The sequence below is a fragment of the Mixophyes fleayi genome, chromosome 9 (assembly GCF_038048845.1).
Source record: "Mixophyes fleayi isolate aMixFle1 chromosome 9, aMixFle1.hap1, whole genome shotgun sequence".
Taxonomy (NCBI): domain Eukaryota; kingdom Metazoa; phylum Chordata; class Amphibia; order Anura; family Limnodynastidae; genus Mixophyes; species Mixophyes fleayi.
The window spans coordinates 1,003,767-1,075,688 of record NC_134410.1 but is presented as its reverse complement, the minus strand read 5'-3'; the positions used below and the strand labels follow the sequence as shown (position 1 = coordinate 1,075,688).

Here is a 71,922-nt window from a genome sequence, read left to right as displayed (position 1 = left end):
AGTGTAGAGTGTAATATACACCCAAAGACAATGTCTGCATTGCCAATAGGCTAAGATGGAGAGGAAGACAATCAGGTTTGTGTGCAGAATTAAGGACGTCCTACCAGGGATTAAACTGTTTTTTTCCTAATTTATTAGCTTTAGAATTACCTTACTTATCCAAGAAACAGGTGGAGCACTAAATTAGGTTAATTTAGCCCCCAAAAAATTAATTTTTAAACAAAATTGCAATACAAAATTAAAACCAAAACACGCAAGGGCGGTTTTGCCAAAACCAAAACCCGAAGGTCATCCAAATCCAAAACCAAAACACGGGGGTCAGTGACCATCTCTAGTAATAACTGTGTTGTATGTTTGTGAAGTATGTATGTAAGTGTGTGATATACATGTTGCTCCCATTTTAGTGATGCAGATCCAGTCTCTTCTATATAGCAGATAATCTGTATCCTTAATATTTATCATAATATGTGCATGATGAGTCCCTACTTTCATCTGTCTGTATTGTAACACAAACATATAATATGGATCATCTATATGTCAGGACAGGTCTGCAGCGCGGACCATCCATCAGCTTTATATTATTATTATTATTATTATTATCTCTTCATGGACCAGTTACTGGACAAGAGATCAGTATGACGGAGCCATAGGCGGCACCGACCGAAGCGCGGTCTTCTTACCGCGGCACTGACAGATGTCTTGTTTTCCTTCATCCCCCACCTGGAAAATTTCATTCCATGTTTGGGAGCAAACGTCATCCCTACACATCATCCCTACACGTCATCCCTACACGTCAACCCTACACGTCATCCCTACACGTCAGATCCACACGTCATCCTTACACGTCATCCTTACACATCATCCCTACACGTCATCCCTACACGTCATCCCTACACGTCAACCCTACACGTCATCCCTACACGTCATCCCTACACGTCAGATCCACACGTCATCCTTACACGTCAACCCTACACGTCATCCCTACACGTCATCCCTACACGTCAGATCCACACGTCATCCTTACACATCATCCCTACACGTCATCCCTACACGTCAACCCTACACGTCATCCCTACACGTCATCCCTACACGTCAGATCCACACGTCATCCTTACACGTCATCCCTACACGTCATCCCTACACGTCAGATCCACACGTCATCCCTACACGTCATCCCTACACGTCATCCCTACACATCAGATCCACACGTCATCCCTACACGTCATCCCTACACGTCAGATCCACATGTCATCCCTACACGTCATCCCTACACGTCAGATCCACACGTCATCCCTACACGTCATCCCTACACGTCATCCCTACACATCAGATCCACACGTCATCCCTACACGTCATCGCTACACGTCATCCCTACACGTCATCTCCACACGTCATCCCTACACGTCATCCCTACACGTCATCCCTACACGTCATCTCCACACATCATCCTTACACGTCATCCCTACACGTCATCCCTACACGTCATCCCTACACGTCATCTCCACACGTCATCCCTACACGTCATCCCTACACGTCATCTCCACACGTCATCCCTACACGTCATCCCTACACGTCATCCCTACACGTCATCTCCACACGTCATCCCTACACGTCATCCCTACACGTCATCCCTACACGTCATCTCCACACGTCATCCCTACACGTCATCCCTACACGTCATCCCTACACGTCATCTCCACACGTCATCCCTACACGTCATCCCTACACGTCATCCCTACACGTCATCTCCACACGTCATCCCTACACGTCATCCCTACACGTCATCCCTACACGTCATCTCAACATGTCATCTCCGCACATCAGATCCACACGTCATCCTTACATGTCATCCCTACACGTCATCCCTACACATCATCCCTACATGTCATCTCAACACGTCTTCTCCACATGTCAACTCCACACACCATCTCAACGTCATCTCCACATGTCATCCCTACATGTCATCCCTACACGTCATCTCCACACGTCATCCCTACACGTCATCCCTACACGTCATCCCTACACGTCATCCCTACACGTCATCTCAACATGTCATCTCCGCACATCAGATCCACACGTCATCCTTACATGTCATCCCTACACGTCATCCCTACACATCATCCCTACATGTCATCTCAACACGTCTTCTCCACATGTCAACTCCACACACCATCTCAACGTCATCTCCACATGTCATCCCTACATGTCATCCCTACACGTCATCTCAACACGTCATCTCCACATGTCAGCTCCTTACATCAGCTCCATACGTCATCCCTACATGTCATCCCTACACGTCATCCCTACATGTCATCCCTACATGTCATCCCTACATGTCATCCGAAAGCTGTTTCACTCGTTTCCCAATTTGGCCCAAAATTTTGAGCATTAAACATGTCCCATAATATCTCTGCAAAATGTTTCAGTGGGAATTACCCTTAAACTTCTTATTGTATGTTAGCCGTGCACTTTATTCTGAGACATCCTGAAACAACATAGTGTATGTGTGAAGTGGGATATTATCAATGTCTAATCAATCATGGCATAGATCATCTGCATAACAATTTGTTTATACAATAGTCGGTTATGCAAAGATTGTGCAAGAAAGTTTCCACATGAATTATAATATGTGACTGGTTAGATCAGGCTGCACCGTGTAAGATGGGGAAGTATTCCTGTAAGATGAATATTAATGAGGTAGTTCAATCACCGATGCTCTAAAAATATCATAAATTAGTAGCAAATGTTGGGACAATATTTGACCCCGTCGCAGTTCCTAGTTTTTTGCTGAACAAATTCTCGCAGCACCTTTCACCCAATCTCTGTTATCGTCGTTGTCTGTCTGATATGTCACGGCTTACATGCCAGACATTAATTGTATTTTGTAAGACGACTCCATGAAGTTGGTGAGAGAGCAGCTGACATCTGAAAATCAGAAGTTTAGAGTCAGCAGAGACTATTTTCCTGCCGGACCTGTGAAAGTCATATCACCCGGTATAACCCATAATCACCATCCGTCTCTGTCAGCCCCGTGCTGTCAGCCTATAATAGATCATTGTGTAAATACGATCTCAGTGGTTCTAGTCCCAGGAGAATTCCCGGGATTTCTGTGTGGATGCGATTTATTGGGAGATATTTGGAAACATTGGATCACAACGTCCCAGCCTACAAGAACCGGACAATGTCGTCTCTTATTATGGTTTTTATTTTTCTGCAAGGCCTCAGTTTACTCAGCGTCAATAGACTTTTGATGTCTTTGAAAGCAATTTGAATCAGATAATTTTTGTTCACTACCTGTAACAGGTTCTTACAAAAGATGTTGTTATTATATAACGAGGTTAATCTGATATAGCTGTGAAACCGGAATTATGTCGGATTGTCAACCGTAATCTCCTTCCATCCTCGCTGGGACAAATAATCTCTTTGTTACCAATTCCATGACTAAGGCTGGGTAAACACTACAGAACACTTCTCCTGACGCCATATCCTTAATGATTTTCCGAAAGACAGAAGTCCCGATCAGCAGCCGATTCCTGTGCACACATTATACACGTGTTAAACGATTCACCGTCAGATCTGTGCTCTTCATCTGTCATAACCATCGGCTGAATAGATGGTGACTCTGCACACTCCATAGAGATCTATGGACACTACCAGTCCTGGGTGCAGACACTGCAGAGAGATCTATGGACACTGCCGGTCCTGGGTGCAGACACTCCATAGAGATCTATGGACTCTGCCGGTCCTGGGTGCAGACACTGCAGAGAGATCTATGGACACTGCCGGTCCTGGGTGCAGACACTGCAGAGAGATCTATGGACACTGCCGGTCCTGGGTGCAGACACTGCAGAGAGATCTATGGACACTGCCGGTCCTGAGTGCAGACACTGCAGAGAAATCTATGGACACTGCCGGTCCTGGGTGCAGACACTGCAGAGAGATCTATGGACACTGCCGGTCCTGGGTGCAGACACTGCAGAGAGATCTATGGACACTGCCGGTCCTGGGTGCAGACACTGCAGAGAGATCTATGGACACTGCCGGTCCTGGGTGCAGACACTGCAGAGAGATCTATGGACACTGCCGGTCCTGGGTGCAGACACTGCAGAGAGATCTATGGACACTGCCGGTCCTGGGTGCAGACACTGCAGAGAGATCTATGGACACTGCCGGTCCTGAGTGCAGACACTGCAGAGAGATCTATGGACACTGCCGGTCCTGAGTGCAGACACTGCAGAGAGATCTATGGACACTGCCGGTCCTGAGTGCAGACACTGCAGAGAGATCTATGGACACTGCCGGTCCTGGGTGCACACACTGCATAGAGATCTATGGACACTGCCGGTCCTGGGTGCAGACACTGCATAGAGATCTATGGACACTGCCGGTCCTGGGTGCAGACACTGCAGAGAGATCTATGGACACTGCCGGTCCTGGGTGCAGACACTGCAGAGAGATCTATGGACACTGCCGGTCCTGAGTGCAGACACTGCAGAGAGATCTATGGACACTGCCGGTCCTGGGTGCACACACTGCATAGAGATCTATGGACACTGCCGGTCCTGGGTGCAGACACTCCATAGAGATCTATGGACACTGCCGGTCCTGAGTGCAGACACTGCAGAGAGATCTATGGACACTGCCGGTCCTGAGTGCAGACACTGCAGAGAGATCTATGGACACTGCCGGTCCTGGGTGCACACACTGCATAGAGATCTATGGACACTGCCGGTCCTGGGTGCAGACACTGCATAGAGATCTATGGACACTGCCGGTCCTGGGTGCAGACACTGCAGAGAGATCTATGGACACTGCCGGTCCTGAGTGCAGACACTGCAGAGAGATCTATGGACACTGCCAGTCCTGGGTGCAGACACTGCAGAGAGCTCTAAGGACACTGCCGGTCCTGAGTGCAGACACTGCAGAGAGATCTATGGACACTGCCGGTCCTGAGTGCAGACACTGCAGAGAGACCTATGGACACTGCCGGTCCTGGGTGCAGACACTGCAGAGAGATCTATGGACACTGCCGGTCCTGAGTGCAGACACTGCAGAGAGATCTATGGACACTGCCGGTGCTGAGTGCAGACACTGCATAGAGATCTATGGACACTGCCGGTCCTGGGTGCACACACTGCATAGAGATCTATGGACACTGCCGGTCCTGGGTGCAGACACTGCATAGAGATCTATGGACACTGCCGGTCCTGGGTGCAGACACTGCAGAGAGATCTATGGACACTGCCGGTCCTGAGTGCAGACACTGCAGAGAGATCTATGGACACTGCCAGTCCTGGGTGCAGACACTGCAGAGAGCTCTAAGGACACTGCCGGTCCTGAGTGCAGACACTGCAGAGAGATCTATGGACACTGCCGGTCCTGGGTGCAGACACTGCAGAGAGACCTATGGACACTGCCGGTCCTGGGTGCAGACACTGCAGAGAGATCTAAGGACACTGCCGGTCCTGAGTGCAGACACTGCAGAGAGATCTATGGACACTGCTGGTCCTGAGTGCAGACACTGCATAGAGACCTATGGACACTGCCGGTCCTGAGTGCAGACACTGCAGAGAGATCTATGGACTCTGCCGGTCCTGGGTGCAGACACTGCAGAGAGATCTATGGACACTGCCAGTCCTGGGTGCAGACACTGCAGAGAGCTCTAAGGACACTGCCGGTCCTGAGTGCAGACACTGCAGAGAGATCTATGGACACTGCCGGTCCTGGGTGCAGACACTGCAGAGAGACCTATGGACACTGCCGGTCCTGGGTGCAGACACTGCAGAGAGATCTATGGACACTGCCGGTCCTGAGTGCAGACACTGCAGAGAGATCTATGGACACTGCCGGTCCTGAGTGCAGACACTGCAGAGAGATCTATGGACACTGCCGGTCCTGGGTGCAGACACTGCAGAGAGATCTATGGACACTGCCGGTCCTGAGTGCAGACACTGCATAGAGATCTATGGACACTGCCGGTCCTGAGTGCAGACACTGCAGAGAGACCTATGGACACTGCCGGTCCTGGGTGCAGACACTGCAGAGAGATCTATGGACACTGCCGGTCCTGAGTGCAGACACACTGCAGAGAGATCTATGGACACTGCCGGTCCTGAGTGCAGACACTGCAGAGAGATCTATGGACACTGCCGGTCCGGAGTGCAGACACTGCAGAGAGATCTATGGACACTGCCGGTCCGGAGTGCAGACACTGCAGAGAGATCTATGGACACTGCCGGTCCTGAGTGCAGACACTCCATAGAGATCTATGGACACTGCCGGTCCGGAGTGCAGACACTGCAGAGAGATCTATGGACACTGCCGGTCCTGGGTGCAGACACTCCATAGAGATCTATGGACACTGCCGGTCCTGAGTGCAGACACTGCAGAGAGATCTATGGACACTGCCGGTCCTGGGTGCAGACACTGCAGAGAGATCTATGGACACTGCCGGTCCTGAGTGCAGACACTGCAGAGAGATCTATGGACACTGCCGGTCCTGAGTGCAGACACTCCATAGAGATCTATGGACACTGCCGGTCCTGAGTGCAGACACTCCATAGAGATCTATGGACACTGCCGGTCCTGAGTGCAGACACTCCATAGAGATCTATGGACACTGCCGGTCCTGAGTGCAGACACACTGCAGAGAGATCTATGGACACTGCCGGTCCTGAGTGCAGACACTGCAGAGAGACCTATGGACACTGCCGGTCCTGAGTGCAGACACTGCAGAGAGATCTATGGACACTGGCGGTCCTGAGTGCAGACACTGCATAGAGATCTATGGACACTGCCGGTCCTGAGTGCAGACACTCCATAGAGATCTATGGACACTGCCGGTCCTGAGTGCAGACACTGCAGAGAGATCTATGGACACTGCCGGTCCTGGGTGCAGACACTGCAGAGAGATCTATGGACACTGCTGGTCCTGGGTGCAGACACTCCATAGAGATCTATGGACACTGCCGGTCCTGGGTGCAGACACTCCATAGAGATCTATGGACACTGCCGGTCCTGGGTGCAGACACTGCAGAGAGATCTATGGACACTGCTGGTCCTGGGTGCAGACACTCCATAGAGATCTATGGACACTGCCGGTCCTGGGTGCAGACACTGCAGAGAGATCTATGGACACTGCTGGTCCTGGGTGCAGACACTCCATAGAGATCTATGGACACTGCCGGTCCTGGGTGCAGACACTGCAGAGAGATCTATGGACACTGCCGGTCCTGAGTGCAGACACTGCAGAGAGATCTATGGACACTGCCGGTCCTGAGTGCAGACACTGCAGAGAGATCTATGGACACTGCCGGTCCTGGGTGCAGACACTGCAGAGAGATCTATGGACACTGCCGGTCCTGAGTGCAGACACTGCAGAGAGATCTATGGACACTGCCGGTCCTGAGTGCAGACACTGCAGAGAGATCTATGGACACTGCTGGTCCTGGGTGCAGACACTCCATAGAGATCTATGGACACTGCCGGTCCTGGGTGCAGACACTGCAGAGAGATCTATGGACACTGCCGGTCCTGAGTGCAGACACTGCAGAGAGATCTATGGACACTGCCGGTCCTGAGTGCAGACACTGCAGAGAGATCTATGGACACTGCCGGTCCTGAGTGCAGACACTGCAGAGAGATCTATGGACACTGCTGGTCCTGGGTGCAGACACTCCATAGAGATCTATGGACACTGCCGGTCCGGAGTGCAGACACTGCAGAGAGATCTATGGACACTGCCGGTCCTGGGTGCAGACACTGCAGAGAGATCTATGGACACTGCCGGTCCTGAGTGCAGACACTGCAGAGAGATCTATGGACACTGCCGGTCCTGGGTGCAGACACTGCAGAGAGATCTATGGACACTGCTGGTCCTGAGTGCAGACACTGCAGAGAGATCTATGGACACTGCCGGTCCTGAGTGCAGACACTGCAGAGAGATCTATGGACACTGCCGGTCCTGGGTGCAGACACTGCAGAGAGATCTATGGACACTGCCGGTCCTGAGTGCAGACACTGCAGAGAGATCTATGGACACTGCCGGTCCTGGGTGCAGACACTGCAGAATTGGGACGACATCGTTCCATCGGTGAACAAGATTTTCAGTTCAGTTTGAAAATCTCGATCATCGATACGATGAGCTTTGGAACAATAATCGTTCATCATTACAGCGTACATATTAATGCAATAACGAGCTGAGCAGTGGTTTATCGTGTGATTGGCCCAATAATTGGCTGACGAATGGCGTAACGAATACAAACTTCAAAGATGTGTATTAATCCAAGACTCAAAGACCATATATGTTCACTGCAGTCTTGTACACATATAAAGAGAAGACAGAAATACCAGAACAATGTCAGATAACTGGTGTGTTTAGTAATGAACCCTAATTAGATGCACACCAATAAGATTTTTTTCTTTTACTTATCTGTTCATTTTCACCTGGTTGTAAATATTCACATATAGCCAGAAAGGTCCTTCCTCATAGCAAACAGACAGGATGTGTTTGTGTCAGTGCAAAACACTTTGCTCTGGTATTTCTGTCTTCCCTTTATATGTGTACAAGACTGCAGTGAACATATATGGTCTTTGAGTCTTGGATTAATAAACATCTTTGAAGTTTGTATTCGTTACGCCGTATACATATACCCACTGAGTTCGGACTATTAACTCTGGAAATACTACACTGTTGTGCGGCCTTCTCCTTCTGTTGCACCAATCAGAATTGTTGTCTTGGATTTATCGATCAGAATCCCGAAGGAAGCTGCCTCCGTACGTGGTAGAAGCGTATTAGTGGGATTGGACTTATTGACACTTTTACAATACTGCTTTGTTTATCTCTTTGTGTTATATATATATATATATATATATGTTTGTTTCCAGTAATAAGTGAATACTTTGTGCTTCTTGATTTACCACTGACAGCGGACACCAACCTGTTTATATTAACTGTATCGACCAATCACATGGCTGTCCTCTGTGATGTAATCAGTGATGTCATAGGTTGGGTTCCTGTCATTATCCCTCGCATCAGAACAATATAGTAGCAGATTTTCTTTGACTGTTATTATACAGTTATATTATATATATATATATATATATATATATATATATTATTTATTCAGCTCCAGCAGTGCTGTACAATAAGTGGAAAGTGATACTAGTAACATTATAGATATTCAGACTCATCTACTAAATACAGGTTCATCCTCCTTTGTGATTTACTTACAGTGATGTTGGGATTTTAATAATTACAAGATATTTTCTTTGATTACCTGGAGAGGGGGCTTCAAGGCTTCAGATTAGGCGCTACAGACGATTGGACGTAATTACAGGTCTGGAGTGAATCTCCGGCTTTTGGTGATGCCGTTTTATAGCTGTTGTTTGTGGAGATTATTGTTAACATGAAACAGAGAAAAGAATTCGTGTTTCATCACATTAATTCCACCTATTGTGTTCATGCCCCGAGGTCTGGGACAGGTCTCCACCATCACTCGTTATAACTTGCAATAAGTCTTCTTCTAAACGCTCTAATCTGTAATGTAGCAGAGAGCGTCTACAACATTAGACTGTCTCTGATCCTTAATACGGAGTCTCATAAACTCCTGATTGTATCACTTCTGGGTATAAACAAGGGACATCCCAATTATAAGTCTCAGTGTATTCCTGGAGAGATGTAACAGTTATAGTTTGAATTTTCTTATCTTCATTTTAAATCTGAAAGACGTGTTCATTGTTGTTGTTGATGTAAGTACAATGGTGGAGGCGCAGTCTGAGCCCTTCTGTCACTGAGGAATGTGGGGTTGGCATCAGTCTGGCGTCTACTGCCGGCATCTCGCCAACAAGATCACCTAAGTACATGCCTGGGGCCGGCCAATCCTCAGAGTACACAAATAATCCTGGGTGTTTGCTGGAGGTTGGGCACCGTTTATTGTCAAAGTATTTGCCTGAAATGTGGAGAACTGAAGGTGAATCTGCCCCAAATGTTACATTTACTGAGTGTTCCCATCATTATGAAATAAGAAACCCCCAATTTATGCTGCTGGATTCCCATCCACAGACTCTTCCTCCCTCCTCTACCACCACCAATTCCCACCGTAAATCTTCTAACCCCAATGTTACCTAACACAGAATCCAACCTCTACCGGTGCCGGGATCACTTGTAACTATCTCCAACGCTGGTTGCCTTGTCTTCTATTGGCGTTATGTCTTATATCTCCCAAATAGATTGTAAGCTCTGTGGAAAAGGGATCCCAATCCTAATGTTGCTGTTCTGTGGCAGCTGTTACTCTAAACGTATTTCTCTAAGTGGCTTCTGTGTAACCAGGGAATGAGATACCAGAATGCTGGAGGCCCTGGGGTGAGAGTACCAACGTCTACACAATTCCTGACGGCAGAGTGTTAATGTGGAATAGATACAGATAACCTGCTGTCACTCGGGGGTAAATGTATCATACCCCGGTTTCTTCAACTCGCGGGAGTTCGGCGAGATGGCAGCTAAAATTTAAAACGGCGCTGCCTTGTAAAGGCAAGTTTCCCTTTACAAGGCAGCGCCGCTTTAAATTTTAGCTGCCATCTCGCCGAACTCCCGCGTGTTGAAGAAACCGGGGTATGATACATTTACCCCATGATGAGATGTGTTGGGTATATGTGGGGGTGTGACTGGTAACCAGAGCTGGGATTGCTGAGTTCCTTGTTATGGTTACATAAGAGACCGGTAACAATACATATTTGTTTCTGAGATATGTGAGAGAACACAATGTTCCTGCTTCCTTACTCACATAGTGTTACTCTGCAGAGACATTATATTATATTATTACATTATATTACCGTATAGAGACATTATATTATTATATTATATTATATTATATTATATTATGCTGGGAGTTCCGGGTATATTATTTGTTTTCCAGATAATGATTTATTTCACCCTCAGGTTAGTTTTAATAATTAGAAACAAATGTCTCAGCTAAACGTAACAAAAGTATTCCCGGGGTGCTTGTAAGTGTGTTGTGAATAGAGGCAGAGAGGTGAGACCAAGTCCACTGAAGCAACAAAACAATATATTGATAATAATATGCAGGTAAATACACTAAAAAACGTGAATGCATCAAAAAACAAAATCATAAACAAAAGTCCAATAAAAACCTTTTTTCCCCACAGTCTCTGTATATAGAGAGTTCTGTGTTAGTGATCCATATACTGAAACGGGGTCACAGTTCTCTAGGTTTTTCCTGGACACGGCCCTTAGGATAACGCTACAGAGCTGCGTTTGTGTCACGGTTATCTGCATTACCGCCAGCTGTACCTATTTTATGGATATTTGTATTCATTTTAGTAAACAACCAGATGTTAGTAAAACTATGACAGTGATCACAAGACCCTTTCTTACCTCTCTCTGGAGGCTGCCGTCACTTTTACCTTTGGAGACAATTCTTTGTGCATCCTCAATATGTGTCAGTCAATTTGCATGTTAGTAAATTCTTATAAATCCACGAGTAAAATATATTTAGAAGGCTTAGAAACCCTGCACAGGGAATGATCAAGAAAATACAGAGTTCTGCCGGCATCAAGATGGCGGCAAAATCAGGTGGCGATTTTCCACCTTGCGCTTTCATCGCCTCTTTACAGCGCAGAATCGAGCCTCAGTTTAGCCGGATATAAAAGTACAATTAGATTGTAAATTGTAGGAACATTCTGACCCCCCCCCCCCCCCGACCCCCTCTGGTCCATCTCAAACTGCACATTATCCAGATCAAAAATCTGCCACCTGGCTAAATGCCGTCAGACCCAGCGGCGTTAAACTGGTTGCAGAGCGCACAAACGCAGTATTACAAGATGATACGAGTGACTCTGACTTTGTGAATGAGCCCCACAGTCAGTAGGGAACGTTCTAGTTATGTTTGTACATTATGTAATCTTGTAGCATTTCCAGCGTTGGTTTTTACACGGCGTTTGCTCAACGTTCCCTTAGATTTCCAGACATCTGTAATGTGTTATTTTACGTAACACAGATGTGGAAACATTTCTGCTTCTTATTTTCTCTGCCACAAATGTTGAAAATTGCCCCAGGAAAGAATAGTTTTATCTCGGAGGGGCCTTAAACTCTACAAATGTCTGAATATAATATTTATAAACAGAAGCGATACAAAGTCTCCGGGAAACAAATCTCTGGATATTATGCAGTAAGTAAAGTAATTGGATCCATATAATAACATATGAAACAAAACACAAGATCAGACATACTGCATAAACACATAATATACAGATAACTTGGTGATATAGATCAGATTATATACGGGACAGTGAGTGATGGTGACAGCTGGATTTAGGGCTGAGCTCAGGAAATCAGGGCTAGGGAAGCAGCCAAGAGGTACAGAGGGTGAAGGAACAGTAGAAGGAGCACACAAGGAAAGAGGGCCCTGCTCCTGAGAGCTTACATCCTAAAGGGAAGGGGGAGACACAAATAGGGTGGTACTAACTGGGGGAGAGAGCCAGGACACGGGAGTTAGGAGGACTGATAGACTTGAATAAAGAAATGAGTCTTAAGGCCACGCTTGAAGCCTTTGAGAGTAGATGCTCACCTGATGGAACGTGGAAGATCGTTCCACAGCTGGGGAGCAGCCCGGGCAAAGTCCTGGATACGGGAGTGAGAAGAGGTGATCAAAGAGGTAGTGAGGCAGCAGTCACTGGCAGAGCGGAGGGGGCGGTGAGGAGTTTGGGTAGAGGTGAGGTTGGAGATTTGGGAAGGGGGTGAGAATTGGTTAAGAGCTTTGCAGTTGAGGGTGAGGAGTTTAAAATTTATTTTATTTTAACGATAATAGTTATGAATAATAGAGCTCATATAGTGATAGTGGACATGAGCATAGTGAAGACGGAGTTGGGCATAGTTTGGGAAAAGTTGGGTGAAGTGAAGGTGAAGTTGGGCGGAGTGAAGATGGAGTTGGAGAAGATGCATTTTCAGGGGTGCACAGTCGTTCCCACTCAGTAACAGGACTTGGATTCTGTGTCAGCTCAGAGTTGCCAGAGTTCCGGTCTTGTTTGGCGCCTCCATGTTGCAGTTTGTTGGTATTTCCAGCCGTACTCTGATGTCACACACACAATATTGCTGCAGTAACACAGATTAATATAAGCTGTATAGACCAGCCCGAGCAGCATCATCCGAGAAAAAGTAAAAGTTTATTTACTTAACTGTGCTGCTACTAAAGTGGTTGGAGGGTGGATGAGATGTGAATGTTATTGCAGGATGTGAAGATCTCTCCGCATATTCAGGTGCACATATATTGTCCCGAGATTGCTCCTGAGAGCGCAGTCTGCACCAGTGAATCGCACCGACGCAAAATGACCGCCCGGCACTGATAACGTGTCAGTGCCGGGGACACGGCAGACAGTGATATCTTTAGGAGCGAAGAAGCTGACGCTGGTAAATAAACAACGGACTCAGTATTGTTCATACAGAAATGGCTCTTGCTCATCCCCCCATTATTATATAGACATTATATAGTCCTCTAGGCGCGGTCTGCAGACCCGATATATTCCTCTGTGTGGTCTCCCGGCAGCAGCTTTGTGACCTGGTAGATGGAGGTAAGTTTATTAGGATGTCACGTCACACATATAACTTAGGGGGAGATTCAGTTGTCTGCAATATTCCATCTGTCATCTCCACAGTGTCCAGCTGCGTATAACCCATTACAGTAAGGAATCTGCCCTCATTTCTCCTTGTATCTTTATGGGGTGTGAGGAAAGATGAGCGGAGATTCCAGCCTGAACATCGGCGCCATGCGTCTCCGTGGAACGTTCCACAGTCACATTGTGCCCCGTAATGATGACCCTACACACATTTCTTTCTACAGTAAAGGATGATTATATGACACATTGGGGCACATTTATCAATGTTCTCAAAAAGTGAAAAATAGTTTTCAGACCTTATCGCATTGATAAGGATTGAACTTAAATTTATGAAGAACGCAACACAGAAACAGCAGTTCCGATAAACTGCTGTTTCTGTGATAAATAAAACATACCCCGTCCTCTTCGTAATGCGCTGTCTCCGGATCTCCTCCTTGTCCTCTTGGTTTCTCTTCTTACTGCAACTGCGCATGTGCAGTTCCAAGACCCGGACATGCGCACAAACATCTCGCTCTGTCTCTGCAACGAGAGCGATGAGTCATCATGATCATGTGATCCTTCCACACATGCGCTGTCCAGCTGAAGCTGGCGTACATTAGCACAGCAAGTTATCAAACAAAACTTTTTCGGAACTTGTTAGATTGCGGTTGGGAGCAGTCGCCATACTGTAGAATGGTGACTGCTCTCAAAAACGAAGCAGAATGCGCAACAGATATCCACGATATCTGCTGCAATGCACCCTTCTTAAATATACGGCACACTCCAAGTGGCGTTGGAGTTACGATAAGTGTCCGAAAGTGTACTAGCTCCACTTGTTAAACATGCACCTTAATAATCATTGTAGTAACACATACTGCAATGTGACTGAACAACTGGTCCTGGGGGCGATCTCACCACTAGGAGCTTTATGTTCTGTGCAGCGCTGAGATACGTCTGGTCCCCCCGCCCTCCGGGGCTGGACACAGACCCCCACACAATCCCGCTGCATTCTGGGTCGGAGGGTCCCCCGCGATCTGGCCACACAGGATGATTGCGGCATGTGTAACAATCGCTGACCATCGTTATATCGCGGCCCAGCGCTCGGGCTGATTGTTTTTATTCCTTCTGGAACATACAAATAATTATTGCACATGTGGAGAAAACTTTAGTGCACATCAATGTAACATCCATGAACTTCGTTGGAAATAGTCAGATAACGATTGATTTAAATGTGGCTAATGGATGAGACAAGGGAGCTAACTGCTACAATACAACCTGCTCTACCTGTCAGTAAACTGCTTCTAGTAATTATCTTCCCCCAATGTCTACAGGTTGTTTTACACACCAGTAACCAGTAATATCAGTGAATCACACTATTTCCTGCACAAGATTCGGATGGTTTCATTTCTTTTTATCATTATTCCTGGTCACAATTGTAGAAAGTGGGACAAAATATTTTTTATTCTGACCGATATTCTGTCTTATAGATGGACGGGGTATTAGTAGAATGTTGCAGCCGGCTGATCCTGTCTGAGTTTCCCCATAACTATCACATGAAGATAACAGAATATAGTAATAATTATGCCCTGTCAGTATTACTGTGCAGTACTCACTTGTGCTGAGTAATGCTGACTCAGGTGTGTCTGTCCATCCTGCTATATACCACTGAGAGTAGTTGATAAATTTACCCCAAAGACTTTATAAAGACGTCAGTGGGTTCATACTCACTGTATAAATCATTGTGATTTACTCTTTTCTTCCTTTTTTCATTTTTTATTTTATTCCTAATGTGTCCGATGTCTCTTGGTTGCAACTACTGTTATATGAGCAGAGTTGGGGGCAGAAGTTGTGCAAAGTTACCGGTAAATTTTCACTGGTTTATTGTCTATAATCTGCAGTATCACTGAAGGTCCTTATGTCAGGTATATACAGTAGATCATATCTGCCAACTCCCCCGGAATAATCCGGGTCGGTCTCCCAGACTCCCAGGAGAGCAGGCAAGTCTCCCGCATCCCACAATTCCCTGGCCAAAATAACGCAAATCGCGGTGAATTGTGCCATTTTGGCCCCGCCCCCGCATCAAAACATCATTTTTTGCACAGGGGGCGGGACCATAATGACGCGATTGACCACGCCCCGCCCCCTATAATCACGCCCCTCGCCCGGACTGCACTGCCTGAAAGCAGACAAGTATGATATAGATGACATTTCCAATTATATTTGGAACGTCCAACAAACGAGTGTTAGTAAATATCACCTCCGCTGGGTTTAACAGACGGGCAGGTACTTGCTTTTTTGAAGATCTGAGTGTGTTAATATTTCATAGGCTTCTTCTATTGTAATGTTTGTGTTTCTTTCACAGTACAGTGTTATTCTTCACAGGTTATTCATAGAAATAAGACAGAAATAGAACTACCAAGGACCTGAGTCATTATGAAGAGCAAAGCAAAAAGATTGGGAGTAATTTTGATACTGAACAAACCATGTTACAATACAAGTGGTGCAAATTAGTGCATTATTTTGCACATAAGATAAATATTGGCTGTTTTTTCTTCTAGCACACAAATACCTGATAGCTTTATTTTTACACTGAAATGTAAAGTTAATCTAGGACATCTCCTACCCCAACTATACACCTGTCCTCACATTATAAATTTACCTTCCCCTCCAATGTAACATGGTTTTGCCAAGGTGCAAAGTTACTCATTTTTTATGCTCTCTCCTTAATGACTCAGCCCTTGATGTGCCTGTTCCTTTGAGAAATGTGATTTTGCTGAGCTGACGCCATCTTGTTGCCTTATAGCCAATGTATTCTCTTATAGCTCACAGACAGCTTAGATACAGGAGTTATCTCGTTGTTTGCAAGAAACTGTGCCCATGACGTTGGATATGGCAGACAGGGGATAAACTCCCCCCCCCCCCCCCCCCCCGTGTGAAAATGTGAGAATGTAGCAAGATCTGTGTAAAGGGAGCATGAGTGGTAAAAACCTTTTGGGGTGTAGTTTTCTGAAATACGTGGTTTTGTGCTATATAGATGTGACCTTATAACCAATAGATCAGAGCTGATTGCACACACAGAACTTGCAGTGTCATTTATCTCTCCGGCTGATGAGCTGATAAACTGATAAACTGACAGGTGAACAGACTGTTTAGATCTAACACCTTCTTTATCAGTAGTGATGCCTGGTACAGAGAAACTCCCCTTTACAAGGCAGCGCCGCTTTAAATTTAAACGCCAAAGACGCCGAACTCGCGGGTGTTGAAGAACCCAAAGCTTAATACATTTACCCCTAGAACTCCCCAACAACAATGCAACAATGTCTTTTGGCTTTTGTTTGGATTTTCAAAGCTTTTCCTATAGTTTGCAATCATTCCAAAACATTTACTATGATTTCCGGCATTTACCCTCTTCCCTACAGAAGGTTTTATTAATGCAGCGAGTGATTTCCTGGATGTTACTTAGATACCTCTGTAATTTTACAGGAACAGATAAATGATTTGAGTGCAGCCGCGCGGAGCCGCCTTCTGAAACAGGGATAACAGTCAGGAAAACTTTGTCTTACTGTGCGGGTCGGAGCTGGTTAATATATTCCACGAAAAACACATTTTTATTTTACTCTCCCACACAAAGAACGGTTTCTCAATTTGGAAAACTTGAGTCGTATTTCCGACATCATAAATACCATTTAATTTGGAAATCGATGGAAAAACCGAATAGAGGGATCTGCTGGTATTGAGGGCGCTCTAGAACAAGCTGTTCTGTTGGAGAAAGAAAAGATAACAGGTACTAAATAATGTTATTGTCAAGAGCACAAAGATGTTGGTACTTTTAAATGTAATAGACATAATAATAATAATCCACAATTACATTATAATAGAAAAACATATTACAAACCACCTAGATGCTGTTAGTTATTTATCTAATAAAACACAATTAATGTACATACTAGGAAATTCTGTTTGTACATTAAGAATATAGAAAGCTAAATACTATTTGCTGCTGTCTTAATGCTCACCAGGAGCTGTACACAAATCTACCAAATAATTCAATATGTACAAAACAGTGGCGGAAATGTTCTGCTCTCTCCCACGTTCCAGAGTCTCTGGGACTTGCACACGGCGGACAGTTCACTAGGCGTCAGGTAGGTAACTGGGGTCATTTAAACTTTGCCCCAATTAGAAACTAAAACTAAGCACTGAGGGGTGTATGTGTTATCTACGGAGGATAGAGCTGCGCACTTCCATATATGCCTCCATATTTGCCTCCTCGCTGCCTCTGGGATTGGTCTGGTGATCCTCGGGGGAGGGGACTGGTCTGGTGATACTCCTGGGAGGGGACTGGTCTGGTGATACTCAGGGGAGGGGACTGGTCTGGTGATCCTCGGGGGATGGTTTGTGGCAGAATGAGGGCGCACACCCATGACACAGAGTTTATTCATTATCATGCAGCATGTTGGACCACTCTCTCCCCTCCACTCTGCCCCCAAATCATCTGAGATGGTGGAAATCAGATCTGCTCCATAATTTTGTAAAGCTGCATTATATACGTAGTACGGAAATATTACAAATGGCGCCGCTCTGCTACAAGAACAGAGCACTGGGGCTTGGCGTAGGTCAGCTTTTGGGGTACCCAAGTCACTTTTTAAACACTCACGCAGTCTCTTTCCACATACATTCGCTCACTCTTGTTGCAGGAGGCATTACATAAACAAAATATGTCAAATATATAATATATATTTCTGGGGGGAGGGGGTCACATATGGGGTTCTCAGGGGAAGGAGGTCACACAAGTCGCTCTGGGGGGAGGGGGTCACATTCTGCCCCAGCCGCCAGCTGGACAGTGATATAATGTGATGTGATAGTATTGCTGGTCTTTGTAGTACTTTGTGGTAATCTGGGCAGCGTGTCAGTAATTGCTTTATATTCAGACAGTCATGTGACTCATCCTGAAGGCGGGGGGAGGATTGGCTCACACATGTGATATATATGACATAGCCCCCCCCCGAGTGCTGCCGTCTATATTTAGCCCCCGCATGGTGCGTCTCTGTATAGATATAATAGATATATGATCTCCGTATGAATCAATCACAGGGCTGAAATAAGGACGTGTTTCCATGGAGACTTATTACGTCTTTATATGATATCCTGGGGGGTCTGGTTACCATGGAATCCACAAGTGATGTACAGAGAGGTGTAGTGGGGGGTGGATGAGGAGGAGGGGGCTGGGAACATGTATTGGGGTGGGGGGGTTAGAGGGCACATGATGGGCTGACACATAATTTTCCTGACACTTAATTTGCTGCTGTGACTCCATATTGGACAGAGATTTATAGCACATTGTAATTATACATAGAATAATCTCAGGGACATGTAGAGATCTCTCCTCCAGGTGACTGGAGAACAGTGATTATCTGACAACCAATCACATTCTGTCGCTGTACAGTTATAGGATAACGTATCTGGCTTACACCCCATGCTCTGCGCTCTGCGCCGTACGGAACATTAACGTCCCTCGTTGTATGTAACACATAGAAGAGTTCATCCACCCAAACAGTTTTTATGTTATTATAGATCAATAAACCCCTTCTCACCCCCCTCTCCCCCCGCCCCCACTGCTAAAGAAGAGAAGTTATATAACACTTTACATTTCTCTCCTAACATATTGCTCGTATTATCCTTATCTATAGATTATTATTTATAGATTATTATTATTATAATTTATTGATTAATTAATCATGAGAGTGAATCACCAGAAATCTTTGGACTATCTACACGCACCAGGTAAGAGATAAAAGCCACTTGGCAAGTTTATTACATGTCAAGGTAACAGAAAGGCCAATAACTCCATACATAACATACATAACATACATAACATACATAACATACATAAGGGGTAACATAACGGTGCGCTGTCCTTATAAGAGATAAAGCAGCTGAGTTAGCTGCAATCACAAATGTAACAACATGTAATAAGACAGTAGTACAGTCATAGTGCAAAAGATTAAATGAATGATAACAAAGTGATAACATTCAGCAATAACTTGGAGTAAGAGAACCTGTAAGAACAGTGATATAATGACACAATCAGCAATGACGGTGCTCTCGGCAACATAATGCAGTAATAACAGTGATAAGTAGATGAAGCTCCTACAATGACACCATGTAATACCATGTATATATATATATATAACACTGACATATGACATGACGCTGTACAACCAGATAACTGTATTCAGGCCACAGTTTTGTTTTCGATCTCAGACACGTGTCAGTTTACCTGCTAGTATGCAGGGAGGAATCCCACGCAAACATGGGCAGTACATACAAACACAATGTAATGAGGGAACATGTCAGTGCCTGAGATCACATGTCACAAACATACAAACATGTCCAGCTGACAATGAACACACAATACTATCTCAGAGCGACTGAGCACAGTTGTGCACATTGTAGTTGTACATCCAGGACTGTACTGATGGAGACTTGGATATATTATATATATATGGAATTCCTTATCTCTCCCTCCGCGCTGTTATTATTGTATTATCTCTGAGAGAGGGTGTTCCTGTGTGTTTAGTTAGTGCCGGACAGGCGAGGTTTTTATTTAGTAGGTTTCTTTGTTTTTCTGTTTAATGAACCTGGTTGAGGCCAGTTGTACCCAAACCCTTGTGGGACTTCTCTGCTGCTGTTCACCACCATCTATCCCAGGATTTGGCTCCTGTTCCACTAACGCGCTCACAGTGCCTTGAATAGACTGAAGGTCTTTTTGATCTTTGGACAACTCTGACGGAATTTGTGAGGTTTGTTTCTGTTCAGATTTAACTTCATTTTGCTTTTCCAGTGTTGATATCTCTGCTTCAGCCCGGGCACGAGAACCTCTTAACTCTTGTACTTCTGTTTGGTAAGCTGGGTCTTGTGACTGTGCTGCCTGAGTGGAGAACATCTCACATCTTCCTCAAGCAATTTCTTTTCCGCCTGCAGCATCCAACTTCTCTCCCTGATTTCAGAGTTAGAGTCTTGCAATAGTTTCCGTATCTTAGCTTGAAGTTGCTGTAGGTCATGATCCAAAGTGAATAAATGATAACTGGAATCTGATTGGCTGCTGTAGGAAACATCTCCACTTTTCAAACCTACAACTTGATAAATGTGCCCTATTGAGTGCTCGCTCTTGAACAGAGATCCGAATTTTACGGAGGACTTTATAGTCTTAGTGCTGCTACCTCCCGGACTCCTCAATATTCAGCTGCTGTTGCCTGGTGGTTGCCTGCTGGCCGCAGTAACTTGTAGAAATTCCTTGACCATATTCTCTATGATAGGACAATGTAACAGGCTTGTCCCAAATCCAAAATAAAATCTTCTATCTCCACCAGGACACTTTGATACACTTGTATCCAATCTTTCTGGTTTGAACACATTAATCTTCTGCTTTTTTTTCTTGCCCAATGAAGCTTGAAAAGCAGCCAGTTTTATCTTCAAAGAGATTAAGCAATTTCCTTATAGAAAAACAATGTGACTTGAGGTGGGCACTACAACTCCCAGCATGCGGCCCAATAACCTTTACTTTTAAAGACTGAGCTGCTTTGCTCTTTAGCTCTGCACAGGTGGAGGCCACACCTAACGTGTGCGCTGCAGATTCACACACTTTATTTTTTCAGAAAAATATATATAAAATATATTTCTTTAACCCCTTCTTTTCCATTCTTTCTGAACACATCTGCTCCACAGCAATTAAACAAAACTCAGTCCATGAAAACATTTGCCTTCTTTGCAGAACAGGATTATTTTTTAAAACTGCTGCTGAACGGTTTTGCAAAAACCTTTACTATCTTCTCAACACAGAATGATCCACATTACACTGATGCAGCGAGCTCTCTGTTGTCAGCCACATCCACGTGCTTCTCCTTCTGCTATTGAGCGCAAACAACCCAATATGCGGACATATGTGCGGATCTCATGCACACATAGCTTCACCACATTGTGACCGCGTTAGGGGAACAGGAGCCATCTCCTGCGGTAGATGGTGGTGAACAGCAGCAGAGAAGTCACACAAAGGTTTTGGGTACAACCAACCTCAGCAAGGTTTATTAAACATAAAAATATAGAAAACTTCAAAATAAACACCTTGCCTGTCCAGCACTAACTAAACACACAGGAACACCCTCTCTACAGTTAGGGGCCTTGTGTCCCACGCACATGCAAAATACAGGACTCACTGGTCACCATTTGCAGTGTCTCTCAGGAGACATCCACCCTCCTCCCTAGACTGTGAGACACAGAGGAAACTGCCTAGCAGGAGTTTGTTAGCACCTTACAGGTGCATCTTCTGATTAGTCTGTTGTAAGACTGGGAAATCAGAAGACCCGGAATGGGAGCCCACCCTTCTCTCTCCATACATAACCCCAGGGACCCTTACCAGCTTTTTCGAAAACTGAATACACTCTTTGGGAATCTTCTTCCCATACAAGACAATCTCCCTGTGGTCATAGAGCATACAAGACAGAAAGCCTTATATACTTCTGCTATTCACCAGTTTCCCAATGCTCTGTCAGTATATATATATATATATATATATATATATATATATATGCTGTGTGTGTACATATATTTATCTCTATATACTAATGGGTGCCAGACCCCGGGGCAGATTACGGAGGAGATTGTTAGACTTGGCTGTACTCGTGTCTGGGTGCGTTGTTACACGTGAGTGTGTACAACAGGGTTCTCATCTCTGTATAGCTGATGCCCCCCATGTAATTCTCTGTATATAGTGTATGTATACTATTGTAGTATATGTATATACTGTATAATGTATATTATATGTTGTATTTGTAGTGTGTATAATGTATATACTGTATAATGTATTGTATACAACTCTAATGAAATATAAATGTAGCTATATGACTATATGTAAATAAAGGTATTTATATGTAGATATTCGCAGTGGGATTGTGTTATCAGGAACATTCAGGGCTAACATGATGATATCCTCCGTTTATAACTGGCTGATTGGTCGCCACAAGCGTGAATGGGACCTAAGACCCCCTCCTGATGAGTCTCGCTGGGGGGAGGTCAGAGGGGGGATTGCCAAAAGCTCAATCACCACAAATCAAGGAAACAGCCTTAAAATTGTACTACAGGCAGGGACAGACCTAGACCTCCTTCCCTTTAATCGGACATTTGGCCGCAATATAAAGGTATGACATTTATTTAATGACCTTGGTGATGGTTTAAAGTTTACATTTTTGCAGATGACACTAAACTCTGTAAGATAATAAAATCAGAGCAAGATGCAGCTTCTCTACAGAGGGACTTAAATAAACTGGAGGATTGGGCAGCCAAATGGAATATGAGGTTTAACACAGATAAATGTGAGGTTATGCATTCAGGGATCAAAAACAAGAACGCAATCTATAAATTAAATGGAATTAATTTAGGAGAATCTATAATGGAAAAGTATTTGGGAGTGCTCGTAGACAGTAGACTTAGCAATAGTGCTCAATGTCAAGCAGCAGCTGCAAGGGCAAACAAAGTATTGACACGCATAAAAAGGGGCATAGATGCAAGGGAAGACAGTGTAATTTTGCCACTGTATAAATCGTTGGGAAGACCTCATCTTGAATATGCAGTACAGTTCTGGGCACCACTCTATAAAAAAGATAATTTGGAACTAGAAAGGGTTCAGAGAAGGGCGACAAAATTGATAAAGGGTATGGAGTCATTAAGTTATGAGGAAAGGTTAGCCAGTTTAGGCATGTTTACTTTAGAAAAGAGGTGTCTAAGGGGAGATATGATTACTATGTACAAATACATTAAGGGTCAATACAGAGAACTTTCATGGGAACTTTTTACCCCAAGGACTATACACAGGACACACAGTCACCCTCTAAGGTTAGAGGAGAGGAAATTTCACAACCAGCAAAGGAAGGGGTTCTTTACAGTAAGGGCAGTCAAGATATGAAATTCACTGCCAGGGAAGGTCGTGATGGCAGATTCAATACATATGTTTAAGAAAGGGTTAGACAAATGTTTAGTGGAAAAGTGGACAGTAGTGGATATAGGGAGAAATATTGGGTCAGGAGGGATTTTTCCCGATTGTGGCAGTTGCTTTATCTGGATGAATTTTAAATATAAGTGCAGGGTCGCAGGAGATCCAAATAGGGTGAACTTAAAGAACTGGTGTCTTTTTTGCATCTCATCAACTATGTCATTATGTTACTATGTAATGTCCCAATGTAATTACCTGTACTAATACATGATTAATGTACAGAGGTTTATATATCTGTCTTATGCTGATTCCAGAAAGAGTGAGTCGCTTGGGTTATTATCTGTGGATTAATGACTGTATTCCTTAAGGCTATATATATAATATTCCTGGCTTTATGGCGTGTTTTCCTCATGTATTGAGGCGTCTGTGTGTTCTGCAGGATGGGGCCGTTATCTCTGTCCGGATTAGATGAGCCCTGGTAATGTCTGTTGTATTATAAACTCACATTGCAGTGTCACGCCATAGCATGTATGATTAGCATACTCTGCCAGCCTCTCATTAGCATAGTGTGCCAGCCTCTCATTAGCATACTCTGCCAGCCTCTCATTAGCATACTCTGCCAGCCTCTTATCAGCATACTGTACCTGCCTCTTATTATCACACTGTACCTGCCTCTTATTAGCATACTGTGCCAGCCTCTCATTAGCATACTGTGCCAGCCTCTCATTATCATAGTGTGCCAGCCTCTCATTAGCATACTCTGCCAGCCTCTCATTAGCATAGTGTGCCAGCCTCTCATTAGCATACTCTGCCAGCCTCTTATCAACATACTGTACCTGCCTCTTATTATCACACTCTGCCAGCCTCTTATCAGCATACTTTACCTGCCTCTTATTATCACACTGTGCCTACCTCTCATTAGCATACTGTGCCAGCCTCTCATTAGCATACTGTGCCAGCCTCTCATTAGCATACTGTGCCTACCTCTTATTAGCACAATGTGCCTACCTCTTATTAGCATACTGTGCCAATATTTCTGTTAATAACAAATAAACTTGGTTTTACATTGGGTATGTTTAGAATGTGACAAATTGACAGCTCAGTTATAAGGATCTAGAAGAAGATAATACGACTGGTGTCGGTTATTACGTCATTCACCCGCTGAGCAATCAGATTTCATTCTGTTATTAGAGAAACCTACAAAGTACAGAAGCCGCTATGAGTATAATACATATCACAGAAGGATGGGACGGTGCTTCCTGCACAATCATTGTGTATGAATTATATTCACAGAAAGTAACAGTCTGACATTTAGACAATGATGTATTTATGAATGTAGGTATTTAAACCAAAAAATTAACATTGAAGTTGATCCAGCTTGATGCCAGGGCCGTCCCTACATGACCAGTAGGGTTATAAGCATTGGGCCGACTTAGTCACAAAGGAAACATTATGTGAGACTAAGTAACAGCAGACATGAGCCAGACAACCAGAGTCCCCATAATACACTGATTTATTCCAAATTCACCAATCCTTCCACCAGTACAGTCACCAGCAGAGATCTCCTCATCACAAGGAATCTGTTTACTCTCATATCAGTGTACAAGGGGTGTAGATTATACACTCATTTAATACAATTTTTTTTTATTTAGCCCAGAAAACATGACATTGTAATATACTGAATAAGATGAAAAACAGGGACATTCTTTAAGGCCGGGATTGTCATCCTCTCCATCTGTTGTAGAACTACAAGTACCAGCATGTCATCCTCTTCATCTGTTGTAGGACTACAAGTACCAGCATGTCATCCTCTTCATCTGTTGTAGGACTACAAGTACCAGCATGTTATCCTCTCCATCTGTTGTAGGACTACAAGTACCAGCATGTCATCCTCTCCATCTGTTGTAGGACTACAAGTACCAGCATGTCATCTTCTCCATCTGTTGTAGGACTGCAGAATTAGTGGCGTTATATAAATAAATGATGATGATGATGATGAAGCTTCTCCAGACGTTTGATTATAAGCGCCGCGATCCCTTTAAGAACAGGGCGGGGCCAGGTGACCGCCCCTGACACACCCCCACAGTGGTTGAGCCATGTGTTCCATGGCCACGCCCCCGCCCCGCCCCCCTGTATAAGAGCCGCTCTCCCGCCAGCAGCCGGCTCAGTGACAGCAGCCGGTCAGAGGCAGCGGAGATACATCCGGGACACTACGTGACGTCATGAAGGAATGTAACGGAGCCGCCTCCTCTCCCGGGGAACCCCCGGTGCCCCCCGGTCTGCACCGGCCCGGAGCTCCCCGTCAGTCCCGCTGTGTCCGCTTCCTCCGCGGGAACCTGCTGGTGCTGCTGACCGTGCTGGGGGTGCTGCTGGGCGGGGGGCTGGGGATGGCCGTGCGGCAGATGGACCTGACCAGGGCTCAGATCGTGACCTTCTCCTTCCCCGGGGAGCTGCTGCTGCGGCTGCTGAAGATGATCATCCTCCCGCTGGTGGTCTGTAGCCTGGTGTCCGGAGCCGCCTCCCTGCAGCCCTCCGCCCTGGGCAAGCTGGGCGGGTGGGCGCTGCTCTTCTTCCTGGTCACCACACTGCTGGCCTCGGGGCTGGGGGTCTGCCTGGCCCTGCTCATCCGGCCGGGGGAGGGGGCTGAGGCCGGCCTGCGCAGCGGAGAGGGCGCCCCGGAGGGCAAGGAGGTGGTGGACTCGTTCCTGGACCTGGTGCGGTGAGTGTGTGGGGGGCCACTGCTGGGGGCTGTGGGGGGCCACTACTGTGGGGGGCCACTACCAGAGGCTGGTGCGGTGAGTGTGTGGGGGGCCACTGCTGGGGGCTGTGGGGGGGCCACTACTGTGGGGGGCCACTACCAGAGGCTGGTGCGGTGAGTGTGTGGGGGGCCACTGCTGGGGGCTGTGGGGGGGCCACTACTGTGGGGGGCCACTACCAGAGGCTGGTGCGGTGAGTGTGTGGGGGCAACTGCTAGGGGCTGTGGGGGCAACTACTGAGTGCTGTGGGGGCCACTACCAGAGGCTGGTGCGGTGAGTGTGTGGGGGGCCACTGCTGGGGGCTGTGGGGGGCCACTACCAGAGGCTGGTGCGGTGAGTGTGTGGGGGGCCACTACCAGAGGCTGGTGCGGTGAGTGTGTGGGGGGCCACTGCTAGGGGCTGTGGGGGGCCACTACTGTGGGGGGCCACTACCAGAGGCTGGTGCGGTGAGTGTGTGGGGGTAACTGCTAGGGGCTGTGGAGAGCTTCACCCAGTGGAGTAATGAGAATGGGGGGTGAGGGTGATCCTCTGTGTATGAGCCATGTGCCACTGTACATGTGGTCCCCATATGGTGTTTTCAGCAGAACCTGGTCAGGGGCACAGTCAGGAATGGGGCACAGAACCGGGTCAGGGGCACAGTCATGGATGGGGCACAGAACCGGGTCAGGGGCACAGTCAGGGATGGGGCACAGAACCGGGTCAGGAGCACAGTCAGGAATGGGACACAGAACCGGGTCAGGGGCACAGTCAGGAATGGGGCACAGAACCGGGTCAGGGGCACAGTCAGGGATGGGGCACAGAACCGGGTCAGGGGCACAGTCAGGGATGGGGCACAGAACCGGGTCAGGGGCACAGTCAGGGATGGGGCTCAGAACCAGGTCAGGGGCACAGTCATGGATGGGGCACAGAACTGGGTCAGGGGCACAGTCATGGATGGGGCACAGAACCTGGTCAGGGGCACAGTCAGGGATGGGGCACAGAACCGGGCCAGGGGCACAGTCCAGGATGGGCTCCCCTGTGCGGCTGTATCTGGGCTGAGAAGTTCTCCCACCGTCGCTCTATACTGGGAGCCCACACACATTCTGATCAGTCTGAGACCATTGTCCCAGCATCTCCCTGTAGGTCAAGGATCAGGGATTACAGGTTTCAGTGATTAAACCGGTTTTACGAGTCCATGTGAGGAGAGAACTGTGAATATTGTGGTATTTCCGGTAATCCGATGAGTAACCTCATCCCCCAGATCCTGGAGCGTTGTCCTGTTATAACATCACATCTGTGCCCCCAAGTGGTACTGTGACAGAGCTGGGGCAGTTTGGCCTTTAATGTATCTTTGGGTCTAGAAGCTGCTGTATTAAAGTATTGTATATAATATGCAGCCATGCTGTGTACTGGTTTGATGGGGGCTGTGTGATGGGGGGGCTGTGTACTGGTGTGATGGGGGGGCTGTGTACTGGTGTGATGGGGGGGCTGTGTACTGGTGTCATGGGGGGGCTGTGTACTGGTGTGTTGGGGGAGCTCTGTACCGGTGTGATGGGGGCTGTATACCAGTGTGATGGGGGCTGTGTACTGGTGTCATGGGGGGAGCTCTGTATATCGGTGTGACGGGGGCTGTATACCGTGTGTGACGGGGGCTGTTTACCGTGTGTACTATACACTTCTCGCCAGGTGGTTACTCAGGGACTGTCTACGTGTTCTGTATACACAACGTGTCTCTGTTAAGGACTCTGGGCTGATGCAATGTTGACTGCTGGTTGAGTATGATAACTGACACGTGGGGACAGCCCTTCCTCTTGATGTCATTACTATCCCGATCCCTCCCCCTGCTGTGTGTATATAGCGTGTGACGTTGATATCCACGTATCTGCTCTGTGTGACGGATATATATATAATATTAGTGTCACCATTGCTGTGTATGTTACTGGTGTCCCCTCGGGGTGTGACAAGGCTGCCGTCACTGTGACTAAGGGCTTGTACCTCGGTTATTTCTGTGTATAAAAGAGCTTGAGCTTCTGTTACATATAAACATCCTCTAGTATCTGTCACTAATTGGGTTAATTATTGAGACTTCGCCCCCAGATCCTCTTCCAGGAACGTTAAGCTGCCTTTGGTCCTATAGTTTAGGTCACATTCTTAGTGACCCATTAATTCAAACAGACTAAATATAACTTAGGAGCTGACCTTGGAATTAGTGGGATTTGGTAGATCACGAGTTTAGTGCATGATGTGTGTGTGCAGCTGGAGGTTATATTGTGCATGTAAACATGTATGACTGGAGAAGCAGCACACACGTGTTCTATGACAATAACATGTGACTCTCCCCTATCACACGGGGCAGGTCGTTCACTCTCATATGACTGTCACCTTTCTGAAACATTTGACACTGTCAGGATGCAGCAACGGGTCAGGCGGAACATGTGGTGTAACCCGTAGCAACCAGACATTCGTATTGATAAGACAGAGCTGTTAGCGGACATTTGGTTGCTATGGGTTACAGAACCGCTCAAAGTACCATTATATTCAGTGGCCCCAATGAGTTCAGTAGTGAAGTCAACCAGCCATTGGCTCAGTGAGGCTCCAGAAGTAACGAATACTTGTTCATGGCCATATAACAGTCATGGAGTCTTCTGGTGACTTGTATGTAACCCGTCTCTTACTGCCCCCGCTGTATCTGTGGTGTAAACCTCACATCCATAACTGATGGACAGGTGACCGTTCCTCGGCAGCTGGATACAGTCTATTAGATCACACATAACTGTGTATCCGGACGGCGGATTATTCTCCTAGTCACCGACGCAGCGTGTTGGGGGGGGCGACCAGTTCGTTACCAGATTTGATGAGAAATGTGAGAATAAGTTGGTGTAACGTTGTTACTGTGTAATTCCTCAAATGTCACTAACTGCAGCCTGGTTGTTTAGTAAATGTTTCATCACTATGGATCAGGGTGGATGTAAAACTGTTTAGGATAATTTAATAATGTGTTAATAAAGGTGAAATTAAATTAAGTTGTAACAATAAAAGGATAATTATTCTCTTCCTCTTTGGGACTGAAGTATCTTCTTATGTCTCTAACTCTTTTACTTCTAATGTCAGACCCCCCCCCCCCCCCCCTCCCCTATACTAATATTAGACACAATATTATAGGAATGAGGATGGTCCTGACTTTGAGCCGATCTTTTGTTTTCGATTAGAATCCAAATAACCTGACCACAAAATCTCATTGTTCCGTGTGTGGGTGCTGCCATGTCGTAGTTTATATACGTAACTCTCTGTGTACACGACTTCCTGGTAGTTACTGACATCTGTCCTCTCTTTACAGAAACATCTTCCCCTCCAATCTGGTATCTGCTGCTTTCCAGTCGGTGAGTCCTAGATATCATCTCTATCATCATGTGTGCAATAATAGGATTATACAAATATATAATGTTCAGTTGTGTGATAAGGGGGGTCCATGACTTCTGCCAATGTGCGGAACTTCAAGGTCCTATTCGTCCTGTAACATGGACATAAAATGTCACAAGATCAGAAATGTGTATTATAGGTGTGACGTACTGAGAAGTAGTGATCTGACCATGTAATAATGCCCATAACCTCTATATTTCTCTTTCAGTATGCCACACATTACAAGATCATAGTAAATGTTACCAGAAATATGTCTGGTGGGAATGACCTGAACGAGACCCAGATCAAGGTGAGACCCCCCCTCCCTCCCCCCCCCACAGTCCTCTCTTCACACAACTGCTTCTCTGACCACCTGATGATAACATGTTGTGGTGTCTTAGGAGCCGTACGGCAAGGAGGTGGAGGGAATGAACATCTTGGGCCTGGTGGTGTTTGCCATAGTCTTCGGGGTAGCTCTTCGGAAGTTGGGAGCTGAGGGAGAGATCCTCATAAAGTTCTTCAACTCCTTCAATGAGGCTACGATGGTCCTGGTGACCTGGATCATGTGGTGAGTCCCAGAGGCCGGTTCTGTCTATAATCTGGGGCTAATATCGCCTGTTCTCTGTAACGTATTAATGGTTCCGCTCCCAGGTATGCGCCGATTGGTATCATGTTCCTGGTGGCTGGTAAAATCGTGGAGATGAAAGATGTCATTCTGCTCTTCACCAGTCTGGGGAAGTACATCTGCTGCTGCATTGTGGGTCACGCCATCCACGGGCTGATCGTTCTGCCGCTCATCTACTTTGCGTTCACCAGAAAGAACCCGTACCGCTTCCTGTGGGGCATTGTGACTGCTCTGGCCACTGCGTTCGGGACCTCCTCCAGGTGGGTACACACTGAGGGTTGGAGTAAAATGTTTTATGTCTTAAAGCGAATGGTGGAAGGAAGATGCCCACCAGGGTTACAGTATCCTCAACTCTTCTGTTAATAATAAGGGCGTTTGTTACTTAGATTGTCCACTTTCCTGTATAAGACTCCACATTGCATATTCCTCTATTGGTTCTTCTCCCACCACATTGTCTCTTAAGCGGTAAACAATTAATTCTCCACCATATTCTGATGGGAGAATAGCTGCAGCCTTTTGGTCACTGATGGTGGAGGCACCAGGGTGGGATTGTTGGCGTTTGGTTGTTTCTCCGCCCGACGTGTATAACGTGCCGCCTCCTCTTCCAGCTCCGCCACACTCCCACTAATGATGAAGTGCGTGGAGGAACGGAACGGGGTGTCCAAACAGATCAGCAGATTCATCCTCCCAATCGGGGCCACAGTGAACATGGACGGAGCGGCGTTGTTCCAGTGCGTGGCCGCCGTCTTCATTGCACAGCTCAACAATTTTCCTCTGGACTTTATTCAGATCATTACTATTCTGTGAGTATGACCCTGGGAAGGGGGGGAGGCAGTATGACCCCCCCCCCGGGGGGGGGTGGGGGAGGCAGTATGACCCCCCCGGGGGGGGGGGGGAGAGGGGGGAGGCAGTATGACCCCCCGGGGAGGGGGGGAGGAGGAGGCAGTAGCAGTATGACCCCCCCGGGGGGGGGGGGGGGAGGCAGTATGATGACCCCGGGAAGGGGGGGAGGCAGTATGACCCCCTGGGGGGGGTGGGGTGGGGAGAGGGGGGAGGCAGTATGACCCCCCTGGGAGGGGGAGGGAGGGGAGAGAAGAGAGGGAAGGAGAGGAGGCAGTATGACCCACCCCTGGGGGGGAGAGGCAGTATGACCCACCCCTGGGGGGGAGAGGCAGTATGACCCACCCCTGCGGGGGGGAGGCAGTATGACCCCCCTGGGGGGGGGGGGGGGGGGGAGAGAGGCAGTATGACCCCCCCGGGGGGGGTGGGGGAGGCAGTATGACCCCCCGGGGGGGGGGGGGGAGGAGGAGGCAGTAGCAGTATGACCCCCCCGGGGGGGGGGAGGGGAGGCAGTATGATGACCCCGGGAAGGGGGGGAGGCAGTATGACCCCCTGGGGGGGGGGGTGGGGAGAGGGGGGAGGCAGTATGACCCCCCCCGGGGGGGGGGGAGAGGGGGGAGGCAGTATGACCCCCCTGGGAGGGGGAGGGAGGGGAGAGAAGAGAGGGAAGGAGAGGAGGCAGTATGACTCCTGGCTGTTGTCACAACACTTTATCTTTCTCTATCTGGGATTTGTATTTTGGGGTCTCACTTCTCCCCTCTTCTTATCAGAGTAACAGCCACAGCCTCCAGCGTGGGAGCGGCTGGGATACCGGCGGGTGGAGTGCTGACTCTCGCTATAATCCTAGAAGCTGTAGGACTTCCAACCAATGACATCTCTCTGATCCTGGCTGTGGACTGGTTGGTGTAAGTATTAGTCACATGTTATGATGCTCAGGGCTGCTGCAGATTGGATATAGGAAGGATATCACATAGTAGCGATGCGCTCTGCTGCCCCCTATCTGTAGAGCAGGATAAGTTCGGGATTACCCTGCATTATGTAGCCGCTCGCTAGTAACTTAATGTGCTGCGGTTTAACCCATTGATAAACGAAGTACTTCATGGCTTTCGGACCAGCTGTTTTTTGGTTTTTTTTTCATATGCTGGTTAAACATTAACAATTAGTAGCAAATTAGTGCAGTGTTAAATCTATTACTGTTATTACGATAAATTGAACCCAGCTGAGCTGCGAGCAAAAATCTGGTGTTGAATCTACGGTAATAGTCCGCCGGCTGCGTTACTTTTTACAGTAATGTGGCCAAATGAATTTCCACCTTAGTTTGTTTCATTGTCGGTATCTACATTGTAGGTCTGGTTCGTGGGATCTAGATTTCCTGCTGTTGCATTTTTAGATAAATTTTTATTTCTGGGTTAAAAGATAATTTTGACAAATAGTGAAGAAAATACTATTCCCTGATTATTCTCAAGTATTTATTGATCCCCTGAAATGTCCTTTAATGTTTCCTACTTCTGTTTGTTATATTATGTATCATTCTGTACTTGAGGGAGTTATTGGGCTGATGATCACAGTGGCTTCGTTACAATGTTGCCAGTAGATCAGAATAGACTTTAGTTACTGTTGTGACAATGACGTGTCTTCTCTGTACATGGAGATAATGGGACGATGGGGGAGCTGATAAAGTGTTAATGCTGATCGGAGACTGCACAGACCTGGCCGGAGGTCTCTGCGAGAGGTCACACTTAGACTGCTCTCAGCACAAATGTCTGGGCTGACATCGACTCCTCATTTCCTGAAGTGCCACCAGCAGAGCTTGTCTCATGGATTTCCTTGTACTAAAGCACGTAATTTAGATTATTTGACCCGTGGAGGATTAACGTTGCTTCCCGGGTAAAGGGAGCCCGGTCAGTGACATTAGATGGGAACGCAGCGTTAAGGACCTAAATATATCTGCACATCATGAATAGAGTGTAAGCTCTGTAGACGCAGTGTTCTCTGTACAGCGCTACGTAAGGGGGGGGGGGTGTTATATAAAGATATATAGTTCTGTTGTCAGGGGGAGGAGCTTCCATTGGTGCAGACGCTGCGTTGTACTTTCTGCTGCTGATTGTTAACCCTTTCTCTTCCAGTGACCGCACCTGCACCGTACTGAACGTAGAAGGTGACGCGTTTGGTGCTGGACTCCTCCAGGTTTATAGTGACCGGACTGCAGAGCCGAGTGGAGGAGAAGCTGTGAATTTAACATCCGTCCGAGTCATGAAGCCTGAAGACCACCCTGAGGGAGACCCCTTATTACACAAGGATGTGCAAGTGATTGTGGATGGGGCCAGCCCCTCGGAGAAGGAATCTACCATGTGAGAAGTGACTGGTTTGCTGCGTGTGAGGGTCCTCTGGGCTGGCCAGGGGCAATTTTATTATTTTTATATTAATATTATTTTTTTTACATGGACTTTAAATTATCTGCTCTGTTGTCGGGACAATAAGGTACATTCTCCTCCAATCAAGATAATCTACGGCTGTTAGTCTTAGAGAAGGCTCCTCCCCTGCTACACAATGCTGCAAGGACGCTCCCCCTCGCCCTATTTTCTACGTCTGTGTGGGTTACTTGTTGTGTGTCTGTAATTTTATTGTGGAAGAATTGTGATATTGTTACAAACTGTGCTATGAATGGACCAAATGGAAGCAGCAACGAAGTGTGACTCACATCAACGGCTTCACTAAGTCTGACCATCCGCTGTCTGTGGTTGGTCGGTGCGGTTAGTTTGACCGGTGACCAATCATTGTACAGGCGCTGGGCTCTCTACCGGCTGCAGAAACTACTCAGGGGTCAGCACCCTACAACTACATACATATAAATGCAGCCCGGCCGGACGTTGCTGTCGTTATACAATATTACAGACCCTGCCCGTGAGAGGGTCCATGTACTACAGACTTATACACATCAATGTACAGTACAGAAGTATCACAAAGACAGAGAATGACTGAATTGTGAACTGAATGAAGTAAAAACAAAACCAAGAGCATTATTGTTGTTTTATTTATGAAGGACAAACGCTGGTTTCTAAGGGACTGATGTTTGTATAAAGTTCCTGGGCTTGGAATGGGGCCAAGGTCTCTGTGCAGCGGGACGTGACGCGGCAGCACGCGTGTGGGGATGGGGGCGCATGGGACGTGACGCGGCAGCACGCGTGTGGGGAAGGGGGCGCATGGGACGTGACGCGGCAGCATGCGTGTGGGGATGGGGGCGCATGGGACGTGACGCGGCAGCACGCGTGTGGGGATGGGGCGTGACGCGGCAGCACGCGTGTGGGGATGGGGGCGCATGGGACGTGACGCGGCAGCACGCGTGTGGGGAAGGGGGCGCATGGGACGTGACGCGGCAGCACGCGTGTGGGGAAGGGGGCGCATGGGACGTGACGCGGCAGCACGCGTGTGGGGAAGGGGGCGCATGGGACGTGACGCGGGAGCACGCGTGTGGGGAAGGGGGCGCATGGGACGTGACGCGGCAGCACGCGTGTGGGGAAGGGGGCGCATGGGACGTGACGCGGCAGCACGCGTGTGGGGATGGGGGCGCATGGGACGTGACGCGGCAGCACGCGTGTGGGGATGGGGGCGCATGGGACGTGACGCGGCAGCACGCGTGTGGGGATGGGGGCGCATGGGACGTGACGCGGCAGCACGCGTGTGGGGAAGGGGGCGCATGGGACGTGACGCGGGAGCACGCGTGAGGGGAACGGGGGTGCAGAGGACACGTCAGCATGGATGTAGCTTTGCTTCTTGAGCATAAGAAGAGGGACGGCAGTGTCCAGCCTGTATTACATGTTGCAGAGCGTTGATCAGACGGGCGCTGTCTACGTTATCTTAGGGAAGGTAACAGAGGAATTTATTACCTGACAGCAGTAATCCCCACAGAGGAGGAAGGAGAATATGACTTTCAGGTTTTTAAAATAATGCCAGACGTCAGAGGGCGCAGTCCAGTGTGTCAAACTATAAAAGAACAGGTTTGTTTTACTTTGACAATTATACAGAAGAATTTAGGGAGGAGCCGTTGTTTTGAGAAAATACCCCAAGTTCTATATGGATGACCCCCCCCCCAATTACAGTCATTTGTATCTTTATGCCTGCGTTAACGGCTCCTAACTTACATGGAAACTGTTTGTCGCCTCAGTGTCTGACATGTTAATGTGCTGTCGTTACCATCACATATAGCACATTACTGTGTATTAGAGGGAGGAGAGCTGTATGTAACACAGGTCTATATGTGACAGGACAGTATAGAGGAGCCCAGCACTATCACATATAGCACATTACTGTGTATTAGAAGGAGGAGAGCTGTATGTAACACAGGTCTATATGTGACAGGACAGTATAGAGGAGCCCAGCACTATCACATATAGCACATTACTGTGTATTAGAGGGAGGAGAGCTGTATGTAACACAGGTCTATATGTGACAGGACAGTACAGAGGAGCCCAGCACTATCACATATAGCACATTACTGTGTATTAGAGGGAGGAGAGCTGTATGTAACACAGGTCTATATGTGACAGGACAGTATAGAGGAGCCCAGCACTATCACATATAGCACATTACTGTGTATTAGAGGGAGGAGAGCTGTATGTAACACAGGTCTATATGTGACAGGACAGTATAGAGGAGCCCAGCACTATCACATATAGCACATTACTGTGTATTAGAGGGAGGAGAGCTGTATGTAACACAGGTCTATATGTGACAGGACAGTATAGAGGAGCCCAGCACTATCACATATAGCACATTACTGTGTATTAGAGGGAGGAGAGCTGTATGTAACACAGGTCTATATGTGACAGGACAGTATAGAGGAGCCCAGCACTATCACATATAACACATTACTGTGTATTAGAGGGAGGAGGGCTGGATGGGAATACAGGTAAACCCAGTTTTGCAGGCTGGGAGCTGGGTATTGATCTACTCCTCGGATCGGCTATATACCCCGTCTCTGTGTATTAAGCGCATGCCATGCTGTAGTCACTGCTAGAGAACATATAATAGACGGGGCAGCAGATAACATCAGTTTGGGGCAGGAAGACGACGCTTAAATAGTAGAAATGAGGCTGCGCCCTACGGTGGACACGGAACCTTTATACCCTGGTGCCAGCTGCTGTATTCACCCCAAATACTTTGGATTGTTATTCAATTAAAAACTATAACTGGGATATATTTTTATTTTCTATGTTGTACAATGTACAATTTGGATTTCTTACACTGACGTTGCAGGTTCTGCCCAGTGACTGGTCATTGGCAGCTGCAGTCGGCTCCTCGCAGATTATACAATATGAATAAAGTCATTATCCCAGCACTCGTACTGCCCAATGAGGACTGAGGGGGTATATCCTGACCTCAGCCCCCTGCTGGGGGCAGATAGTTCTCCCCTTGCGGGTACAGACACTGAGTGTTGTTTTCTGTGTAAATCTACTGATACATCTGAGGTTATTGCCCTGATCAGGCCTTGTGGGTCTCTCCCATTGGTGTCACATATTTATGGCTTCCAACGTTTCTTTGTACAGTAAGAACCCCACCAAATATATAGATCTTCCAATCAGAGCACAGCTGGCTGTAATCCCGTCACTGCCTCTCATTTGGAAGATAATTAGCACTAAGTCCACTCTTTAAAGAAGGATTGAAGCTTTCAGATATGAACCATGAAAGTAAAATACACTGTTCAATATTACCCCTGAAACTCCACTGCATTATAACCGGCCCCCTCTATTACTGACAGCTCATCCCACAATTTTACAACATACAGGATCTCACACAGGGGAATAAAAAAATATAAGAAAAAGCTGAGACTGCAGTCATGCAAGCTGCTGTGACATCACTAGCCCCACCCATGTGTGTGAATCACTCTGGTGCAGTAAAGAAGCCCCTCGCTCCTCACGTGGGAGACTGCAGAGGAGTCAGTCAGTCCCTGGGGAACATATTTATACTAGATGCAGTACAGTGATGTATGATTAGCTCAGTAACACACAGGGGCATATTCAATTGACGACGGGATCGCGGAAAATCCTGCGCTCTAAAAATATTACCGTTAATACAGTAATATCTCGCTGGATTTCAGCTCGCAGCTCCCTGAGCTGCGAGCTGAAATCCAGCAAGTAAATTACCGTATTAACGGTTTTCCAGCGCAGGATTACCATAATATTTTTCGAGTGCAGGATTTTCGGCGATCCCGCCGTCAATTGAATACCCCCCAGACTGTCATATAGTAATATCACACTGGTGTTACAGGTCATTTGTTTATACCCATTATTTGGCTACACTAATATTGTGTATTTATACAGCACTAATATTACCCAGCGCTGTACAGAGATTATATAACCAGTCACATCGGTCCCTGCATTATAGGAGCTTCCACATGATTCCCGACCACACACAGGTCAGCAGCCAATTAACCTACTCAACACGAGGAGAGCGGAAATACCACCGGTCCGTCCCTCAGTCCTATTTATATAACCTCCTCTGAGGTGACCTGAAGTATTTATGTTCTGTCAGCTCTCTACAGTCTGCGCCCCTCACTCAGAGCCTCAGACCAGCTCAGACCTGTACCTCCTTCTTATAGCAGCTGGGTCTCAGTGCTGCCATCCAGAGGTTACACTCAGCATGTGGCGATTGTGCAATAGGTACATTTATATACATACAATATACAGAGCATCACAATACTGTTATATATTTGTAGTCAGTCCATTTCTTGTGCTGAAAATTCCATCATTCTTCTCGCTTTGTACGACTGATGCGAATCTTCTCCTTTTATTATTATGGTCTCTTAGCTATATGGATTCACCCCTGATCGCAGTATCCACACCCCCAATACTGTAACACCCCCATGTTCACCTCCAACCCCACATCTCACCTGCCTTTTATCCTCAGTAAGGCAGGGTTGGGGTATTGGGGTTCCTCTATTGCCCTTTCCCCAAACTTCAATTTTAGCAGCTCTACATGACGATTAGGGGCCTGGACAGAGGCACCAGCAAAGGGCAGGATCTGCAGGGGCTGCAAGAAGCTCTCTGGGAACTCAATATCCTGCGGATGGCCAGTCCATGAGTCCCGGGTCATCACCCCGTCCCGTGGGTAGAAGGGCCACAGATCCACGTGCAGATGGTTGCTTTGGCTGTACTGTACCCTGAAGAAGTCTCCTTCAACTGCTCGCTCCCAAACAAAGCCCTCTGCATCCACAAGAGAGCCGCCCTGAGCCCCTCTCAGCTCCGGACATAGGTTGATATCTTCCAGATAAATTCCTAGATCTACATCATAGTCCCAAGGGATGATGTCTCCATGACGAGCGGCCCCTAGTAGGCTGCCTCCTTCCAGCCAGTAACGTACATTGCTGACTTCCAGAACCTTGATGACATGGAGAGCAGTGGTTCTCAAGGCACGAAGGCAGCAGGGTGGTGTCCAACGTCCCTCGTAGAGATAGTCTGGGGTCTCCCCAACCACCGTCCCAAAACAGCGTGGAGTCTCCTTAGAGCAGCCGTACCATCGATCCCCTCCGTCGAGGCCACGCACCAGTCTCACGCCCAGAGTTCGCATGGTAGCAGCCTCCGCTGCTCGTTCAGCCTGCTCTGCTTTCCAGCGCCCGTGGTCCGTAGCTGGTAGAGCTGTACGAGGAAACGTGACATCTTCAAGCACCTTTACCCCCCAGCCACGCAGAGCGGTCTGAATAAAAATAGCTGTCTGCACAGGACGGGAGAGAGGAAACGGCAACTCCAATAAGTCACGGGATCGCATGAGGATGACGGCAGGTCCAGACACTGCCCCACAAAGGTCAGCAGTCCCTGCCGGGCTATATGCTGCCGTCCAATCCCGCAGGGACACATTCAGGTGGAAGGACTGGAGCACAGTGCCAGCCCCAGCCGCTATGATTCTTACTCCTGATGGGGCGTCACGTAGTGCTCGAGCCATTCGATCCAGCAGATCAGGAGGATCTAGAGCAGTGCCATCTGGTACTAAAGCCACTAGACGGGTCTGAATATGGGTCTCTAGGCGGAAAGTGGAGCCAGGCTGCTCCGGGGAGGGGTGAAGCCTCAGAATGTTTACTCCTTGCACAGGAGGATATGGAAGTGTGTCGGATGCAATGAGAAGACGCATAGAGGGGCGAGAGCGCAGGAAGGAACGGTTTAATTCAGCCAGGCCGTGCTCAAAGGTGTAGAACTCTCGCACAATGACAGTGATTCCCGGGGATAACGTGGGCGAGGGGTTATGACGTCCTGCTGGGCGGGAGTGCAGGTGCCATGTATAATACAGCAACAGAACATTGCAGAGCAGCGTTAGGGCAACCAGCACAGGGCACAATGGGCACCGCATCTTCAACCCATCACACACAGCAGAGGAGGGGCAGCCTGAGAAGACAAAATCATTTCACATTTAACACTGCAGTAACAACATTATTTATCCAAGATAAAGCTGTCAGGCTAAAGAGGGTCGTCCACCTTCAGTCAATTTAATGTACTGATTACATGCAACCTGCAGTAATCATAACCCATATATTCTGTGTAGAACGGTCTCAAGTATAGATGACAATCTGCTGCTGTTGCAATTTAAATAGTCATTTTCAGGGCCGCCTTGTGGTGAAATAAGTAACATTTCAGAATGGGTCTTTGATGATGCAATAACGGGCACAACGCATTAGAAACATAGAATGTAGACGGTATCAGAAAGTAGCTTAAGGCAATTGCTGTACAGTAGTTGTAGTGTTGCCAATAATGTTTAGGGGGACAAAAATTGGGGAGCCTCAACATGCAGATTTATATCACTCAGCAGAATCCTGTATACTACTCGAGTATGAACTGTCATCGACTAAGGACCTGGAATTACCATCAGTCATCACATATATTTGGGAAGACATTACAATCCTGCATTTTCCTATATATGTGTATATACACACACACACACACACACACACACACACACACACACACACACACACAACCATCTTACCATGCTACAATGTCCAATTTTGATAGTGCTACATTTCACAGAAAGTGATAACAGACTTTCATTTTATACATATTGGGCCTCATTCATTAAGGAAAGAGCAAAATAAGGTGTAACTTTGCACCTTGGTGGCAAAACCATGTTACATTGGAGGAGGACGTAAATTTAAAATTTGGGGACAGATTTATAATTGGGGTAGGACATGTCCTAGATCAACTTTAATTTTTTGTGTACAAATAAAGCTATCGAGTATCTGTGTGATACATGAAACAACAGCCAGAATTTATCTTATGTGCAAAATAATAAAAAAAATTGCACCCCTTGTATTGTAACATGGTTTGTCCCGCATCAATCAGGTCCATTGTTTTAGTTGCTGTAACTCTTGCAGGGGGGTGATCAGCAGAAACGCTGAATGCAGAAGTCCTGAGTCCTGTATATGCCGCACAGCATTTTACCGAATGCCGTACAATCAGGGATGGTTAATAATGGTTCCCGGTCGTCTACCTGGAGTTCTAGGCTGACAATCAACACAAATAACAATACAGCTGTCATTTCTATCCTCAATGGCACAAGGCCTGAGCAGGTCTACTCTCCAAGTAAGGTGCCTATATGGGTAATGTGGAGGTTCCATTCAGTCCAGGGCGCTCCATGGTAAACAGATGTGATATATAAAAGGCGTTTTGCGAAACGGAACTGCGGGTGTTTGTATGCGTTACACTTACACTGCGCTGTTATTTTGTATTCTTTTTCCATTTCAGCGCATCTGTCGTGTGTCAACGCAGTTGTAAACAATGGAAGTGAGTTGATCACATGCGCTTGGCTGGAACAAGACAACATCCTGTTTTGTCACAAAACAAGTTTAAAAAACCCCCCAAAAGACAGAACACAACGCGGGTTTATAAGTGTTTTACATACGTAGCCTGGAGCAGAGGACCAGCAGCAACGTCCATTGTATCGATAAGCCAGGAAAAGCCCCTCACACCCCACATCCAGCGTGTGTAGGACGGAGAGAAATCACATGGGGATAATCATTACAATGGAAATGTCTTCTGAGGACTCTCACCCTCAGACAGAGCTGTAACTAGGCGGTGCCGTCAGCCAGGGGGTAAGCCCAAGTGGGCACAGCAGCCGCCCGCTACCTGGCTCTGTATCTTCTGCCTTTTACTTCCACTGCGGAAGCAAAAGGCAGATGAATCCCTCTCAGAGAGCAGCTGATTCCAGGTCACCCAGGGGGACCTGTGTTGGTTTAGGGGCTCAGAGTTACCAGGCTACCATTGCCCTCGATGTCATGTGCTGGGGGTCTAGCTGCCCGTGCCCCACATGCAGCACATCTCATGAGGGCAGAGGTGAAATTAGTAATTTACTTGCGCGCGCGCACAGTGGGCAACAGAAACCAAAGCACTTACAGCTTCTCCGGGTCACATATATTCTCCTCTCGCTCACTCTCTGCCTCATTGAAGAACACAGTGCGTAGAATATGTCTATGAGGCATGTAAAGCGCACATCACTGTACCTGCCCTTTACCCATTATCACAGCTCATACATGTGTACGGCACCTGATTGTTATATATCCTATTTTTAAAGTGCTTTTCATGGATTTATTAATGTAAAAAGCAAAAGAGTGCAAGATTAACACAATTTATGCAATAATATTTCTTCTAACGTAAATATATATATATATATATATATATATATATATATATATATACACACAGAGATATACATTACATACAGATATATATACATTATACTATAAGATCTTGGCCACGCCCACCTCATACATACACCCACACACTAATATATATATTATACATATCTCAGCCACACATACTATACATACATTACATACAGATATATACATTATATAGAGATATATACATTATATACATATATATACATTATATACAGAGATATATACATTATATACATTATACAGAGATATATATATACATTATATACATTATACTAGAAGATCTCGGCCACGCCCACCTCAGCCAGCACCGTTCCGCCGTCACCGCGGTCTCATCTCTTTGCACCGTACCACGTGTCTTCCGGCTCTACAGTCCCCGCCTTCGCCTTCTTAACTTTATTGTTCTGCCTGACACGAACATTATCGGTTGCCGGAGTAGTTAACTGTCTTGCCCCGCCCCTCCGACTGCTGTCACCAGTCTGCTCCGCCCCCTACTGCAGCTCTGCGGAACATAAAATAGCCCCTCCCAGTCACTTGCTCACCTGACGTGGCAGCGTATTAGGGGCGTTACTATGCTAATGAGGCCTGTAGTTATTTCTGCAGCCTAGGCAACTGTGCGCTCAGCCGTGTGACGTCCTGAGTGATGATTAGTTCTTAGAGTCGATGCATTCTTGTCATTGGTTAGTGACACGTCCATCATCTTTATGAAGGCGGGTAGTTTGTGGAAGGCGTGGCTCATGATCAGTAACTGTTATTTGGCTTTGGGCGGGGCTAGCTGTCCATCACTACTATGCAAATAATCCGCTGTTTGATTGGCCGCGGGTAACAGAGGGTGAAGGGTGACTTCGTGGGCGGAGTTTCTGTTCCTATGAATGATACAATCTGCTGCCGGGGCGGAGTTGGTCAGTCGGTTCTCGCTGCGATTGGCTGGAGCTCGCTGTGTCAGGACATTGGCGGCCTGTGATTGGTCAGCTTGCCGTTCAGGCCCCTTTGCTTTCGGTGCGGCCGCTCAGTCAGATCTCAGCCGGCTGCGGGGTGACATGCTGGGCTCAGGAGGTGCCGCGGAGCGGGGGCGGCTTCGTCAGCTGCTGCGGGGCAGTGTGGCCGGTCTGTGTGAGCTGAAACTACTGCGGGAGCGGCAGGAGGTGCGGGTGCGGCGGGCGCTGCGAGGAGGAGAGGTAACCGGTGTGATCCCTGTAGATTCTATGTGATCCCTCTATAGGGTCTGTGTGATCCCTCTATAGGGTCTGTGTGATCCCTCTATAGGGTCTGTGTGATCCCTCTATAGGGTCTGTGTGATCTCTCTGTAGGGTCTGTGTGATCTCTCTGTAGGGTCTGTGTGATCCCTCTATAGGGTCTGTGTGATCTCTCTGTAGGTTGTGGGTGATCTCTCTGTAGGTTGTGGGTGATCTCTCTGTAGGTTGTGGGTGATCCCTCTATAGGGTCTGTGTGATCCCCCTATAGGTTCTGTGTGATCCTTCTAGATTCAGTGTGATCCCTCTATGGGTTCTGTTCTGTGTGATCCCTATATGGGTTCTGTTCTGTGTGATCCCTCTATAGGGTCTGTGTGATCCTTCTATAGGGTCTGTGTGATCCCTCTATAGATTCTGTGTGATCCCTATATGGGTTCTGTTCTGTGTGATCCCTATATGGGTTCTGTTCTGTGTGATCCCTCTATGGGTTCAGTGTGATCCCTCTATAGATTCTGTGTGATCCCTATATGGGTTCTGTTCTGTGTGATCCCTATATGGGTTCTGTTCTGTGTGATCCCTCTATGGGTTCAGTGTGATCCCTCTATAGGGTCTGTGTGATCCCTCTATAGGGTCTGTGTGATCCTTCTATAGGGTCTGTGTGATCCCTCTATAGGGTCTGTGTGATCCCTCTATAGGGTCTGTGTGATCCCTGTCTAGATTCTATGTGATCCCCCTATGGGTTCAGTGTGATCCCTCTATAGGGTCTGTGTTATCCCCATATAGGTTCAGTGTGATCCCTCTATAGGGTCTGTGTGATCCCTCTATAGGGTCTGTGTGATCCCCATATAGGTTCAGTGTGATCCCTCTATAGGGTCTGTGTGATCCCTGTAGATTCTATGTGATCCCCCTATAGGGTCTGTGTGATCCCCCTATAGGGTCTGTGTGATCCCCCTATAGGGTCTGTGTGATCCCTCTATAGGGTCTGTGTGATCCCTCTATAGGGTATGTGTGATCTCTCTGTAGGTTGTGGGTGATCCCTCTAGATTCTGTGTGATCCCCCTATAGGGTCTGTGTGATCCCCCTATGGGTTCTGTGTGATCCCTCTAGATTCAGTGTGATCCCTCTATGGGTTCTGTTCTGTGTGATCCCTCTATGGGTTCTGTTCTGTGTGATCCCTCTATGGGTTCTGTTCTGTGTGATCCCTACATGGGTTCTGTTCTGTGTGATCCCTATATGGGTTCTGTTCTGTGTGATCCCTCTATGGGTTCTGTTCTGTGTGATCCCTCTATGGGTTGTGTGTGATCCCTCTGTAGATTCTGTGTGATCCCTCTGTAGATTCTGTGTGATCCCTATATGGGTTCTGTTCTGTGTGATCCCTATATGGGTTGTGTGTGATCCCTCTAGATTCAGTGTGATCCCTCTATGGGTTCTGTTCTGTGTGATCCCTCTATGGGTTCTGTTCTGTGTGATCCCTCTATGGGTTGTGTGTGATCCCTCTATGGGTTGTGTGTGATCCCTCTATGGGTTGTGTGTGATCCCTCTATGGGTTCTGTTCTGTGTGATCCCTCTATGGGTTGTGTGTGATCCCTCTATGGGTTGTGTGTGATCCCTCTATGGGTTGTGTGTGATCCCTCTATGGGTTGTGTGTGATCCCTCTGTAGATTCTGTGTGATCCCTATATAGATTCTGTGTGATCCCTATATAGATTCTGTGTGATCCCTCTGTAGATTCTGTGTGATCCCTATATGGGTTCTGTTCTGTGTGATCCCTCTATGGGTTCTGTTCTGTGTGATCCCTCTATGGGTTCTGTTCTGTGTGATCCCTCTATGGGTTGTGTGTGATCCCTCTATGGGTTCTGTTCTGTGTGATCCCTCTATGGGTTGTGTGTGATCCCTCTATGGGTTGTGTGTGATCCCTCTATGGGTTGTGTGTGATCCCTCTGTAGATTCTGTGTGATCCCTCTGTAGATTCTGTGTGATCCCTCTGTAGATTCTGTGTGATCCCTCTGTAGATTCTGTGTGATCCCTATATGGGTTCTGTTCTGTGTGATCCCTATATGGGTTCTGTTGTGTGTGATTCCCCCTATATGGGTTGTGTGTGATTCCCCCTGTATGGGTTGTGTGTGATCCCTATATGGGTTCTGTTCTGTGTGATCCCTATATAGGGTCTGTGTGATTCCTATATGGGTTCGGTTCTGTGTGATCCCTATATTACTCTATCCCTACATTATCCCTATAGGTTCTGTATGATCCCTATATTATTATTATAGATCCCGTAGCGCTGGATACAGAAGCAAGTAACTATAGTCTGTGGCCCAGATGTGTGTGAGTGATGGTACGGGGACTCGCACAGAGTGCAGTAAAAGACGTGACAGGACCTATGATGGAGTCAGACAGAGGACAACAGGTAGAGAGGACCCTGCCCCCAAGAGCTTACATTCTAGAGGGAGGGGTGGTGAGAGACAGTAGGACCAAGATGCAGATGACAGTTGAGGAAGTGGAGGTGATGGATAGATTGGTTAGGAGGTGGTAGGATGGTCAGAGACGGAGCGGAGTGGTCAGGTAGGTATGTACCTGGTGACAAGGTCAGAGATGTAAGGGGGAGAAGTGTTGGTAAGGGCTGGGTAACTGAGGGTAAGGAGCTGGAACTGAATTCTGAAACGGATAGGATGCCAATGAAGGGGTTTATGGAGAAGCCGAGCGGTGGGACAGGAGGATGAGCCGCAGAATTCTGTATGGATTAAAGGTCAGGAGAGCGAGGAAGACCAGTAAGAAGGAGGTTGGAATAGTCGAAACGAGAAATGAGTGAATGGACCAGGATTTTGGTTGCTTCCTAGGAGAGGAAGGGACAGATTTTCGTGATGTTAGGAGGAGGAAGTGGCAGGATTTGGTGAGGGACTGGATATGAGGGGTAAAGCTGAGGGTGAGTCGTCATCATCATCAACATTTATTTATATAGCGCCAGCAAATTCCGTAGCGCTTTTTTGTTGTACAATGTACAACACTAAGCAAAGTACATTGTCTATGGCCGCATACTTACAATTCCACCTTAAGAGCAAGGAGAAGAGCGTCGCGGTCGGCAGTGACGTCATCCAGATTGGCCGGATTGTTCATTGGTCGCGATCCCTGGCAGTCGCCGGTCACAGCAGTCGTCCTGGAGGCAGGTCGTGAAGTAGCTGTTTGGGGTCGCCGCGTCGGGATAAGTATTGTCAGGAATAACGGCAGCCATTATTCCGTACCCCACCCAATACATCACTGCTTCAAGATCCTGCTTTAACGACTACTTACCTGCTGTAATTCCTGTGATCTGCAGATTAGACCTAAATCTAATCCGTTCTCTGGCTGTTCTGAGGTTTGGACCCAGCATCCAGTACCAACGCTCTGCCCGCTACCCAGCAGCTCTGACCAGTGTGATAGGCCAGAGGGAACCATCCACAGCAACCCTGATCTGAAGGAAGAGGTCAGGGGTACCAGCCCAGGTGCCCAGCGAAGGGGGTACACTAGTAGTGACCCAGAAGGAAGCAGTCATAGGTGCCAGTGAACAAGACTAGTGGTGGCAGTAGACCCCTCCTACAGGGGTTAGAGGGGCGCAGTTTGGGATGAAGAAAGGGACCGGTCCCCAGCAACACAACAGACAAGGTGGCATGTTCTATATTATCCCTAGATTCTGTATAATCTATATAGCAGGTTCTTCACAACCTCATGTGGGTCACTTAACCAATGATCTAGTAGCTTGTGCCCGCCTGGGACCATTAAATGTCTGATTAGGACTCGATCACCGGGTTGAAGCCCATCATCCTGGCATCGTGTTAGGATGTATTCTTCTTTATGGCCCTCTCAGCTCCTCCTTCAATGTACTGCAGGCTTAGCTTGTACATCCTCTGAGGAGACCTCAAAACTATGCGGGGGAGGTCCTAGACTGTTCTTAGGGGGTGTGGTTTAGTATAGCTCCGCCCCTCCATCACTTTCATTGGACCTGGCAACTGAGAATCAGGCAGTGGCTGCTGCCAGTGTCCTCTGCCCGCCAGTCAGCCGCTGTGCAAACGTATGAAATGCGCTACAAGTTGGAACCAGTGTGAGCTGGTAGGCCATAGTGCCCAAAGATCTTCTCGTCTTCTCTAGTCTATGGGCACAAGGACTTTGCAGGTATTCCCCTCATCGGGTTGTCAGAAGGTCTCTTTGTATCTGTTCCAAGGGACCTCTTTTGGTAATGACCAGGGCACTGACTTGGTGGGTAGAGTATGCTCCATTGTAGGCCAGTAGGACCTGTCCGAGATCAGTCCCAGAGTCTTGTCTATCTCCATGGTACTTGATCTATTTCCAGAAAATCTTGTGGTTGAAGACACCAGTACCCCACTCAACTGTAGCCTTCACATTTTGATAACTGCCCTCTCTATAAAACTGTGTGATTCTTTGGCAAGGGTTAAAACAGTGGGAAAAATGACCGTCTAATATTAGAAGCAACAGAACATTGTACCAAACACAAGAAAAACAAATGAAGCCAAACTGGTTCTCTAAAGGGGTAGCAGCAAAAAGATGGACATTCGGAGGAATGAATGTGTTTCCTGCTAGGCTAAGATAACGATGAGATGTGCAAAGGCCCCAGCTCAGAAGGAGACAGAACAGCCAATAGGAAAAGGGGACAGAAGGTCTGTAAGTGAAAGAGAAAAACAGGAGGAATAACTAAAGATAGAGAGAACAAATCATCTTACTTTGTACAGTATTCATAGCAGAAGTAGGGACCACAGCTAAGTAGTAAGAACGCGGCTAAAGGAGGAGACAAGTCCGCTGACGGAGGAGAAGAATCTAACACATTGGAGACGTGGGAACAGACAGGATTCATCCACTGATACTAAGATTATAGGTGTGCTGGTAACACCATTAACAGGAGTAGTTCCAGAGCCCCGATACACAAAGGTTGTGGGTAGAGAAGAGGCTGGAACTACAGACCAGTGAGTCTGACATCGGTACTGGAGAAATTCTATAATTTAACAATGGAGACACTGCTGAAAGCAAGAATTGTAGAATATGTCAGATACAGGTCCCATGGATTTACTCCTGTCAAACAAACGTTGCTGAATTACAAGGCCAAAAGTCAGGGTAATCGGAGTACAAGCAGGGTCCAGAAACAAACCAGGGATCACAACAGAGATCAATCAGGTTCAGCAGAGTGTCCACAGAGCAGGGCAGCAATGCACAGCATGAATACTGTGACCCTCCCTGCTTTAAATACTGAAGATGGCCAATCGGCAGAGCAGTTTAGGGTCTCCCCCTATTGCCCCAGGAGATTGATAATTAATCTGTGCAACACGCCTCCTATTGCCCATGAGAGGCAGATACTAACTGGTGTGGCATACCTCTATTTGCCCAGGAGGCAGATATTAAACCTTATGTGAGCTGCGCTGATTAAGATAGCGCCCGACCCATTGCCCTGGTGATGGGGGTGGAGCCTCAGCAGCGTCCTGTGATCCGTAATGAGGTGGAGCCGAGGATTGGCTCAACATTACAGAGGCACAGAAAGAGCTGTGTCATTTATAGAAGACTGGTTCTTCTTTGCATCCAAAAGTATTTTAACCGGGTAACTAAGTCCTAAATGTGGTCTATCTAGATATTTGTCAGACCAATGACACTGTCCTAAAAGGAAGACTGATAATTAAAACCAGAAAGCTTGGGACTGGACTCAGTGGTGACTGAGTGGATACAATATTAGTTGGAGGATCAGCGACAGAAAGTAACGGGAATACATTGAGGTTACCTGTGGAGTATCCCAGACACCTGTGCGTGGATCGTGGAATTCTCTGAGGGTGCTCACTAGCATTGTGGGCCACCATAGCTACGTCTGACCATCTCCTCTTTCCCAGCCATGCAGTGGTGGGATCTTAGCTGCAGAAGTGGGACTTCCTCCAGGCCAGAGTCCACGTATGGTCTCCTCTGCAGGAAGAGATGAGATTTGAGATGTATGCAGGGGTAGTGTTGCTGAGGGCTTTGTAGGTGAGGGTGGGTAATCTGACTTTGATTCTGGAGAACACAGGGAGCCAGTGTAGGGATTTGCAAAGTGGTGCAGCAGATGTGGAGCGGTGAGGGAGGAAGATCAGTCTTGCAGCAGCATTTAGGATGGATTGAAGTGTGGATATACGGGTGTCAGTAATGCCAGATAGCTGGAAGTTGCAGTAGTCAAGATGGGAGATGATGAGAGAATGGATAAGAGTTTTGGTACCATGTTGAGTAAGAAAAGGGCGTATTCTGGCAATGTTTTTAAGGTGGAGTCGACAGGACTGGGAGAGAGTCTGGATGTGAGGACTAAAGCAGAAGACACAGTCAATTGTGGTGTTATATACAGTGAGGGAGATTTGAGGGCAGGTTATGACTCTGAGGGAAGATAATAAGCTCCGTTTTGGACATATTGAGCTTTAGGTAGCGTTGGGACATCCATGCGGAGGGAGATAGCTGAAAGACAGTTGATCAGTGTGTTGATCGAATATTAGCAGTGCCTTCTTTGTAACCCCTGGACAGATATGTCCCAACCGTGACAAGTCTGGAGTTGGATTGCCACAAGTAACGGATATGTTCTTCATCCACTAGGGGTAGACTCGCAAGAACTTCTGCCTCTTGCTCCAACACATATTAGTACTGCACATACAAAAGGGAAAAATGACACGTTCAATGGAGCAAACAATTTATAATTCCCCAGATTTTCCACCGTAATGACTACTATAGCAACCACAGTCACACGGCACATGATGTAGTGAGCAGAGAGGCTTTGGAACGCCCCTCTGAGCTTAGTCTGCAACTGTGACATTCTGAGAGCTGTGACCGTGTGGAAGCCGTTATTGTTTGTCCTCCAGAGAGGTATTGAAAAGAAGATAACGATATGTAGGAGGACAGCTAAGAACAGTGACTATCTGATGCATGCTTAATAGATACTTGCTACATCTAAGTGGGATTGCTGTTTTAACAAAGGGATCAGCGAAACTTTTCACTGTGTCCGGTTCCATGTTAGGAATCCCTATATATTCTCTATTATCCCTATATATGATCCCTCCCTATTCTATATTCTCCATATGTCTTCTATATTATCACTGTATAATTCCTATATATTCTAAATTATCTGTATATGATCCCTATGTATTCTATATTCCTGTGTATTACATATGATCCCTGTACATTATCGGTGTGTATTCTCCCCATACCTTATGCCTCTGTAGTCTGTTCTCCCTGTTTTGTGTATCTGTAATAATAATACTGCTGTACTCTATATCAGCGGTGTCCAAACTCAGTCCTCAAAGGCTACCAACAGGCCATGTGTTCAGGATTTCTCTCTGTAGAAACAGGTGTGATTACTGATACAGCCAAATAGATTAACTCGCCTCTGCATTAAAGAAATCCCGAAAACACGCACTGTTGGTAGCCTTTGAGGACACCTCTGCTCTATTTAGTGTATACATGTATTTTTCCAGTTTATATTTACCTGCATAAATGTCTAGATATAGAAAAATGATCTATCCACACTGTGGTATAAATGGAACATATTGTATATGTAATACACATATGCCCCTGCAAATCGCATGTGTGTGTTCGTATTTTTCATGTCCATATCGTATGTTATTATACCTGAACTGCACACAGACATAGCTGGAGAAGCAGGGTTTGTGTACAGGTATACATACGTCTTTATATGTTACGTAAGATGTCTTAGAATTGGATATCTCTTCATAGGACCTTGATAGACAGTTGTGGGAGCTGGAGAGAGAACTTGGAGAACTTAGACTGAGAGCCGAGAGTGACCACGAGACTGGTGAGTTCATTCATTGTGATGTATCTATGAATACTGAGGCCTGGAAGCGTATGTTACATCAATGATACAATCAGCTACAGCCATACACTTATGTGTCATACAGTCATAGTCTTTATTATCCACTGTCATCTACAGCTTCATTATCAGCTTTCCTTCATAATCGCACAATTTACTACATCCTTACGTCCATCCGAAACCACATTATTTCTTAATCTTTAGTATCCACCACCTTCTTCTCTTCTTCCCTCGTATCCACCACCGCCACTGTCTTTGTCTCTTCTTCCCTCGTATCCACCACCGCCACTGTCTTTGTCTCTTCTTCCCTCGTATCCACCACCGCCACTGTCTTTGTCTCTTCTTCCCTCGTATCCACCACCGCCACTGTCTTTGTCTCTTCTTCCCTCGTATCCACCACCGCCACTGTCTTTGTCTCTTCTTCCCTCGTATCCACTACCGCCACTGTCTTTGTCTCTTCTTCCCTCGTATCCACCACCGCCACTGTCTTTGTCTCTTCTTCCCTCGTATCCACCACCACCACTGTCTTTGTCTCTTATTCCCTCGTATTCACCACCGCCACTGTCTTTGTCTCTTCTTCCCTCGTATCCACCACCGCCACTGTCTTTGTCTCTTCTTCCCTCGTATTCACCACAACCACTGTCTTTGTCTCTTCTTCCCTCGTATTCACCACCGCCACTGTCTTTGTCTCTTCTTCCCTCGTATCCACCACCGCCACTGTCTTTGTCTCTTCTTCCCTCGTATTCACCACAACCACTGTCTTTGTCTCTTCTTCCCTCGTATTCACCACAACCACTGTCTTTGTCTCTTCTTCCCTCGTATCCACCACCACCACTGTCTTTGTCTCTTCTTCCCTCGTATCCACCACCACCACTGTCTTTGTCTCTTCTTCCCTCGTATCCACCACCGCCACTGTCTTTGTCTCTACTCCCCTCGTATCCACCACCACCACTGTCTTTGTCTCTACTTCCCTCGTATCCACCACCGCCACTGTCTTTGTCTCTACTTCCCTCGTATCCACCACCGCCACTGTCTTTGTCTCTTCTTCCCTCGTATCCACCACCGCCACTGTCTTTGTCTCTTCTTCCCTCGTATCCACCACCGCCACTGTCTTTGTCTCTTCTTCCCTCGTATCCACCACCGCCACTGTCTTTGTCTCTTCTTCCCTCGTATCCACCACCGCCACTGTCTTTGTCTCTTCTTCCCTCGTATCCACCACCGCCACTGTCTTTGTCTCTTCTTCCCTCGTATCCACCACCGCCACTGTCTTTGTCTCTTCTTCCCTCGTATCCACCACCGCCACTGTCTTTGTCTCTTCTTCCCTCGTATCCACCACCGCCACTGTCTTTGTCTCTTCTTCCCTCGTATCCACCACCGCCACTGTCTTTGTCTCTTCTTCCCTCGTATCCACCACCGCCACTGTCTTTGTCTCTTCTTCCCTCGTATCCACCACCGCCACTGTCTTTGTCTCTTCTTCCCTCGTATCCACCACCGCCACTGTCTTTGTCTCTTCTTCCCTCGTATCCACCACCGCCACTGTCTTTGTCTCTTCTTCCCTCGTATCCACCACCGCCACTGTCTTTGTCTCTTCTTCCCTCGTATCCACCACCGCCACTGTCTTTGTCTCTTCTTCCCTCGTATCCACCACCGCCACTGTCTTTGTCTCTTCTTCCCTCGTATCCACCACCGCCACTGTCTTTGTCTCTTCTTCCCTCGTATCCACCACCGCCACTGTCTTTGTCTCTTCTTCCCTCGTATCCACCACCGCCACTGTCTTTGTCTCTTCTTCCCTCGTATCCACCACCGCCACTGTCTTTGTCTCTTCTTCCCTCGTATCCACCACCGCCACTGTCTTTGTCTCTACTTCCCTCGTATCCACCATCATCAGTGTCTTTGTCTCTTCTTCCCTCGTATCCACCACCACCACTGTCTTTGTCTCTACTCCCCTCGTATCCACCACCACCACTGTCTTTGTCTGTACTTCCCTCGTATCCACCACCACCACTGTCTTTGTCTGTACTTCCCTCGTATCCACCACCACCACTGTCTTTGTCTCTACTTCCCTCGTATCCACCATCATCAGTGTCTTAATGATGAAGTGTCAGTTCACGTCTCCTCAGCCATCATCATTTTTCAATTATCAGTGTTTTTAATGTTATGATACTTGGGAGCTCTGAGAGTTGAAGTATAGAAGGAAAGTTTGATTGTATGATACACTCGGGCTTTGATGTCTGTCAGAATTGTATTTTGAGAATACATTGTGTAATCAGAAAACTGCTCCCCACCACCTAAGAGGCTCAGTCTTCATATTCAGGCAATTTAGATACTGTCTCTAACTAGTGAAACAATTTTGACAGAGATGTCTGTTTACAAAATTGGAGGTTATTCTGTCTAATAGAAAAGAAAAGAGCACAAAGGTGGAATTGTGCGTTAAATGTTGTACTTTATAGTAAGTAGTAGAAAACTGGGCAGTATTTGGATATGATGGTTTGCACGTCCTCGCCCTGTACTCCACTTACACGTGAACGTCCCGGATTAGCACTCTAAATACTACGTGTTTTAGTACGTATGTGCAGTACAGACCCCAAGATAACAGACAAGAAATAACCCGCACATGGTTAATCCCATAATGCTTAAATGTAGGGCATTTACATAGCCATGCAGATGGGATTAACCGAGCGTGGGTTATTTTCTACGTTTCCAAATATTGCCTCACGTCAACCTATCAGCGGCACATTGAAGATTATTTGGGTAGCTGGGAGGTGAGTGTTAGAAGTAGTGTGGTTCACATGAGGACCCTTGATGCTGGGATATGAGCGTTGGATCAGTATATGAACTAATACCGCTTATACTTTCATTGTGCAAGAATGAGCGCTGACAACAGCTGAGCTTTCTGTTGTATAAATACCACCTTTCCTTATAGCCACATTCACATGGCTGAGCGTCTTATAAATATGGCTGAGAGACAAGTAAAATCATTTAGATGCAGATTTCTGTGAGGATCCGTCATGGATGAACATTTCTGCACAGACCGCGTTGACGCTCCGTAATCCTGCTCAATAGACTGAATCCTACCGATCAATCAGCCTGCGCTGCGCTCGGACAAGTACAGAGGGCCGGAGTTTCATAATGCAACAACCATATGTATTTGGCTGGAATTCATTTTTCTGTAAAAAATGCTTTTCTATATATAGAGTTCTTCTGTTACTGCATGTACAGCCCTATTGTATAAGAGACCGCACTGCATAGACGAGAATAGTAACATCTGACACTGAGAATCTCCCTAGATGGTTACAGTATACAGAGGAATTCCTGCAGCCTCTAAGCTTTGTTACAGTGTTGCAGTGTTCTTTGCTTTGATCTAATTTATTTCCATGATTTGACCCTTTCATGTCTGTGTTTTGTTTATATTAAGGATGTTACACACATTTAGATGTATTTTTAGCATAGAAGAACATTCTGCATTGTTTACTACGCCCCCACATTCCTGGTGCCCACGACATTTACTCAGCTGCTTTACACCTACACAGCCTTCAGGATGCCTGACACAGCCGTGCGGTGTAGTGTGTACATAGCGAGAGTCACGGGACTTAGACTCTCCTCGCTTATCCTTCTAGATGGAGCTGCAGCTTTCTCCTCTCTCAGCACACCCACGTTACTATACAAATACCACAACATGGAATACAGGGCCCAGGATTATATTACATCGGACAGACGAGGCTGAATTACTGTAGTTTTATATATCAGACCAAAAAGAGAAACACAAACCAGGCAAATGAGAACTAGGATCATATTAGGGACTGCTGTTCTAAAAGAGGGACGATTGGGCTGAAAAGCATGTTCCTCCTTTACAGACTGATCCTAACATCACTCGGCATCAATCCACAGACCTGTTACTTAGGAGACTGCAAGCCTGTCACTCAGACAGGGCAGTAGTTGTGGGGATAGTCGGGGTGTTAGGTTGTTTTTTGAGGACGGGAGAAATGAGGGCATGCTTAAAGGGTGAGGGGAAGGTGCCTGATGAGGGGGACAAGTTTAAGATGTGGGAAAGATGAGAGCAGAGGAGGCAGGAAGGGGTAGGGTGAAGGGGGTAGGTGAAGGGGGTGGGAAGACAGAAGAGCCCAGAGATTAATGACAGATGGATCGATGCATCTAAATTCTCTGTTTTTATGTTCATTGTCTGCTTATAATGAGTAAGGAGGTAGCTGAGGCTGATTAATAATCGTTTGTAACAAAAATATCAGTTTTTATTGTTGTAAATATATAGTTTCAGTAGTAATGGAACCGTCTGTGCCGAGTATATTATATTATTATGTAACCTTTATGTGTTGAGGATCGGTGTAACTATCCCGCTACCTTTCTTTCTCCACAGAGTATGAAGGCGACGGTCCTGAGTCATGTGACGTCTTTGTGGATCGACCACCCCGAGTAGGGCAGACTGAAGCTCGCATGCATTACGCTAGTGAGCGCCCCAAGAGCGCAGGTGAGACGCGCCATGTCTACATCCACATGATGTCAGAACAGCGCATTTCTTGCCTCTTCTGTCCTTCTTTTATTTATAACTCCCCCGCTCTTCTTTCTACCCTCAGGTGATCTGGTTGTGGGATCCCACCACCCTCGTTCCTCTTCTTCTCGTCTTCTGGTGCCTCGTTCAATGTCTGCTCCTTACCCTTCTCCCTCGTCTCCTCCTCCCCCTCCTCCTCCCCCACCTCCTGCTCGCCGGGCTGAAGGCTATATCCTTTCTCTCCTTCGTCGCCAGCTTCGAGCCCCGTACTTGCGTTCAGTTTCTGCTGAGCGTCCTCCCCCTCCTGCCCCTGCGTGTAGAATGGCTAACGCCTCTTACACCCCACCCCACCGTGGCCCCCGCAGAAAGCATCCCCCGCTTTTAAAGGGCCACAGTGTGGAGGGGTCTCCACCAAGACCTCCAAGGAAATGCCTTTCTGCTGAGGAGCCGCCACGAAAAAGGGGTGGGCGGAGGACACCACGATCGCTGTCTGAGACTAGCCTAAGGGACCCTAATCAACGGCCAGAGGAGAATGTAGATCTCGGGGTCCACACAGAAGTCTGGGAGGGATCCAGAGGAAACGTAGATGGGTGGGTTAATCCCAGGGACCATAAAGAGAGTTGGGCAAATAACAGGTCCCAAACTGAAGGGTGGGCGGGTCATCAAGGCTTTGTCCAGGAATGGGGGGATCCCCGAGGCCAGATACAAGAGGGAGGCCGCTGTTACACACTGGGAAGAGATGCGAGGGGTCCGTCGGTAAGGATCGGTCCTCCCTGCAGAAAGTGGAGGTCTACAGCTGAGATTAGTGCAGGGGTGCCGGAGGGAGAAGCCAGGGTGGATTCAGAAGGGGAAGAAAAGGAGGAAGAGGGGGGCCTAGTGTGGCCTATGCAGCTTCCCCCGCGGGATGCAGAAGGGCGTCCACAAATGTTTAAAGTGAAAGCCTCTCAGGCACTAAAAAAAAAGATAATGAGATTTCACACAGGGTCACTGAAGGTAATGACAACAGTTTAATGAAATCTACACATAAACTGCACACAATGGAGCTGGTTGTGTCTGGACTGTACAGAAATAAATAAGGGAGGGGGTCCGTCCAGGTCAGCCGTTACCAAGTTCAATCTCTGTTGATCCAGAGGAAAGCAGTTTAAGACCCCCAGCCTGGCAGCACGGAGACGTATGTACGTGGTGGGAGCTGTATATGGGTAATGCTCTCATGTTAAAGATCCCTCTTCATCCCCGATTATACCCCAAATAGACTCCACGTCTCAGAACAGCAAAGGCTACAGGTTACAACCCCTGACTGTCTGTGCACACATCTTATTGGTCAGCTCCCCGGTTATTTTACATACAGCGGATTCCGGGCTTATTGCATTTAAAGTCTTTGAGTCACCCGGGACATTTGCTGAGTTCTGCACACACAATATGCACAGTGTGTACTTCAGCTACTAATTATTCTTGGAGTATTACAAACACACTCCTGCGTGGAGCTTATTTCCTGGGTGTATAATACTTTCCTCTGGGATGTAAGGTTTGTGTCACTCCTGTCTTACACATCTCCGTGTCTAAATTCATAATTCTCCCACTTGTGTAATTATAGAGCAGTAATGAGTCTTCAGTACGACCATTATGATTTATTGAGATGTAATCTCCAGCTGTTCCTGAACTACAACTCCCATGATCCTTCATGAGTATGTCTGATGGTCTCTAGTAAGGTTGCCTCTGCCGGATGTGACTGCTATCTCCTGGGCACGACACACCGTTCAGGACTGTATATAAACTGACGGCTTTAGATGTTTCCTAGGTCACTGCCATGGCAGCTCCTGACAGAATGAAACGCTGCACAATGAATAACGGCCTCATAGATTATTTCTGTAGTGTATAAACTCTCCTCCATCCAAGATCTGCCACCTGGTGGGATCTGAACATCATGTCCAAGGTCACAGCCAAATGTGACCCGTCTCTTGGTTTATACGTATGTTCTCTGTACCTTTTACTGCTCTATCCTTGGCTGCTCCTTGATTTATTAAGTTTATTGGCGAGTTTCCCCTCCTGGGGGCTCTGTGGGTGGACCGGTCCCCCCCCCCCTGGGGTCTCTCTGGGTTGGCCGGTTCCCCCCCTAGGGGCTCTGTGGGTTGGCTGGTTCCCCCCCCCTGGGGTCTCTCTGGGTTGGCCGGTCCCCCCCCCCTAGGGGCTCTGTGGGTTGGCTGGTTCCCCCCCCCTAGGGGATCTCTGGGTTGGCCGGTCCCCCCCCCCTAGGGGCTCTGTGGGTTGGCTGGTTCCCCCCCCCTGGGGTCTCTCTGGGTTGGCCGGTTCTCCCCCCCCCCCCCCCCCCCCCCATCCCCTGGGGGCTCTCTGGGTTGGCCGGTTCCCCCCCCCTAGGGGCTCTGTGGGTTGGCTGGTTCCCCCCCCTGGGGTCTCTCTGGGTTGGCCGGTTCTCCCCCCCCCCCCCCCCCCCCCCCCCCCATCCCCTGGGGGCTCTCTGGGTTGGCCGGTTCCCCCCCCCCATCCCCTGGGGGCTCTCTGGGTTGGCCGTTCCTCCTGATTAATTGGGCCCTGGATGATTTTGAAGTTGTATTAATGTATAATGTGTATATATAGTGTGTGTGTGTGTATACACTGAGTTTTGTGTATATAGGGGACAATATCTATTTGCATTCAGGATGGATTGTATATATTTGCTGTATATAGATAGGTTATTAGTGTGTACATACAACTGTTATATATGTATATATTCTGTATGATTTTTGTATTGAATAATGTAAATAAAGTGTTTCTTGTCATTTTGTGTCATGTATTAAATCAGATTTATCATAAAGCAACGGAACAGGGAGGGAGGTGGTGAGAGAGCGCTTCCCTGCGGGGGGGAGGTGTGGGAGGTAGGTACATGGAGGGGGGAGGTGTGGGAGGTAGGTACATGGAGGGGGGAGGTGTGGGAGGTAGGTACATGGAGGGGGAGGTAGGTACATGGAGGGGGGAGGTGTGGGAGGTAGGTACATGGAGGGGGGAGGTGTGGGAGGTAGGTACATGGAGGGGGGAGGTGTGGGAGGTAGGTACATGGAGGGGGGAGGTGTGGGAGGTAGGTACATGGAGGGGGGAGGTGTGGGAGGTAGGTACATGGAGGGGGGAGGTGTGGGAGGTAGGTACATGGAGGGGGGAGGTGTGGAGTGGAGGACGGGTGATACTCGACGGGGGGACACTATGGGTTCAACTCCAAAAGAAAAGTTTATATAACTTTCTATCCCTCTTATATTTTCTCTAGTCCCTCCTCTAGCTGGATTATGAGTTTGTGAGTCTGTATTTTATTTCGCTTTCGTTCTCTGTCTCTGTGTGGCTCTCGCTCTGTCTCTCTGTGTGGCTCTCGCTCTGTCTCTCTGTGTGACTCTCGCTCTGTCTCTCTGTGTGGCTCTCGCTCTGTCTCTCTGTGTGGCTCTCGCTCTGTCTCTCTGTGTGGCTCTCGCTCTGTCTCTCTGTGTGGCTCTCGCTCTGTCTCTCTGTGTGACTCTCGCTCTGTCTCTCTGTGTGGCTCTCGCTCTGTCTCTCTGTGTGGCTCTCGCTCTGTCTCTCTGTGTGGCTCTCGCTCTGTCTCTCTGTGTGGCTCTCGCTCTGTCTCTCTGTGTGGCTCTCGCTCTGTCTCTCTGTGTGGCTCTCGCTCTGTCTCTCTGTGTGGCTCACGCTCTGTCTCTCTGTGTGGCTCACGCTCTGTCTCTCTGTGTGGCTCACGCTCTGTCTCTCTGTGTGGCTCACGCTCTGTCTCTCTGTGTGGCTCTCGCTCTGTCTCTCTGTGTGGCTCTCGCTCTATCTCTCTGTGGGGCTCTCGCTCTGTCTCTCTGTGGGGCTCTCGCTCTGTCTCTCTGTGGGGCTCTCGCTCTGTCTCTCTGTGGGGCTCTCGCTCTGTCTCTCGCTCTGTCTCTCTGTGTGGCTCACGCTCTCGCCCTCTGTGTCTCTCTGTATAGCAGTCACACACAAAGTTCCCTCTGTCTCTTTTTATCCTGTTGTCATGGAAACTAAAGAAAAACCTCCGTCCAAATATAATACAGAATGTGATCATTAAGAGGAAGGAAAGCGGTGTATACAAAGGACTGTATAGAGGGGGGGGGTGAGGGTGTGGTCCCCCCCGTGCAGCACTGGGGACATCTCATACAGGGTGCACCCCACCCCCTGGATTATAACGAGCAGTACTGTGGGGCACACGGTGTAGGAATCTGCTTATAAACTCGCGGCACCTGGACCCTCTGGGTCATCACTGTCCTGAATAATTATTGGGATGCTGCATATTTGTCTTCATTAGTAAATGAAAGTAACCAATCTGCAACTAGCTACCTGAGGTATTAATACTGTGTCCCAGTCACCAGGTGATGTATTAATACTCTGTATACTCTCTATACCCCAGTCACCAGGTGATGTATTAATACTCTCTATAATCTTGTAAAGATTCCAGTACATTAGAGACCCAGAGAGAAGTCCTGGTATCTAGGGGTCAGAGGGCGGATACATTAGTACCCGCTGTGTAGCCGCAGACCGGTCAGAGTGCCCATTGCTGACCGCTATCCACTGCCAGGAGTGCCTACATGTGAGCACCAGAACTGGACCATGGAGCAATGGAAGAAGGTGGTTTCCTTTACATCATGTGGACGGGTGCGTGTGCGTCATTTACCTGGAGAAGAGATGGCACCAGGATGCACTATGGGAAGAAGGCAGCTGGCGGAGGCAGTGTGATGTTCTGGGCAATGTTCTGCTGGGAAACCTTGGGTCCTGGCATTCATGTGGATGTTAATTGAATCTTAACATTGCTCCATCCCTTCATGGCAGCGGTATTCCCTGATGGCAGAGGCCTCTTTCAGCAGGATAATGCTCCCTGCCACACTGCAAATATTGTTCAGGAATGGTTTGAGGAACATGAGATAGAGATCAAGGTGTTGACTTGGCCTCTAAATTCCCCAGATCTCAATCTGATTGAGCATCTGTGGGATGTGCTGGAGACACAAGTCCGAGCCATGGAGGCCGCACCTCACAACTTACAGGACTTAAAGGATCTGCTGCTAACGTCTCGGTGTCAGATACCACAGGACACCTTCAGGGGTCTTGTGGAGTCCAGAGCTCGATGGGTCTGAGCTGTTTTGGTGCCATGAGGGGGACCTACATAATATTAGGCAGGTGGTTCTAATGTTGTGGCTGATCTGTGTGTGTGTGTGTGTGTGTGTGTGTGTGTGTGTGTGTGTGTATATATATATATATATATATATATATATATATATATAAAATACACTTTAAATAAAGATCTACAATCCAAATTACATGCAAAAACCTCCCAGTGATTAACAAAAGAATGGCAATAACCAGAACAGTCCTTTGGATTCAGACAAACCAGAAATGAGTTATAATAGTTCTGTGGTCCAGCAACAGTTTAAATATCTTGAGTTGTATATTTCTGCGGAAAGTTCTATGCTACAGCGGTGGTAACCAGGTGGAATGGTCCTGAGGCAGTTACCTGCGTAATTCAGACCTTCTGGTTCCTCCGACCAAAGCTGCCTTGTGATACTGCGGCGGTAAAGACAAAACTCCCGTCCAAGCTGTAGTTAGATATCTCCATGATTGGCCAAAGCTCTCAGCATGATCGGGATCTGAACCCCAGACTCCCCTGCTCCAGAGGATCACCAAGCGAATAGACCCATGATCAACTCTGGGTGGAGCAGAGATTCTCTGCAAAAAGATGTGTAGAGTAATTGCAGGAACAGATGCAGGAATCACTATGAAGCTGGTGAAAGACAAAGTGGTAAATACTGAGCGCTCCTGGGATAAATACCCATTGCTTAAATCCACGGTGGACACAGCTTACCCTGCTTAACCCCTCCAATAGCTCCTCTATCCTAGACATGGGATAAGCATCTGTCATGGTGACTTTGTTTCTCTTTCTGCAGAATCTCGTCCTATCCTTTTTTTTTTTTTTTTTTTTAATACTTTTTTATTAGAAACATCTTACACTGAAAAAGCATTATACAATCTTGAGGTACATCAGTGACATAGTTTACAGATTAGACATAACAGTGGGCAAAACACTCTCTCACAGTGCTTCTGCAATTGGAAGTTAACTGCGTCTATCTAGTGCTATGAAGATGTCGTTTTTAATGCTTTAAACTACAAGGTAAGGGGGGGTAAAATAGTGGAAAGAAGGGGTACAGGAAGGGAACGTGGGGAGGGATGGGGAATTGAAGATTCACGCATCAGGTAGGAAAGGATTAAACTTGTCTAGTGGTTCTAATTCACGTTCGATTTCTACTAGAATTAAAGTAGAGGTTGGTTGTGCTAAGAAGCCCATGGGGACCAGACTTTATAGAAGGACACGGAGGAGCCCTCAGTATACTGGTGATGTGTTCCATCTGGTAGGTGTGCCAGATCCGACCACAGACCATTGGGACTGTTGGCGGTGTGGGGCTTTTCCAGGAGGCAGCTATTTGACATGTAGCCACACTAATGATATGTCGGAGAAGCTTGTGAGTAGAAATAGTGAGGTCTGGGAGAGGTGGTGGTAGCAGAACATGCTCAGGGTCGGAGGTTATGGGAGTATCAAGGATTGCTGAAGCTAGTGTGAGGACTGCTGCCCAGGATGGGCGTATTTTGGGACAGTCCCACCAAATATGTATAAAGGATCCTGTTTGGCCACAATTTCTCCAGCAGGCAGCACTTAGCATGTAGTCTGGAAGGAACATAACACCATCTATGAAGCAATTTGTTAGCAATTTTTTTTGATGCGGATATTTATGGAGCATTGTGCTGTCCATTCATAAATATCCGACATTCTTCCTGGTCTAGTGCGGTCCCCAAGTCCATCTCCCACTGCACCTGGAAGCGGTCTTTAACCTCCGAGGTAGTGGGAAGTAGGGTATTATACAGTATGGATATAAGACCTTTCGAGGATGGACCTGAGAGATGTAGATTCTCAAATGCAGTGGTCGGTCTGGATGACAGTTGAGCTTTGACCGTTTGATGGTAATGCCTAACCTGTAGGTATTGATGGAACTGTCCCATCACAAATCCACACCGGTCCGCTAAGTCCGAGAATTGCGGGAATATTGTAGTCTTGGTAATATGATTGAGTAGTAGTAGTTTGCCCTCAGCTGCCCATTTTGTATACATGGAGCGCGATAGTCCGGGTGTTAAAGCAGGATTGGACCATAGTGGTATCGAAATCGAGGGAGTTGGAGAAAGAGACGCATATCTATTAGATCGGGACCAAATTGAGAGCGAGAGGGCCATAACTGGGAGGGTTCGGGCAGGGGTTGGACGCTGTGTGATTGGGAGCCAAAGGACAGAGCAAACCGGTGAGCCATCCAGTAAATCCAACTCTATGTCCACCCAAACCCTGGTTCCAGGAGGGGAGTGCCATTGCACACACTTGGCCAACCGTGCAGCGTAATAGTAGTTGTGTAGTTTGGGGAGGCTGAGACCACCTGCCGTGGGAGGGCGTTGGAAAATGCGGGCAGATATCCTAGGTCTATTATTTGACCATATGAATCACATCATAGAGGTTTGTAACATTTTTAAAGTTGGGGGGCTGGGTAACTCTAATAGGCAGGGTGTGAAAGAGGTATAGTAACCTTGGTAGCAAATTCATTTTCACTCACGTGATCCGCCCCACCCAAAAGATATCATAAGTTTGTCCCATGATGCCAGGTCTTATTTTATACAAGCTATGAGCGGGGAGTAGTTAGCTTGATAGATACTTTCCACCTTTCTGGTGAGTGCTATACTCATATCTTATGTGGTCCGAGTTCCAGTGAAAAGAGAAATTCAATTCTATGAGCTGCTTCAACTTAGGGGGAATATGAAAATCTAGGATATCTGTCTTAGCTGTGTTTATTTTGAAATTTGATATTGCAGAGAAAATGTCAAGCTCTTGAAATAGATTGGGGAGAGGGGTTAAAGGGTTAGTGAGTGTAAGGAGAATGTCGTCTACATAGAGAGCTATCTTGTGAGTGTTAGAATGTAACTATATACCGGTGATATTAGGATTCAAGCGTATTTTCATAGCCAGGGGTTCTATAACCAATGCAAATAGGAGGGGAGAAAGAGGGCACCCCTGTCGGGTCCTGTTTCGGATAGAGGAAGATGGGGAGGAACATCCATTGACCTGACAGAGGCAGTTGGGTTGTAATAAAAGGCTAATACACCTTTGAGGAAGTGATCTTGGAAACGGTAAGCAGCTAAGGCTGCATCATGAAGGGCCGGCCAACGCGGTCAAACGCCTTCTCGGAATCTGGAGATAGAAGGAGAGAGGGCTGCTCGTTATCGATAATGTGTTGAATGAGGTCTATGGTCTGTCTAGTATTATCTGCAGCCTGTCGGCCGGAATGCATCCGACTTGGTCTGGGTGTACTGAGTATACCCTAGTCACAAGGATTTTGGCATATATCTTAAGATCAACGTTTAGTAGTGAGATGGGGCCATAGCTACTACAGAGGGAAGTGTTTTTGTCCTCTTTTGGAATTACTGTGATCTGGGCTGAGGTTGTTGCCGAGTCAAAGGGGTTCCGTCAAGGATAGAGTTAAACCAAGAGGTAAGCTTAGAGCTAAGGACACCTGCAAATATTTTGTAATACTTGTCTGGAAAGCCACCCGGGCCGGGAGCAGAAGTCACTTTCATGTTACATAAAGCTATAACGGTTTCTTCCTCTGTTATGTCCGAGCTAAGAAATTGAATCTCTGGTTCAGAAAGTTATGGGAGATGGCAGGTGTGTAAATAGACATTTATTCTTTCCTCCAAGTCAGGGGGCGGCGGAACTCAGGCGTCTAAGTTGTACAGTGATGAGTAATATGCTTGAAATTCTTTTATTATCAAGCTCGGGTTATGTGTCGTTTTTCCTTGTGGATTATTAATAGATGAAATCGTATTACGCGTACGCCTCTGCCGCAGCCTCCGGGCCAGGAGGGAATCCGCCTTATCGGTCTTTTCGTAGAAGAGTTGTTGGGTCCACTGAAGATTGCGAGCTGTTTTCTTGGACAAGACCGCGTTGAGCTGGCCCCTCACTACCGTCAGTTCCTGTAAGTGTGACGGATCTAGTGAGCCCTGATGTTGAGTGAGAAGGGAAATGAGTCTGCTTTCTAATGTGGATATCTGCTCCCTTTCCTCTCTGTGCCGGGCAGCGGCTACACTGATAAGTCGCCCTCGGATTATAACTTTATGCGCCTCCCAGACTGGATGGTGACATATCAGGGGTTTCATTAAAAGTAAAGAATCATTCAGAGCCTCCGTTAGTTCTGAGCATGTCGTGGGAATGAGCAAGAGATTATCGTCTAGCCTCCACGTCAAACTTTGATTGGGGAGGTTTTCTACATCTAATTGAAGAGATACACCCGTATGGTCCGTCCAGGTGAATGGATGGACCTCAGCTCTAAGAAGTTTGGTCGCTAGCCGTGTGTCTATTAAAGAGTAGTCTATTCAAGTGTATATGTTATGAGGGTGTGAGTAGAACGTATATCCTCTATCGGTGCCATTAATCACCCTCCACGCATCTAAAAGAGATTATTCTGAGCGAATCATTTGGCTAGTCGGGTAGAGTGTGTTTGAGGTTGTGGGGAGGCTGTAGTCGTTGGAGACCTATCTAGGATTGGATCTATCATCATATTGACGTCGCCTCCCATCAGTAAGTGGCCCTCGGCTTGTTTATTGACGAGACTAAGTAGCTTTTGCAGGAAGGGAATCTGCCCATTGTTTGGAGCATAGCAACAAACTAGTGTAAGTGGTAGTTGAACCAGTGTGCCATCTATGTCTGCCATCGAGGGGCAAACCACCAGCGGCACAGATGGTCGTACAAGAATTGCTACTCCTCTGTGTTTAGATGTAGCTGAGGCAAAAAATGCTTGGGAGAAAAGTTTCCCTTGGAATGTCGTATTCGGTTGGGTATAGTGGGTTTCTTGGAGGAAAACTAGGTCCGCATGTGTCTTTTTTTATGAGGCCATTAGTATGGAACACTTTTGTGGGGTGTTCAACCCCTTAACATTGACAATAGCTGAAGCGACCTGTTGTGAGGGGAATTTAGAACGCATCATTAAGGGGCTCCTCCGGGTCCGTGGCTCTTGTACAGTATTATAGAACCAGGGATGCGTGTAATGTCAGTGGACACATGATGAAGGGTGAGGGAGGGGGGAGTTGAGAGGAATGGGAGAGAGGCAAGAGTAAGCTGTCTGCAACCTGTCAGGGAGGGAAAATGCAGGCCGGCCATGGTGTATCCGGCCTATGGTTGCTCGACTTCGGGTAAAGTGGGGGTGCAGCTACAGGGTGTAGCACCCATGGGGGAAAGTTAAAGGGGGGGTGGACTAATGTAAGCTAAGTCCGGGTATTAGGAGCAAGGAGGCGGGGGCATCAACCAATGTAGTTAGAATACATAAATACAACATTAACATATAAAACTATTCTTATAAGAAACAGATGTAAACAGTAGAAAAACATTTGTGTAAGAGCAATGTAAACTTGGAAAACTAGTAAAGCTAAATAATCATAAAAGATAAACATCACCATGGTAGGATTGTCCATAGAACTTGTAATACAGACAGAAGGCTAAACTGCGATCTCTAGGTTAGGTGGCGTTCCTCTATGGCATTAAAGATGTGGGTAGAAGGTCAGTAGAAGTGACTTCTCCAGGCTGTATAACAGAATCGTCTGATCAGTTTATGTAAAGACTGTGGTTATGCTATGTTCGTACCTGTTAGGGAAGAGAAAGGACAAAAGAGCAAAGGAGAGGAAGCATTAAAGGCCAATGAGGGGTGAGCCATTGAGGGTCAGGGCTATGTCCAATGTTCTCCAGAAATTCTCAGTTCTGTATTAATATGAAAAGATCAATAATTAGGGATTACAGTCTCTGACATGTTCAAGACGTGTTCCATTCGGTCCGTGGGAATCGTGTTGCCGATGATGCATCTGTAGAAGGTGCAGAGTCGGAGGACAATTCTAATCTTTCCAGAATTAAAGCGCCTTCTGCTGGGGTCTTTGCAAAGAGAGGCCTAGTTTCCTTGAAAACTTGAAGCCGAAAAGGAAAGCACTTTCGGTAGCGATATCCATGCTGGCACAGAGCTTTTGTGATGTTTTTCAGCTCCTGGCGCTTTTGAATGTTGAGAGGAGCCAGGTCCGCAAACAGTTGGATATCATTGCCATGATACGGGATGGAGTCGTGGCTCCTTGTGGCCTGTATGATTCCCTCCTATGTGGTAGAAGTGCATGCGGAGGATGACATCTCTAGGTTGCTGACCTGGAGCAGACCTAGGACACAACGATCTGTGTGCTCTGTCCAAGAGTTCAGCGTCTGTAGCGTTCGTTAATAAGATCTTAAGAAACCATTAAGATCTTAAGAAACCATTAACCATTAAGAATCCAAGCAGAAAGCCGGGGAGGGCTAGTGTGTCCAGTTTCAGGGATGTTTTTAAGGCAGATGTTATTCCTATGGGCTCTATTTTCAATATCCTCACATTTCTCCGTCAGCGATACAACGTCGTGCAAAGATGACAGCTCTTGTGTGTTTTCCACTAAGGATTCACAGATCTCATCCATCTTGGTCTCTAAAGCATCAGTGCAGTCACCCAGTTTGCTGATATCTTTGAGGAACTCTGAGATTTCTTGTTGCAGCTCATTATGGAATGTTGTCTTGATATCCTGAACCAGTGAGCTGGTTAAATGTCTCATAGCAGAGGAATTTCTTTCTCACTTCGTGTCCGAGCCCGGCGGGTGGTCTGGTTGTTGTTGAGTCATGGTTGCCGCTTGCGGTTTAGTGTGTTTTTTACTTCTGTCAAAGAAGTTAGAGGCGTCCACTGAGGAGGTTCGTTGTGTTCTAGAAGTCATTACAGGTCAGTTGTATTCTTATAATAAGTCAATGTTGCAGGAATAGTGGGTTAATACCCCTGCTTAGAGTGGTTAGTACATTCTAGTTAAGGGAAAGATCAGGTGAGAAATGGGTGGCGGGAGCAGCACAGGCCCCAGTCTGCGCAGTGCATGCACTTCGGATGTTCTGTACGTTTTTAGCACTGAAGGACCATAGTACTTGATGGGCTGCAGACACTAGGTGGCAGCAGGGAGCCGATCAGAGAATGCAAAATATCAGCAGCTACTGAAAGAGGGAATTAACCCTCTAGCCTCCAGTGACACCGTGCGGCTACAGTCCAGATCAGAAGGGGCCGCTTTATATGTTGGATGCTCGATGTGATGAGCAGTAACTTTCCAGATTAATTATACTATTTTGGTTTACGTATTGAGGAGTCAAAAGTACTATACTAAAGTACAGTCTCGGGTCTCCTTGCTACAGTTTGATGTGCAATAGCTTCTCTGCTGGGGTGTGAGCAAGCTGAGTGGCTTTAGGGAGTAAATAAGCCCAGTTTTAAGGGTTTATCTGGTCAGCTGGACTGAACTTACTGTAAATGCAGCCCTCCAGAATGACGTCCTGACCACACCCACCGTCCTATCCTTTTTAGGGACCAATACTATCATCATCATCATCATTTATTTATATAGCGCCACTAATTCTGCAGCACTGAACAGAGAACTCACTCACATCAGTCCTTCCCCCACTGGGGCTTACAGTCTAAATTCCCTAATACACACACACACACACACACACACACACACACACTAGGGTCAATTTGTTAGCAGCCAATTAACCTACCAGTGTGTTTTTTGAATGTGGGAGGAAACCGGAGCACCCGGAGGAAACCCATGCAAACACGGGGAGAACATACAAACTCCTCACAGATAAGGCCATGTGCTGTAAGGCAGATGTGCTAACCACTGAGCCACCGTACTGCCCCATGTACCAATGACTTTTGGAAGGCACTATCACCCCTTACTGCATTATCTCATCTATCTCTTTTTAAACCCGCTTAGCTAATTCAGGGTTCATCCGGTATGCCACTTATCATATAGGCTTAGTATCCCCGGGAGACTCGAGGCCAGAAAAAATTACACATAATCCATGCTGAAGTTTTCCTGGTCCCAAAATGTCCAGCTGCAGGAATGTCATGAGCCAGGACAGTAACTGGGCTCGATACCTCCAGGGTACTCCCAACTGTTTCAGGGCAGTGCCTGGGTCTTTATGGCTTTTAGGGGTAACTACTAAATACAATGAACTTGTCCCTCACCATCCTACTTACGTCGGCATCCCCAGTCCCTGCATCAGCTGCACTGAGAATACTTTATAGGACAGGTCAGTCTGGTGCAACTTCCTAAATTCTTCCCAGTCCAACTCCCCCAAATCAGTTGTGTTACTGGTAGGTTATCAGGGTTACTCACCACCTGCAGACTCGGTCTGGGAGCAGATGGATAAGATGAGGATGGGTCTTCATCAGAAAGGCCCGACAGCTACGGGACTGTACGCGGACTGCGCAGATTTTCGGGGTTGATTGTAAGTCGCTGCGTGCACAAAATGGGTCACCAGCCCCTGACCAAGATCATTGTCCAAAATAACTCTGACAAGCAGTCTACTGAGCAACCAGCTTCCACCATTCCACCCCCCAGTACAGTTGCACTATAGGCACCGGGATATCTCTCATCTGTCTTCCCGCAGTTGATGCTTCCTCCAATCCCACACCCAAACATGTGGCATATTCCTAGGGGTTCTTTTCCCTCTCTCAAAGCAAACCCAGAACATATACCCCCTGCTTCGCCTCTGGCACATCTGGAGGGGATCCTTCCTCAATCTCAATCTGGTATTCATGGTCTCGATGGTAAACCACTGATACTGGATTGGGTTGTGCTCCTGGCAATGGGCACCTGGTCCGGGGTCAATCTCTTTGCCCCAACTGATTACACCGATTACAACATCAAGATGGGGTTGCCTCCTGCATCTTTGGTCAGAGAAGAAAGAATCAAGTAGGCTGTAGTTGGTCGGGGGACTGCACTTTATAGGATGGGGTCCCCGTGGCATTCGTTCAGGGATGGCACCTCTGGTGATACCATTAGAGGGGAAGAATTCCATTGCACCAGGTGACCTCCATTTGGGACCTTTGGTGACAGTCATCTGCCAGCCGGTCAGTAGTTTCCGGGTTGTCAGGTTTCCCATCAGCTGACCATTCATACATTTCTGAAGCCATTTTCAACATCAATTGCTCCAGAATAATGATGTCCAAAATCTGCTCCTCAGTGGAGGCTCCTACCCTTCCATCCAGTTTGTACAGGCTCTTCCAAGATGGCTAGAGAACTCCGTATGAGAACGTCCCCCATGGAACTTGTATCGATATGACTTAGGGGTTACTTGGTATGACTCCAAGGCTTTACCTGAAAGGCTAAGTCCAAATATCTGGATGTATTAATACTCTGTACCTGGGTAACCAGGTGACGTATTAATACTCATTACCCCGGTCACCAGGTGATGTATTAATACTCTGTTCCCTGGTCACCAGGTGATGTATTAATACTCTGTTCCCCGGTCACCAGGTGATAATACCTGGTGTGTATACATTGTGCAGCTCCCTCCCTAAGTGGAGAGATTAGGGCTCCCGGGAATTGGGCTTTTGTATATCTCAGCCTGGTCACAGATGTCTCACCCCCCCCCCCTCCCCCTCTCTCTGGGGCCGCTGTTATCTCGGAGCTGTCACGTCTTGTCAGACCTGAAGACAAAGCTCAGAGTCAGCACCTCGTCCCTGCGCTCGCTGCACCCACAGTATACAGGTGAGTACATCAGGGGTCCTGGTGGGTGGGAGATCTGTCCCTCCAGGTGACGTCAGGGATCCAGCGGAGCAGGGTAATGGCTGGAGAGAGGATCTGAGACACACTGACACTCTTCTTGTTATATGAATGTGATGTGCTCTGCTAGGGAGTGATGCTCTGCAGGATCTGTACACCTGACTGCCAGGAGGGCCAGGGATATACCTGTTTCAGGATGGATCATTATTCTCAGTACAGAACTTACAATGACGCTCTTGTATATATGTGCTCCGGCTGTACACGTTGTTATTATGTAGTATACACAACAATCCTGTAATCACTGACACCATTTATAGCACAATAATCAGCAATGTCACATAGTACTGTCATTGTGAATGTGCTAGAACACTCGAGGAAATACACCCAGATATCCTCTCACCCCATTATTCTGTGCCCCTCTCTCACCCCATTATTCTGTGCCCCTCTCTCACCCCATTATTCTGTGTCCCTCTCTCACCCCATTATTCTGTGCCCCTCTCTCACCCCATTATTCTGTGTCCCTCTCTCCCCGTTAGTCTGTGTCCCTCTCTCCCCGTTAGTCTGTGTCTATGTACTGGAGGAACACACCTGAGGGTCTGTGTCACACATGTGTTATCTGACACCGTGTACATGGGTGATTCCCCCAATCCCTGTAAGCTCTTTGTCTCACACTGATAATAATTAGAGATATATTCACCACACACCTCCATCTGTTACTAACGTTACCCTCCCCTGTGTAATCTGCCCCCGGGGGCATCTCCTGCACTGTCACATAAACCAGCTTCACCTGCGTCGTCTCCTTACAGGATGTCAAACAACCTGGTGAAGATCTCCGAGGCCCGGAAAGATGTGGAACAATTAAAGATGGAGGTGAATGTGAACAGAATGAAGGTAAGAAGAGGGGGCTGGGTGTCAGTATAACGCTCCCCCCAGGGTCGTCTAGGGGGTCTCAGTACCCCTCATTGCTGAGACTTTCTGTGAGAAAGTGTGTACCAAAATGTATGTATGTGTGTGACGTGTGTATTGTATGTATGTGTATGACGTGTGGGTGTACTGTATGTGTGTTTGTGATATGTGTGTATTGTATGTATGTGTATGACGTGTGGGTGTACTGTATGTATGTGTGTGTGTAATATGTGTGTGTGTATTGTATGTATGTGATATGTGTGTTTGTGATATGTGTGTATTGTATGTATGTGTGCGTGTAATATGTGTGTGTGTATTGTATGTATAATGTGTGTATTGTATTTATATGTGTGTGTGATATGTATGTGTGTGTGTATTGTATGTATTATGTGTGTGTGATATGTATGTGTGTGTGTAATATGTGTGTGTGTGTGTGTGTGTGTGTGTGTATTGTATGTATTATGTGTGTGTGATATGTATGTATATGTGTGTGTAATATGTGTGTGTGTGTGTGTATTGTATGTATTATGTGTGTGTGATATGTATGTGTGTGTGTATTGTATGTGTGTGTGTATTGTATGTATATGTGTGTGTAATATGTGTGTGTGTGTGTGTATTGTATGTATATGTGTGTGTAATATGTGTGTGTGTGTGTATTGTATGTACTATGTATGTGTGATATGTATGTGTGTGTAATATGTGTGTGTGTAATATATGTGTGTGTATTGTATGTATTATGTGTGTATTGTATGTATATGTGTGTGTAATATGTGTGTGTGTGTATTGTATGTATTATGTGTGTGTGATATGTATGTGTGTGTGTAATATGTGTGTGTGTATTGTATGTGTGTAATATGTGTGTGTGTGTATTGTATGTATATGTGTGTGTGTATTGTATGTATTATGTGTGTGTGATATGTATGTGTGTGTGTGTATTGTTCTGACTGGTTTTCCAACTTTTTCTTAGCTGGCCCCAGTGTCAGTCTGCCATGGTTTG

At 47.1% G+C, this 71,922-nt stretch overlaps 4 protein-coding genes across 6 annotated transcripts in view; 3 read left to right on the top strand and 1 right to left on the bottom strand.

Annotated features, from left to right (window-relative positions):
- The first annotated feature begins 25,761 nt into the window (after positions 1-25,761).
- Positions 25,762-34,212, top strand: SLC1A5 (solute carrier family 1 member 5). The gene is made up of 8 exons (XM_075186192.1): positions 25,762-26,315; positions 29,669-29,711; positions 29,960-30,040; positions 30,132-30,298; positions 30,382-30,615; positions 30,964-31,158; positions 31,966-32,100; positions 33,322-34,212. Exons 1-8 carry the CDS (start codon positions 25,819-25,821, stop codon positions 33,548-33,550), a joined length of 1,581 nt encoding a protein of 526 aa, XP_075042293.1. The 5' UTR covers positions 25,762-25,818; the 3' UTR covers positions 33,551-34,212.
- Positions 34,213-37,841: 3,629 nt separating this feature from the next.
- On the bottom strand, positions 37,842-42,310 carry FKRP (fukutin related protein). 2 transcript variants are annotated; one of them, XM_075186195.1, is made up of 2 exons: positions 42,125-42,310; positions 37,842-39,570 (listed from the first exon to the last, which is right to left on the bottom strand). In XM_075186195.1, the coding sequence occupies exon 2, from the start codon at positions 39,533-39,535 to the stop codon at positions 38,081-38,083; it is 1,455 nt and encodes a 484-aa protein (XP_075042296.1). In that variant the 5' UTR covers positions 39,536-39,570; positions 42,125-42,310; the 3' UTR covers positions 37,842-38,080. The 2 variants fall into 2 exon arrangements, with proteins under 2 accessions (XP_075042296.1, XP_075042294.1); XM_075186193.1 differs by having other exon boundaries at positions 42,155-42,310.
- A 402-nt stretch (positions 42,311-42,712) lies between these two features.
- On the top strand, positions 42,713-57,809 carry DACT3 (dishevelled binding antagonist of beta catenin 3). Of its 2 annotated transcripts, none has more exons than XM_075186196.1 (4): positions 42,713-43,033; positions 50,764-50,842; positions 55,230-55,340; positions 55,447-57,809. In XM_075186196.1, exons 1-4 carry the CDS (start codon positions 42,728-42,730, stop codon positions 56,370-56,372), a joined length of 1,422 nt encoding a protein of 473 aa, XP_075042297.1. In that variant the 5' UTR covers positions 42,713-42,727; the 3' UTR covers positions 56,373-57,809. The 2 variants fall into 2 exon arrangements, with proteins under 2 accessions (XP_075042297.1, XP_075042298.1); XM_075186197.1 differs by lacking the exon at positions 42,713-43,033 and adding an exon at positions 45,234-45,454.
- An 11,994-nt stretch (positions 57,810-69,803) lies between these two features.
- The window catches only part of GNG8 (G protein subunit gamma 8), a 3,491-nt gene continuing 1,372 nt past the window's right edge, over positions 69,804-71,922 (top strand). Inside the window, exons 1-2 of the mRNA XM_075186198.1 lie at positions 69,804-70,004; positions 70,826-70,910. Of these exons, the coding sequence (XP_075042299.1) occupies positions 70,827-70,910 (84 nt within the window). The 5' untranslated portion in view covers positions 69,804-70,004; position 70,826. The remainder of the gene's footprint in view (positions 70,005-70,825; positions 70,911-71,922) is intronic.

Excerpts from the sequence above, each read along its gene's own strand:
- SLC1A5 (XM_075186192.1), top strand. The coding sequence starts at position 25,819 with ATGAAGGAATGTAACGGAGCCGCCTCCTCTCCCGGGGAACCCCCGGTG. Across the intron at positions 30,041-30,131 it reads TGAACGAGACCCAGATCAAG|GAGCCGTACGGCAAGGAGGT; the intron begins GTGAGACCCCCC and ends GTGGTGTCTTAG. Across the intron at positions 31,159-31,965 it reads ATTCAGATCATTACTATTCT|AGTAACAGCCACAGCCTCCA; the intron begins GTGAGTATGACC and ends TCTTCTTATCAG.
- FKRP (XM_075186195.1), bottom strand. The coding sequence starts at position 39,535 with ATGCGGTGCCCATTGTGCCCTGTGCTGGTTGCCCTAACGCTGCTCTGC.
- DACT3 (XM_075186196.1), top strand. The coding sequence starts at position 42,728 with ATGATACAATCTGCTGCCGGGGCGGAGTTGGTCAGTCGGTTCTCGCTG. Across the intron at positions 43,034-50,763 it reads GGGCGCTGCGAGGAGGAGAG|GACCTTGATAGACAGTTGTG; the intron begins GTAACCGGTGTG and ends ATCTCTTCATAG. Across the intron at positions 55,341-55,446 it reads TGAGCGCCCCAAGAGCGCAG|GTGATCTGGTTGTGGGATCC; the intron begins GTGAGACGCGCC and ends TTCTACCCTCAG.